Source organism: Populus euphratica, unplaced genomic scaffold, assembly GCF_000495115.2.
Source record: "Populus euphratica unplaced genomic scaffold, PopEup_1.0 scaffold46.1, whole genome shotgun sequence".
Taxonomy (NCBI): domain Eukaryota; kingdom Viridiplantae; phylum Streptophyta; class Magnoliopsida; order Malpighiales; family Salicaceae; genus Populus; species Populus euphratica.
In genome coordinates, this window is record NW_011499852.1 from 1125437 (window position 1) to 1196452 (window position 71016).

The 71016-nt window shown below is 33.3% G+C and overlaps 6 protein-coding genes across 22 annotated transcripts in view; 5 read left to right on the forward strand and 1 right to left on the reverse strand.

The window, feature by feature from the left end:
- LOS2 (Enolase) overlaps positions 1-588 on the forward strand; it is a 4510-nt gene extending 3922 nt beyond the window's left edge. Inside the window, exons 14-16 of the mRNA XM_011020570.1 lie at positions 1-12; positions 109-165; positions 262-588. The exon at positions 1-12 is cut by the window's left edge and continues 129 nt beyond it. Coding sequence (XP_011018872.1) covers positions 1-12; positions 109-165; positions 262-342 — 150 coding nt within the window. The 3' untranslated portion in view covers positions 343-588. The remainder of the gene's footprint in view (positions 13-108; positions 166-261) is intronic.
- A 6175-nt stretch (positions 589-6763) lies between these two features.
- LOC105121786 (splicing factor U2af small subunit B-like) lies at positions 6764-9533 on the forward strand. Of its 8 annotated transcripts, none has more exons than XR_841601.1 (6): positions 6764-7167; positions 7281-7362; positions 7671-7797; positions 7889-8327; positions 8464-8497; positions 8713-9533. XR_841601.1 is itself a non-coding variant. In XM_011020571.1 (5 exons), exons 1-4 carry the CDS (start codon positions 6838-6840, stop codon positions 8283-8285), a joined length of 936 nt encoding a protein of 311 aa, XP_011018873.1. In that variant the 5' UTR covers positions 6764-6837; the 3' UTR covers positions 8286-8327; positions 8464-9533. The 8 variants fall into 8 exon arrangements, 4 of the variants coding, with proteins under 4 accessions (XP_011018873.1, XP_011018875.1, XP_011018876.1 ...); XR_841603.1 differs by having other exon boundaries at positions 9218-9533; XR_841602.1 differs by having other exon boundaries at positions 8464-8474.
- Positions 9534-23840: 14307 nt separating this feature from the next.
- HD2C (histone deacetylase 2C) lies at positions 23841-26784 on the reverse strand. The gene is made up of 10 exons (XM_011020576.1): positions 26631-26784; positions 26403-26473; positions 26111-26322; positions 25974-25987; positions 25824-25871; positions 25568-25743; positions 24809-24916; positions 24608-24698; positions 24193-24316; positions 23841-24128 (listed from the first exon to the last, which is right to left on the reverse strand). Exons 1-10 carry the CDS (start codon positions 26641-26643, stop codon positions 24068-24070), a joined length of 918 nt encoding a protein of 305 aa, XP_011018878.1. The 5' UTR covers positions 26644-26784; the 3' UTR covers positions 23841-24067.
- Positions 26785-32164: 5380 nt separating this feature from the next.
- FK (Ergosterol biosynthesis ERG4/ERG24 family) lies at positions 32165-40545 on the forward strand. Its single transcript, XM_011020577.1, has 13 exons — positions 32165-32315; positions 32400-32517; positions 32605-32675; positions 32807-32863; positions 33728-33819; positions 34534-34581; positions 34954-35074; positions 35174-35220; positions 37087-37168; positions 39209-39285; positions 39388-39507; positions 39855-39929; positions 40021-40545. Exons 1-13 carry the CDS (start codon positions 32274-32276, stop codon positions 40172-40174), a joined length of 1104 nt encoding a protein of 367 aa, XP_011018879.1. The 5' UTR covers positions 32165-32273; the 3' UTR covers positions 40175-40545.
- Positions 40546-45653: 5108 nt separating this feature from the next.
- DML1 (demeter-like 1) lies at positions 45654-56801 on the forward strand. Of its 7 annotated transcripts, none has more exons than XM_011020578.1 (20): positions 45654-45777; positions 46225-46749; positions 47150-48829; positions 48933-49343; positions 50008-50098; positions 50193-51573; positions 51672-51751; positions 51962-52046; positions 52145-52236; positions 52313-52381; positions 52490-52526; positions 52621-52703; positions 53113-53589; positions 53872-53908; positions 54007-54064; positions 55037-55176; positions 55295-55360; positions 55451-55565; positions 55643-55681; positions 56466-56801. In XM_011020578.1, exons 2-20 carry the CDS (start codon positions 46374-46376, stop codon positions 56585-56587), a joined length of 5439 nt encoding a protein of 1812 aa, XP_011018880.1. In that variant the 5' UTR covers positions 45654-45777; positions 46225-46373; the 3' UTR covers positions 56588-56801. The 7 variants fall into 7 exon arrangements, 5 of the variants coding, with proteins under 5 accessions (XP_011018880.1, XP_011018881.1, XP_011018884.1 ...); XM_011020579.1 differs by having other exon boundaries at positions 47150-48820; XR_841605.1 differs by lacking the exons at positions 55643-55681; positions 56466-56801 and having other exon boundaries at positions 54791-55176; positions 55451-55499.
- Positions 56802-65182: 8381 nt separating this feature from the next.
- The window catches only part of CTR1 (Protein kinase superfamily protein), a 14808-nt gene continuing 8974 nt past the window's right edge, over positions 65183-71016 (forward strand). For 3 of the 4 annotated variants that reach the window (XM_011020585.1, XM_011020584.1, XM_011020586.1), the window contains exons 1-5: positions 65184-65986; positions 66700-67001; positions 67090-67234; positions 67460-67563; positions 68096-68304. In XM_011020585.1, coding sequence (XP_011018887.1) covers positions 65381-65986; positions 66700-67001; positions 67090-67234; positions 67460-67563; positions 68096-68304 — 1366 coding nt within the window. In that variant the 5' untranslated portion in view covers positions 65184-65380. Of the gene's footprint in view, positions 65987-66699; positions 67002-67089; positions 67235-67459; positions 67564-68095; positions 68305-71016 lie in introns of all 4 variants that reach the window. The other variant, XM_011020583.1, reaches the window with a different exon arrangement.

Here is a 71016-nt window from a genome sequence, read left to right on the forward strand (position 1 = left end):
GGTTTGGCCACGGTAATTGAAATCGATTTCAGATCTGTGTTGGCAATTTAAATTTATTTGAATTTGATTTTGGGCCTCACGTAATTCCCTTGTGTTTTAAATATTCAGGGCCAAATAAAGACTGGAGCACCTTGCAGGTCTGAGCGGCTTGCTAAATATAACCAGGTGAATATCTATGTCTACCAGTAAAATTTGTTCTGCACTTCTGAATAAATATCTAGTTGATAGCTTGTCTAAGTCTCTTCACATTTGTGCATGCAGATCTTGCGAATTGAGGAAGAGCTTGGCGCAGAAGCGGTCTATGCTGGAGCGAACTTCAGGAGACCTGTCGAACCCTATTAGAACCAGAGAAGTACTGATGATTCTGCTGCTGGATCTGAGCTGTGTTACTCCGTATGCAGTGAATAAGTTAATGGAGAACGGGTTACACCCTGAGACTTTTTAAAATAATTTTCTGAAGAGTTTTGTTCTGAGATTGGAACAGTGTTTTATCGAGAAGATTTTTCAAGTGGAATTACTCTTTACCATAACTAGCTTTGTTCGATTGGTTTCTGAGCGGGAAATGGCATGTTGATTGCTCTTTTATTATTTCCGAATTGATTTGATTCGCTCTGCATGTTCGACCTGACTTGCATTTTGCCGGTTGTGCAAAGCATGTAATTTAGATGAAAATCCCACCCCCTATCGCCTAAGAACTCGAACCATGCCTAGAGTCGAATCGAGTCGTGTCCTTTAAGTTCCTTGGCAGATTAGTTTATTTTCCAATTTCATGATTTATCTTCCAGCAAAAAACTAAATTAATAATTAGCCAGTTGTGCCAAACACTTGAAGTCTTATGATAGTGAATGCTAGCTGCCAGACCCGGGACTGATAGATTTTATTTAAAAAAACCGAGTGTTTAATTCTTCCAAGGGTATTTAATTTATTTTAAAGTTTATCTAAAAGAATTATTATTTTTTTATTAATATAATAATGGACCCTATAAAAAAACTATTTTACTTAAATTATTTTGTTTAAGAAGGGTAAAATGATTATTTTATTTGTTTTAATTCACAATAACATTTTCTCGATAAACAGTAAAATCTTGATATTTTTTAATAATAATAACTAGGGCAACCAGAATATTAATGAAAATGCAGAAGGGAAAACATGGAAGAATTAGATGTAGGATGGCAGATCCCGTTTGTTCAGCATGAGTAAAAAGATGGTTGCACCCATAACGCCTGCTTAAGAATTCAAAGGTCCCGAAAAATGAAGCTAAAAGGAGTTTTTTGCAAGAAATGAAAGGGAAATAGGTGTACTAGTACTTATTAAGGGCAAACAAAGGAGAATGGCATCATAATTACGAAAGCAAAGGCGCGTAGAGTAACAAGTGGGAATGAAGCCAAAAGAAATAAGATGAATTGGACCACCCTTAATTGCCTTTTGTTTCCAATGTGTAGTTCCTTGTAATGTGTGATGAAGCCGTGAGTAGCGTTCAATTTTTCCGCATCAAAAAGTCAAGAAATGGCTGCAAAATTGTTGAGTACATTCATAGCAAGCTAAGTTTCTAATGAATGATATGTTTATTAAAAAATCAAAATATAATTGCATGTCTTTACATAGTGGGAGCAAATGATAGGAGAAAGCTGGCGATATGTCTTGTTTAATGCAGAAGTACTGTGCAAGATTGATTTCAGATGTTGCTTGAGAAGGGGAAGAGTTGCAGGTGCTGAGCATAGTGCAATAGTCAATTGTAATGGTAAAAATAGGGAGTTTGTTGTGGACATAGAATAGATCATTACAGATGGAGCTTTCAAGTGGTATTTCTTCTAATCCATGTATAGAGCCAAAAGCAGCAAAGGTCTCATTGTGGCTCGAGCACAATAGCCTGTTCTATGCCACTTGTACGTCTTGTTTTGTTTTTGTTTTTTTTTTCCCCGAGGGAACTAGGTAGATGGTTTGGAAAGTTTGCTATAAAGACTGAGCTGGTACTGGAGGAGAAGTTAGGGATCGTTCTGAGCATGTTTTTAAACTAAACAGGCCATAACCGAACAAAGGGAAACGAAGTAAGAGAAGCTGGAGATAAGGAACAATGCAGTGAAGTGGCATGGATAAGAGCTTGTTTACTGAGCCACGATGAAGTAAGGTTATGTAGTCAAGTCTTTCTTGGCTGTTAATCTACTTGGTCCTTGAGCTCAGGTAGTTTAACAGTGATTTCTCCACATGTCCTTGCTTTAGGAGTCGGAGAAAGTGTTGGACCCCAACGAAAATGCAAAGAATGCGCACAGGAAAACTAATACAGAGACTTATTTTGAAGAAAAAAACAGCAGAATGCAAGGGCAAGAGGAAGAAGAACTGCTCAGCCACGTTCCAATGCAGCATACAACTTGGGTCAACAGGTTAGGTGAATCTATTTGAAATCATAAAAGACATGGCGACGTTAATTCATTAAGCCTAACCTGAGCTTGCAGGCTTGAGCTATGGCATGAACAAAGCTGCAAAGGTAATTGTTCTCGAAAAATAGTCAGGAAGGTCACAAATAGTTCTTTTTTTGTTCTCTGAGAAAACAAAATAAGAGAATGACAGGGAAATAGAGGGGGGGGGGGAAACTCTAGAAGGAACAGATGCAAAGGCGCACTTGATGAGCTGAGGTGCCCAGGGGAACACCTGAACATCCTGAGAAACTGAACAATCAAATCTTGAGCAGTCGCTCTTAACGAATAGACAGGTGTAATGGGTAATAGCTGTCTATTGGCTTGAATGCCTCTCCTGGTAAGAGTCATTTTTCTGATATATTGGAAGTGTCGCAAATTTGGCTGAAAAACAGTCATTACATAACAAAATAAACAATGTAGCACATATCAATTCGTCGATTTTGCTAACATCCCCATCAATTGGGTGATTTAGAAGTATCAATTTGTCAATTAATCAATTTATCAATCATAAATTAATGGTAAAGATGAGAGAGATCCTTAATGAAAATATCAGGAATTTGGTGTTCAATGAAAATGAAAATGCATGGAAGAAATGAGAGCATGCCAAGAAACATACATTAACTTGTAACAAAACAATGAGTATCTACACAATCAATCTAATTTCTTGAAGGGAAGATCAAGTCATAACTAGATGTCCTTTGTGAGATACATCTAGAATAAAGCTTGTATAAACTAATTAAACTGATAAACAACAAATAAGATATCATGTTAAATAATTATCAAATAATTCAAGTTGCCTGTCATTTGTTAATACATCGCAGAATCAGATAAGTTATAATCATCCTTCTTATACAACTTTAAATCTACCTCTATATAAGTAAGAACTGAATTATTGTTTTGAAGCCTGACTAAAAAAATAAGTTATTGGGTACACTTATATTAATGTAAGAGCATGTTATTTGTACAATGTTGAACCTAACTCTAGGAAAATATTGTTAGAGACTAAGATATTTCACATGATAAGAAGATCTGAGTCGTTGTTAGGACTAGTTAATTAGCTGGAGATCAAGTCTAATAATCATAATATTATCGACATACATAAAAAGCATAACGAACTCAAGGGCATGCCTGAGAAGAAATAAAAAATTGACTCTGAGTAAATATGAAATCTAGTAAAATGGCATAAAACTTCTTAAACCATGCTCAGGGTGCCTACTTTAAACCATAGAGAGATCTTCTCAAGCGAGAAATATTAACAAAAGAGGAAGGAAACAAATCAAGAGGAGGAGACATAAATGTTTCTTTCTTTAGGTCACCATGTAAAAATGCATTCTTTACATCCATGAGATGAAGAGAGCATCCTTTTAAAATAACAAAGACAATAACAGTGTAGCCAATATTCATTTTAGCTATAGAAACAAATATTTTCTCATAATCAAACTCATACTTCTATCAATTCCCAAGTGCCACCAAACAAGCTTTATGTCGTTCAATAAAGCCATCAAAAAGTAGCTTAATGGTACATATCAATTTACATCTAATGAGTTCAACTTCATTAGGATAAGGGGTTATATCCCAAGTATGAGTGTCTTGAAGAGCCTTAAGTTCATATTGCATAGCCTGACACCAACACTTTGAGTAGAAGCCTAGGAATAAGACTTAGGACAAAAGTATCATCAAGACTAACTTGAAAAAAGGAAGAAGAACAACCATAACAATTTAGGAGTTGGGAAACATTAGTAGATCGATGAAACGTATAGATGACAAGATCAAGTGGCAGTTTAGAGGAAAGAAGAGCTAGTGGATGACATCGTTAATACACAATACTTGGATTAAAACAAGAAAGAGTACTAGACACGTCATTAAACGAAGGAAACAAAATAGAGAAAGACACATAGTTAGGATGAGATGGAAATAAATATTTATATTGAAGAAAAATCACATTGCGAGAAATACAAAGCTTATTAGCATCCATTTTAACACATAAACCCTTTCATGAGAGTTGCTATAAATAAAAAAAGCACATTGAACAAATTGAGTAGTAAGCTTGTGATGTTCAACAAGAGGTATGAGAATAAAATAAACTCAACCAAAAACATGAAGAGAATTATAATCACGAAAAATACTAAACAAATAAGAATATGAATAATCAAGATGCAAAGTAGGGGAAGACAAATTATTAATCAAATATACAACCATATAGAAGGTTTCTAGCTATAATTTAGAAGGAACAGAAGACTCAGACATCAATGTACGAATAATATTTAAAAGATAACAATTCTTACGTTTAGATATACCAATCTATTGAGGGGAGTATAGACATGAATGCTAAAAGAGAATACCTTTCTATTGGAGAAAAGACTGAAAAGCAATAGACATGTATTCTCCTTTAGAATCGGAGCATAAGACCTTATTACAAGTAAAAAATTGGTTTTCTATATAAGTAACAAAAGTTTAGAAGGTTAAGAATACATCAATTTTAGAACAAAGAAAATAGAATCATGTGAATTGACTGTAATCATCAATAAATATCACAAAATAAATAAAGAAAAACACGACTCAAACCCTAAATATTAGAATAAACAATTTTAAAACATGTAAAAACACAATTAACCTCTAAAAAAAAAATGTAAGGATTTGTGTTTTCCAAGTTTTTAAGGAGTACAATCAAATGACAACAAAGAAAACTCATTTGTACTATTCAAATAGTCATGTTTCATAAGATGTTCCAGAATTAAAAAGTTGGAATAACCCAATTTCTTATGCCAAAACCAATTATTATTATTAGCAATGAGAGAAAAACCATTAGAAATTGAACGAGGAAAGAAAAAGGACCGAAGAGGAAAAAACATCCCACTTGAGGCCTTCTCGATATTTCTTGTCTTGATACTTGATCCTGCACATAACAAATAGAATGACTAAAATGAAAAAAGAACAATTTTCTTCTACTAATTGTCCCACAAAAATGAGATTGACAAATAAATCAGGAGACACAAACACAATAGTAAACGAAGACCTTAAATTATCAATCATTATAACATGACAAGTACTGTTATTTACTATTTGAATATGTTGTTTACCATTATACTTATAAACATTAAGTAAAGTAGTCGAGCTTCTAGTCATGTGATTGGAAGCAGTAGAGTCAATTAATCAAGGAGAAATAAGAAGATGTTTTTTACCTTAGAAATCAAGAATAGAAAGGGCATAAATAATCATATGTTGCTCGGGAGTAATATTTGAAGAAAAACTTAAAACAACAAGTTATGAAGAAGTTGTATGTAGAAAAATAGATTGAACAACAATATAAAGAGCAAAAATGGATCAATTCTGAGGGCAGACAAGACAATCCTTAATAATATGACCTTGCTTCTTGTAATAACTATAAAATTTCTTATTGCAATATTTTTCAAAGTGCTCAATTTCCATGCAACTATAACATTGTAGTGGAGATTTAAATCATCTTCTATCGGAAGTGACATATGCTTTATTAATCATTTTAGAACCATCAACATTATGAGTAAGGCTAAGTTGTGAGGTGAGATATTATTCTTCGAGTAAGAGTTCATTTAAACAAATTTTTAAAAATGGGATAAATTAGCAATTGATTAACCCACCTCATGCATTTTGAAACTCATATCATGAAACTCATATCAAAGTTTCATCAAGAATTAATCCTTCTAACTCTTGTAATGAATTACTTGAAGTACCTATTAAAGTTTATCTGGGAACATAAAAATTCACCAACCTAGAATAATTATTCTAGTATGGAATAAATTTACTCAATAAAAAAATTTCTTTGGTGACATTTTCTTAGCAATAGTAAATTCATGAAAATTATTGATCATATAAGGTTTAATAGAGCTAAGAAATTAGGAATCAATTTTGGCATCCCTGCATTTCTAAAGGGAAGCAATTTTTATATTTTTACATTTTCATGAATTAAGTTTCTTAGAATTTGTAGGAGCCATAAAAAACACTTATTCAAATAACCTCTCAACTCTTTTCTTTTCGTGAACATCCAAAACTGGAATTTTTGTCTAACATGGTTCTTGTCACTAAAGCGTTTAAATAATTTTTTTAACGTGGTCAACTCATAACATACAAAATAATGGTAGAGGGGTACAGTGAGTTTGACGAGCTTTTTCAAGCTTTAACTCATGCCAACATCCGAAGAAAAATGCAGGCCGTGGGGTTCGAACCCGCGCGTGCTTATGTATACAACATCTTTGATCACCCCACTTGAGCTCTCGGGCAAACCTGCCAACGTGGTCTCTATTTTTTATATATACCTATTTTCTAAATACACTATATAATTGATCTTTGATAATCGAAACACACAATTTTTGGTATTTAGCACACTATTAAAGGGAAAAAAAAAAAAAACCCTAGACTGGAATCGTAAAGAAATAGAGAGAGAATGGCGGAGCACTTAGCATCCATATTCGGGACAGAGAAAGACAGGGTGAACTGTCCATTTTACTTCAAGATCGGAGCCTGCAGACATGGTGATCGATGCTCAAGACTCCACACAAAGCCGACAATCAGCCCAACCCTGTTGCTCTCCAACATGTACCAGAGACCTGACATGCTCACTCCTGGAGTGGATCCTCAGGCTCAATCGCAGTCCCTCGATCCCCGGAAGATTCAAGACCACTTTGAGGATTTTTATGAGGATTTGTTTGAAGAACTCAGCAAGTATGGTGATATTGAGAGCTTAAATATCTGTGATAATCTTGCAGACCACATGGTACTTTCTTCTTCTTCTTTTTTCTCTTTTTTTTCTGAATTAAACAAAGTAAAATCGTAGAATTAATTTAATGGGTTAGCTGTTTATTTTTTTTGGACTTGCTGTGCAAGCAGGTGGGTAATGTGTATGTCCAGTTTAGAGAAGAAGAGCACGCTGCTAATGCCCTTCGCAATCTCAACGGAAGGTTTTATGCAGGTTATTAATATTCATAATCCCTCCCTTTTTTTGTGAGTTTTTGTTTATTGTTATTCTTGTATTAAACGTATAACTATCATTTTAATTTTAACGGTTGTAAACAATTCCTTGTTAATCATTCAACTTTCAATTATCTTTTATGCATTTGATTTTCCTATTTTAAATGTTTTCCCAGGTTTGTTTTGGTTCTGCTTCTGCTCTAAGTATTAGTCGGAAATAGCTTACCTATATGATATTTCGGTTGTGTTTTAAGAAGAGTTTGATATGGAGGCACATTTTGATATTTTCATGAACCCTCAACATGCCAGGGCGACCCATCATTGTTGACTTTTCTCCTGTCACGGATTTCCGCGAAGCTACATGTAGGCAATATGAGGAAAATGTTTGCAATAGAGGTGGCTACTGCAACTTCATGCATCTTAAGAAGATTAGCAGGTGGCTTTCTCAGCGTAATTGTTTATCCAGCAGATATCCCAGTAACTCAGGGACTTGGTGGTCTAACCAATTTTTTCATTGTTGGTTGTAGGGAATTGAGGAGGCAGTTATTTGGGAGGAACAGGCGAAGACGTAGCCGCAGTAGAAGCCATAGTCCTGATAGGCACCGTGGTTATGAGGAGCGTCCACATGGTGGCCGTGGTTTGAATAGGAGAGAGGATGACAGGGAGCATCACAATGAAAGGGGCAGGAGGCCTAGAAGCCGAAGTCCTGCACGCAGGGGAGGACGAAGTAGCCCTGGGGGGAGGAGAAACAGGAGTCCTGTCAGAGAGAGTAGTGCTGAAAGAAGGGCTAAGATTGAAAAGTGGAACAGGGAAAAGGAACAGACAGAATCTGGTGGTAGAGGTGATAGCAGAAACCCTGAAAATGACAGGGATAACAGTGACTTCGCTGAGAATGGTGGCCATTATGATGATGCCCAGCACTAGTAGGAGCTTGATGGATACTAGGGACCTACCTGGAAACGTCTGGTTTGTCCCTTGCTTCCCACTGCTTCATGTTTGTTTAATACAAAACTCATTATCTTGGTCAAAGAAATGCTGCAACTTTATTTTTATGAGACAGCCCATTCAGAAAATATACCTCACTACCATTTCCACTGTGCAGGTGGAGTACAGGTTCAGTGTCTTGTGTTATGAAAGTAAATTCAATTTCTTGCCCCTATCACCATCTTAAATTGAAAGGAAAGGAAACGGAATGAACTAAAAAAAGAAACAACAAAGGCATAGAATATATTTAGATCCTTCTAAGATCTCTCCTTTTATACTGGAGTTGATTGTATATGCATGTTGGTGCTTGTTATTTCCACTGTTCAAAATTTATTTTATCAAGTAAGATACCTGATTTTTGATGTAGATTTTAAGCTGAAGTACCCGCTTTGTGAGTGTTGTATCATAGTGGAACTGTTTCTGGAGTAAATTCAAAACCTCAAAGGTTGATAGGTACATTGATAGTTCAATCTCTTTTATACAAGAGGTTTATTTTTAAAAATAATTAAAATTGTTTTTCCTGCTTTAGCAAAACCTTCCAAACAAAATAACCTGTTTTAATTGACTGCTCTCTAAAACCACAGAGTATTGTTTGCTCAGAGATGTTTTGAAGGTCTATACAACTAATCCTTGTTAAAAAAAAATCTGAGGCGGCATTATCTGATCAAATTAACTCATTTTGCCTTATAGTCAGGATGGGTGATCAAATCTTACAGCAATTTGGAATTGTCTTTTGCCCTTATATGATTATTTCATTTTCTTCTAAAAACCCTCAACTTACCTAGTTTACTAGTTTTGCAGGTTCAGGCTTTCCTGCTTCCCAGGATCGGCCTCAATCTCTTTTGGCAGCTTACAATGATATTTGTATACAGGTTGGGCTGTTGTTTACCTGCAGAGCGTTTTAGTGGAGTTCCATTTTAATGTTGTTGAAGCATCAAGAAAGCTCTTGGATCTTTGTACGATGAGGAAAACTTTGACACTTCCATACAAGGTGAAATGGCTGTGAATCATTTGTCATATGTAGATTCTTCAAATGGAATACAGATTGAGTTCTTTGGGATATTGGTAATCGTGCTTTTGTTTTTATCATGCACTACTGTCAAGTTCGTGGATGATTGTTTTGCCACTTCGTGTAGTGATTGTGTTGTGAGCTTATGATCAAAATATTTATTTTATGCTTGTTGTTCAGTGTTTACTCTTTCACCTGTCTGGAACCCTTTACCTCATCAATTATCATTTAAAAGTCAGATGTTTAGAGGGTAGCTTCTGGCCGTCATGATCTAGTCTTAGAAGTGAATTTGGGAGCAAGGGAATCCTGAATAAACGTGGGTTTTAAATCGAGTCCTTCAATGAGGTCTGATTAGTACCCTTTACAATATTTGGAGGCAATACATGTGGTTTTCACATGTTTTATAAAAGAAATCTATTTGTATTAATCCTCTCACTCACCAGTGGCGTTTGGTTTGCATGAAATATTGTTCTAATTTTCCCCTGTACTTGTCTAAAACATTTTAGGAAAATTGTAAGATATTTTATGGTTAACCTATACCGTTTAGTGTATTTTGTTGAAAAATATTTTTAGTTCATAATATATTTTACCACAATCACACGACCCTACCTGCCACAACATTTGTCATCGCCAGCATTTGTATCTTTTGCCACCGTCTGTGTATTTTGTGCAAAATAAATGCCCTAGTCTCGTATGCATATCCTTCTACAAATAGAAAACAAAGCCCCATTAATCTAGTTTTACAGATAAGGTCATACATGCAGTCGAGTTTGCACATCCTTCTACCCGGAGAACAAAGTCGGGCGAAGGAATCATCCTCTTCCTGGTCCACATCTCCCCAAGTGTCATGATAATCATTGATGCTATCTTTGCCTCTCATCTTTATCTCCTTCAACCTTTTCAAATCATATCCTCCACTGCTTCTTTTGGGGTTTCACCTGATACTCGTACTCAAAAATTATATATATAAAAAAAAACTTTCCTTTTCTCTTTGCTAAGCTTCTGAACATGAGATTTCCTCAGAGGTTTGAATGGTGGGAGCTGGTCCTATCCATCCTCATCTTCTCCGTCTGAATCAAAGGGATCAACTTGGTCAATGTCTGAATCACTGTATTTGAAATCCCATCATTCAAAAACCTATAGCAAATATCATTTACTTGAAAGATCTAATGCTGCATCAAATTCCCAATTCATTCCGATCTACAAAATCCTAATCAAATCTTTTGCAACTGTGATACAAATGAATCTTTTCACCACCAGTCTAAAACAGAAACCAAACCGTTCACTCACCATCCAACATGAGCGGCACCAGCAGGAGCAGCGGCAGAGAAGGCATCGCCACCGAGGAAAGACAAGAAACCAGCATTAGCAGGCTCTTGGTCATCAAGAAACAAATCATCAGGAACCCTAAACGCACCATGAGCATAAAGAAGAGCAAACCCAACCATTAAAGCGGAGATGAAGAGCATCCTGTGCTTGTCAAGAAAATAACAACAATCGTCTAAACAAGAAGAATCCCTAACATTTCAGAGTCCGAGGATGTACGACCAACAATAACCAACGGCTGATCTGATGGTCTAAAGGGATAGAGGGGGCCGGGTCGGAGATTGGGATAGGAGGAGGGGGATAAATGATGTCGTTTTGTCTCTCATTGTTATGTATGGGGTTCAGTGGTTATTTTATTATATTTGAATTATTATTTTTATTTAAGTTGTAAACTGTAAATTTTTTAAAATTTATTAGATAAATATAATTTTAACTAAACTATAAAATAAAAATATTTTATTTATTTAAGGTTAGAACCGTGCTACATTGATGTCAATAAAATCTATTGATCGTCGGCGCAACATCACTAAAATGTTTTAGGGTTTTAAAGGTTTAGAGTTTTTGGGTTTTAGATTTTAAGGGTCAGGTATAGAAATTTAGAATTTAGAGTTTTAGGTTCTATTGTTTAGGGTTTTGAGGATTGTGAGAGTTTAGGGTTTAGAGTTTTAGAGTTTTTTTAGAATTTAGGGTTTTTGTATTTTAAGGTTTTTAGGGTTTAGTTTTTTGGGTTTAGAGTTTCATGGTTTTGAGGGTTTAGGGTTTATGATTTTGGTTTTTAGAGTTTAGGATTTTAAAGGTTTGGGGTTTTTGGGTTTTAGGTTTTAAGATTTAGGTTTGGGGGTTTAGGGTTAGGTTTTAGATTTTAAGGTTTTACGGTTTTGAGAGTTTGGGGTTTATGGTTTTAGGATTTTTAGGGTTTAGAATTTTTAGGGTTTACTATTTAAGGTTTTAGGGTTTAGGGTTTTTAAGGTTTAGAGTTTTTGTGTTTAGGGTTTCATGGTTTTGAGGGTCTAGGGTTTATGGTTTCGGCTTTTAGGGTTTAGAGTTTAGGATTTTGTGGTTTAAAAGGTTTAGGGTTTTATGTTTTAAAGTATAGGTTTGGGGATTTAGGGTGTCACCCGTATGCAACGTCGCGGCGAACTTCCACTATCCATGAAAAATAAAAATGTGGTGTATCTTTGGCAAATATGAAAAGACAAGGAATTCTTGTGTCTCTTATCAGTTCAATACAAGCCCTCCTCAATAAGGAGGTTCTTATCTTAAAATGCAGTTAAACGTAATTGTTCTATTATCCAAAAAATAAATTAAAAATCTAAAATACGCATTACGTGTAATGTCATACCCCGGATACTAAGCGACAAACAAAATAAATTTTTCCTTGTTTTTGAAATTTTAGCCAATGTTCTCTTGACATTAACAAACCGGTTATTAAAGTCAAAATGCATGCTAAAATATTGTTTTTGTTGTATGAAAAATACAATATGATTTTTTTAGCTTTGAGACATTTGACCATATGCACAAAAATATTTTTTTGTTTTTTTTTCAATTTTTTATATTTTTTTAAAAGTTTTGATGAAAACCGGGTATTTTAATACCGGACTTGTATTTTTATGATGTATTTATTTGGAATGGGTCAGCACGGTCCAACATAAAAAAAACTTGATGGGCCAGCACCGGCCCAACATACAACAAAATAGTCCAGTACCGGCCAGACATGAAAATGGGTCGACACTAGCCCAACATGAAACGGGCCTGTTTCGGCTCGACATAAAATGAAATGGACTGGCACTAGCCCAAAACAAAATAAAACGAGTTGGCTTCAGCCCAAAACAAAATGGAACGGCCTGGCTTCGGCCCAAAACAAAATGGAACGGGCCTGCTCAGGCCCAAAACAAAATGGAACGGAACTAGCCCAACATGCAAAATGGGCCAAGGCTGGCCCATTACAATGATAATTGGTTGTAGAATGTGAATTGCTCACGTTCTGCATGCCAATAAAAGAAAAAGAGAAACTGGAGCAGAGAAGGAAGAAAACTTACCCGGCGAGAGGAAACGTGGTTATTGTTGTCGTCAGCAGCTCGCGGTGGTGGAGACGGTGGCAGGCGATGCTCCTTCTTCTTCTTCCTCACTGTACAGAGGCGAGATCCTTTGTTTTTTTTTTGTTTTCTTTTCTTTTCTTCTGTTCTTTTCCCTCTTCTCTATTCTATTCTCTCTTCTGTTTTGACTCTTTCTCATACATCTATCCCTCCTTTCTTTCCTTTCATTCTCGGTCCCCTCCTCCTCTCTCAATTTCTTTTTTTTTTTCAGTCCCCTTCCCCTGTTTTCAAAGGCAAAAACAGGTTAGGGAAATGTGGCTGGGCCGGCCACTGTGCTGCCCCCCCTCCACCGCCTCTTCAACACGTGGAAAGGGTGGCAAGTCGGCATCTTTTTAACGTTATTAAGGGGAGGGAAGTCAATGAGAAACATAGGAGAAAAACAAAATTTTCTTCCCCTATTCTCTGTGTGTTTAGGGGAAGAAGATGATGGTGTCGTTCAAAACGGCACCATTTTGAGTTTTTTTTTAACAGTGAATGAAACGGCGCTGTTTCATTTAAATGCAAAGACGACAAAACCGTATCTATTTTCATATTGGTCATCAATTTATAATTTTTTCAATCAAGTCCTAAATTGCAATTTTGATTTAAAAATTAATGTAATTGCATCCGTGCTAAAATCCAACAGCGGCCCTAAAGTTGGTCACCTTTTTCACTTTAATCCTTGGTTGACCCTCAATTGAGTAATAAACTTCTAATTTCTTCAATTGGGCCCTTGACCGGTTTAATTTCAACCCCTTTACTTACGCATCTTTTTCATTTTGATCCCTGGTTTCGGATTTCTTTAATTAAGTCTCTAATTAGCCATCAAACTTCAATATTTATGCAATTAAGCCCCTGATTTGACCAAATTAACTTCCAAAAAGTATAATTTGACCCTATAACTTTAATTGCTTCTAATTAAAGCCTGAATTAACTCCAAAATCATTTTTTCTTGCAATCAAATTCTTCATAAATTCAATTAAACCTTCAATAAAATTTAATGGAGTCCATAAACATCTGATTTTGGGCTTTTCTTACTAAAATTGAATTTTCTTTGTCAATGGGGTCAGTCAATAAAATACTGTCAAATTTTTATTTTTATATTTTTAAACTCCTCAACCAAATTTTACCCATTTTTAGGATGCGCTGACATCATTTTTTCACTATTCATATTTTTGATAATATTTTTTGATTTTTTTGTATTTTATTATTTTTCATACGGGGGGGGCCTAAACCCTAAACACTAAAAACTCTAAATTTTTTTTTTTGGATTCAAGGAAACCCCACACCCTGAAAAGCGCACTTTGTGGGCTAAGATGAGCGAGTAAAACTCTAGATGTCCCAAACTCCTACAAGAGGTGCACGCCCTGACTTAAACTCGAGACCTGCTGTATAGATCTCAAGCCCTTTACCATCATGTTATGCCCCTTCGGGATGCTAAACCATAAACCCTTTAAAACCCTGAACCCTAAATACTAAAAACTCTAAAACTTTCAAACATCAAACCCTAAACCCTAAAATCCTAAAACCCTAAACACTAAAAAAGCTAAAACCCTCAAATCCTAAACCTTTTAAAACCCTAAAACCTAAAACTTAAAACGCTGAACCCTTAAAACCCTAAAACTCTAAACTATAAACTCTAAACCCTCAAAATCATCAATAACCCTAAAACCTAAAACCTAAAATTCCAAAACCCTAAACACAAAAAAACTCTAAAACTCTCTAACGCTAAATCCTAAACCTTTTAAAACCCTAAACACAAATCCCCCCTAAAACCCTAAACACTAAAAACTGTAAAACCCCCAAACGATAATCCCTAAACCCTTTAAAACCCTAAACACAAAACCCCCTAGAACCCTAAACCGTAAAACATAAAATCTCTAAAACCTTAAACACTTTTAAACCCTAAACCCTAAAACCCTAAACACTAAAAAAATCTGAAATCGTCAAACCCTAAACCCTTTAAAACTTTAAACCCTAAAATCTAAAACCTGTGGTGGTATGGAATTCATTATTTCAAGTTGGAATTCTAGCTTTGTTTCTTATGCCAATTCACTTTTAAAATAAAAGATAAGAAAAAGGAATGGGAAAAGGATGGTGTAGAACAGAAAGATTACTTAAACAAGGTTACATGCAAAGCTCACAATCAATGATGTTGTTTGAGTTAGTCTTTTACCTTTGATTTCTTCAAATTATCAAACAAAATCTCCTATTTTCCCATCATTAGCCATAAATCTATAAAATGGCTTGTGGCAGTTCCTGGAAATTATAATCAGGGAACCACTTCTACGAGCAAAGATCAGTAAAGGACTTAGACTTTTAGTTAATTCATGACAAAAATGCTCAAGGATTGGCCTGTTTCCAAATCCTCCATTCTAATTCAATTCCATTTTTTAGCAGGACATGTGATTTGGTATTTGAACCTTTATTTCTTGGAAATGATCGCTGACATGCACAATTCCAAGGAACTAAAACTCAAAGTTTGGATGTTCTACAGATATCATACCATCATATTTCATGAGAAATTTGACCATTTCTTTACAAACAAGGTGCTAGCTTCGATTATTTATTTATGACTTTGAAATTACAATAAAGCATTTCTGTAATATCTGAATCTAGGACAGCTAGCACAACTTTCTACAAAGAATCTGCTTATTATATCAAAAGGTAGCTTTAATTGGTTAGGGAGCAATATGCTCGATTGGTCTAAAAAAAGAGTATGAATAAAGGGCCATAAGATAACAAGACAAGTTCCTTTATGATTATCTGGAATGCAATCTTCTTACCTTTCTTTTATCATTCTTTAATAAAGTTGATTTATTTAAACTAGGTTTTACAGAATGGACAGGAGGCCATGCAGATACAGATGTCTATTTCAGTATTAATCAAATCTTTGATACAGAACAACAAAAAATTATTGTAGTTCCACACCTATTGACACTGTTAGCATAAAAGATTATTGATAGTAAAAAGAAATATATACAAAGAGAGATGAATAATAAAAATATAAAAAATACAGTCTTTTTATTTAAATTCATAAATATATAGCAAATTCATAAAGTAAATTAATATTACAAAGTTCATTTGTTAACATAGGATGGATGCCTGCTTATGATTTTTCTTATGAGGCTTTTTTGTGGTGTGTTTAGAGGTGGAGTCTGCAGCTTAGGGGTTGGTGTCACAATAAGGGTGTGGAGGAGCAACAGCACATGAGGTGGCAACAGTGGCAGCCGGGGAGGTGGCAGCATCCATTATGAGACTCACCTCATTCACTAAAACTTCTCTTGAAATAATAAAATTGGTACGTTTTGCACCACTAAACAATACAAATAAATCCATTAATAGAGACAATTGCAACGATATAAACAAAGAAAACCAGCAACAACAACTTACTTTTCTTTTGAAAAAGACCATGATGAGATGCCCGTAGGGCATTTCTCACGTAGAAATGTTGTTTGTCCTCTAATTAAACATTTTCTATTTGTTATCTTAATCTCTGCTTCGTGTAAACAAATAGTACTTTTTTTCACGTTTAAAACACCAAAAAAACTACCAGAAGATTCTTCCGTTTCAAAGTAACAAAATCTAAAAGCAAATAAATTAAAATTAAAATTAAAAAAAACAACACACTATCCTTACCACCCTCTCTATAACAATTATGCATAGATGATCATAAAAATAAAATTACCTTGTTCGTCTTCCTTGATTTCCTATGATTGCTAGTGATCGTGTTCTTTTATTGTTATTGTGTCTAGTGATCTGTTTGTTAGTCATGGGGTGTAATATGAAGTTTATTTAGAGAACAATTAAAAGATGCCAGTTATTATAAAATGAAAGCTGAGAAAGAAAGAGCTAATAAGATAGAAGTTGACAGAGAGAGAATTGATAAGATAGAAGTTGCAGAGAGGTGATGGATGAAAGGTAAAGATGTTATTAATACAGGTAGAGTTGATAAGACTCGCATACACGTGTGCGTGCTCTATCGAATTCCAAACATATCATATTTATCTTTAACTAGATAAATATAAATGGGGTTGAGTAAATAAATGCTATTTTCATGTGGTTTTGCTCCTTCTTGATCTGTACGCTTAACTGGTGTAAATGGACGTCCTATACTACGAGCTCCTGTGTTTTGCATGTTCTAGGCTTTTCTCCCAGGTTTTCTTTTAGCACAGATACGCCTACATCAACTGCGATATTTCTATGGAGAGAGTACTGATAAGATCATACGGCCAATGTTGAGACAATTATGTGTATATAGGGGAAAGATCTTTTTACTTGGAGAGCGAGCTAGAACCTATACGGCCAAATAGGTTTCAGCTAGCTAGTAGAGATGAGCACAACATTAATGAGTGGTTTGATTTCAACCACATCAACTGTGAACTGTATCCATACGGAGTAATTAATGACACAAGGGACTGTAGTTTGTGTTCTATATTGATCCAATATAACAATGAATTTTCGCATGAAATCGAAGCAAACACCATGTTGAATTTTAATGTATTATTGTTAAAATAATTTTTTTAAAAAATATAATTTTTTTAAAAACATATGCTATAAAATGGCTCTCTCCCTTAACAAGTGGAACAGGACGTGGGTCAACCATGTGATATGTCATTGACCCACGTATTTGTTGTGAATAAAATGCCGACACATGCTAATTTTACTAAATATTGTCAGACAACCTTTGTTTTTCTTTTAATCCTTTTAGCAAACACTTATCATATTTAAGATATGTCAATATATATATATATATATATATATATATATATATATATAGTCCTAATATATTTAACATGGGAGCTTTTGCTAAGGATAATTATGTCTAAGCATAAGAGTATCAAATCTTTTATACCATTGCCTCAATGATTGCTCTAAGCCATAAAATAAGCAGTTGGAGAATATATACTTTCAGTGATGTTTATTCTAGAAGAATAAAAAATCTAAGAAAATAGTATTGAAAGCCACTAAGAAGATGCTTTCTTTTAACATCCATTGCATCCATTTTTGGGTTCATCTACAAATTTTGATAATAAATACCACTTTTTGTTAGCTACAATAATTCTCAAAACATAGAAATTAAGGTAATTTTTATGAATGAGATTATTATTTAGATAAAGATATAACTTTTTTTATAATCAAACTAGCTAAGGAAAGATTACAAAATGTTACAGAATCAATGCTATTTTATGTGTTAGAACATATTAACTTTTATGTATCCCATGAGTTTATATGAGTCCTTATATGGTAGGTTGCTTTTTTCAACTTAATTTTTTTTAAGTATAAAAGATTTTACTACTTAAGTCAAATCCAATAAAATAGTTTAATGTAATTATATGATTAAAAAAAAGCAATAGTAGTAAATGTACTGAATCTAAAGTGAAGCTATGATAACAATGACTTGCAGAAAAAGAACAATTGAAAAAAAAAAACAATTACAAAGGTGAATTCCAAGACAACCCAATGTTAAAGGAAAAAAATAAAAAAAAATGAAAAATAAAATAAAAAATTCCCGAACCAATTTGAGTTAGTATGGAAAATTTGTGAACCAGTTCATGAGGTTGGGTCATCCTTATAAAAAGTAAATAAAAAAATAAGTTAAATTATAAAAATTATGGTCAATTGAAATCAATTCGTTAGGAAGTAAATAACAAAATTCATACAACCTATATTAACCCATATTGAGATATTTTCTCGAACTCCAATTAACCTGAAATTTTAACCCAATGTAGGATGACATGTCAAAAGTCTCCACATCAAATTTTAGCTTAATCCAACGGTCGGATTGAGAGTTATGATTGTTACTATAAAATTGGATAGTTGCACATGTTATATCAAAGTCCGAATTTAACTTTGCTTGGATTATATCATAAAGAATATCCAATTGACCCTAAAATTAATATGGAGGGTGATTAGGACCCTAGTAATCAAAGTATCGAGCTAATTTTTAGTTGATTTGATCCAATTTTTTCATGTTTAGTTTTTTATGGTAGAAACAAAAAACTATCTTATGAGCGACTTGTTTTTCTTTGTTTTTGTTTTATATAGTATGATGAAAAGTTAAGGAGAAAAAGAGATTGGACAAGAAGGAAACTTCTTTTCTTTGTTTTTTAATTTTAATTTTGCTAAATCAACAAGAAACAAAAATTTTGAAAGGATATAACCTTATTAATGGAGCCAAGCTCTAATATCAAATTATGCAAACCTCATGATGGCATGGTCACACAACCCACATGTTTGCAAACACTAAATTCCCAGAAATCCCAATAAATTAGGTTTGTCACGAAGTCAGTTGTTCTTCGATAAGTTGGTTTTTAGTTTTTTAGAGAATAAAGGAAGGGAGACTATCCCACCAACACACACACACACAGACAAAGTGCGACAAATAAGAAGTTTCTTGATCTGAAAATTGTGTAACCCTTACATGTCTAGTTACTTGTTACAGCTTCAGTAACCACGTTTCCCCACCTTCTCTTTATCATATATGTTTCCTATCATGAAATTCATTCTTTCCATCATCTTCATCATGACTTCATTTGGAACTTAATTTCACCTTCGGGTGGGGGTGGTGTACTGTTTTGATCTAACATGATGGTACTGCAAAATTGGTTAGTGGTATAAAAATATCCTTGCATCTCTTGTGTTTGGGATTTGGTGTTTGGACAAGCAAATAATTCCTCTGACTTGGGTATAGGGTTTATGGTTTCGAATTTAGAGTTTAAGGTTTTAGGGTTTAGGGGTTTTGGGTTTTGGGTTTAAGGTTTTAGGTTTTAGGGATTTTAGGTTTTTAGATATTTAGGGTTTTGGGTTTTGGGTTTTATGGTTTTAGGGTTTAGGGTGTTTGGTATTGCGATAGCTGTTGTGGTTGTGGTTTAAAGAAAATTATTTTATAAAAAGTACTTTTAGTTGAGGTTGGTTTGTAAAAATAGGTGTTTGGTTAAACTGTGGTTGAAATTGAGATTGAAAAAAAAGTAGTTTAATGTATTTGGTTAATATTGCTTTTGAAATTGAGATCATAAAATAATTTTAAAAAATATATATTAATATTGATGATTTTTAATTTAAATATTATGGATTTAATTATTCCTATTATATCATCAAATAAATCATACTTTATATAAAAACATTTATTGTTACATTAAACTATCTATAATTCCATTACGTATAAAATTCATCCAACAAGAACTACAAAATTAGATAAAATATTATTAAGAATAAAATTGAGATTCGAATAAATTTAATCCATCTTAAACTAAATTAGATTTTAAAAAAAAAAATTAACATGAACAGTAACAGTGGAATCATGCTCCACTGTTCACTGAACAGTAAAGCATGGTTCAGCATTTTATCCCGTAGAAAGCACCTACTAGCTGCTTCTCTTTTTCTTATGTTTCAAACGCAGCAAATCATGAGGCACATGAACAGTAACAAGCGTTTGTTTAATTAACTAAACATTTTATAAAATGAAACTACATGAAACGTGGACATTACCAAACGGGTTCTGGACTGTTGGGAAGAAGATTTTCAGATTGATTGAAAAGGAGAGTGTAAGACAATTGCATGAGTTGCCAGCTGTTGGTAAAAAATAGAATTGTTCAAAACTTGTTCAAATAAAATATAAATAATATACAAACAGAACTTATATATACAGAGAAAAGGAACAGGTTATATTAATTGCCTTACAATTTTTACAAAATATACTGAAACAGTTAGAATTTTTATTATAGTAAGTTGTATTAATTTAAGTGGTTAGAAATTTTATTCTACAATCTCAATTTTCACTTCCCAGGCCACCACTATATAAGCCACTTAAAAATCTTATAATCTTTCGACATGAGATTACATATCACTGTATGAACTATTTGAAAATCTTATAATTTTTTAATGTGGAATTATGGTTTTGAATTTTAAATTTTTTTATCAATTAAAAAATTCATTAGATCAATTTATTATTCATCTATAATTAATTTTAGATCTATTAATTTTTTATGTTAAATTGCTTAACTTGGAGAACATTTTCTAACAAAGCCTTAACCTCAAATATGAGTGGATCCTATATTTATTTTGATCTTGAATATATTCATTAACAATGTCAAAGTCAATTTTCAACAATCCCCGACTTTTTCAACAATCCCCTTCATAAATAGAAATTGTTTGACCAATGCATAAAGACGTGATGATTCTTAAAGAGGAAATGAATTTGTAAATTATTATATTAGAATATATAGCTTTTAACTTTGAATATTTTTTTTATGTAGTGTTATTAGATTTTATTGGTTAATTTATAAACACTGTATCTTAAATTATTCGGGTTTTTTAAATAAATTATAATAATAATGCTCACATGGCTCTTATTCTAAATATTTTTTTAGTTCTCACGATTATGTTTATTTAGACTCCGAATATCTTTTGATTTCATGAGTACTAAAATGAATTCAACTTTTTAAAATTTTTAAAGAAAAAATTATATTTCTCTCATATAGATAATCTCTTTTTAAGAATATTTTACGATACTTTACTTGATAAACTAAGATATGAAAATCATTAAAAACACAACTCATCTTTGTTATGTTATAGCTAGCACCTTCATTCATCATAAAAATAAATAGGAAATTTATTATTCCTGAGTGCTAATGAAAATATCATATAAATTAGTTTTTTCTTGAAATATTTTTCATCTTGGGATATCTAGTAAACTAGATAAGGTAATTATCACATTCTTTTTATTTTTAGAAGCTTTGAGTGTTTTCTCCTCAATAAAATATACATAAACTCTTTTATTAAGCTTTTAATAATATTTTTCTTTGATCTCACATAATACATGAAAATAACTGCATTTAAAAGAAAATATTCAATGATATTATATATATAATGTATATCATTATACATTTTACTCTATGCCTTTTTAATTCTATACTAGGATAATATTGGACACAAATTATTGCCACTAGCTTTCGCTAACATGAAACATCCTCTTATAATGGGTCATTGCCTCCACCCTTATAGTCCTCTCTATTATCATTTGTGAAAAATACTAGTTTTTTTTTTTTTTTTTTTTTGTGGATGGAGTGTCCGCCACCCTTTAATCTCCCACAATAAGGGGCAGCCCTGAGCTCAAGTCTATTTCTCATGGGTTATGCCACTCAACTTCTATGCTATGTTTAAATATTGACTACTCTCCTTAATTACAATCAAGTAAACTCCCGTTTCTTTTTGAAAATAGCACGTCTTTGCTCATGGCTTGGCTAGACAACCTAACATCTTTACAAAAATGGAAAATGAAGAATTAATTTTCCACAACTCCAACTTCTACCAGATAACAAGGATTTTTTCCACCGGCTTATGCAAGTCTCAGTATAGGAGTCACTCAATTTCCTCTCTAACTTTGCCAAGAGCTATAAACTTGAATTTTATTGTGGATCTTAGAATGCACATTTGCTTAGAGTATTTTCAAAACACAATTGCTCTACTAAGCATAAAAATATATCCGCTAATGGGTTTTAAATACCCTATTTATAGATTTATAATCATTTATTTGGGAATTTTATTTTATAATTTACTTTAATTTTCTTTATATGAGGTTATATTAATCTTATAACTTAGGTCGCGGGTTAACACGAGGTAATTTAGATCATTTTTTTATCCTTTTATATTTGAATTTGTTTTCAATTTCATCCTTCAACATTAAATTGATTGAAAATTGAGCTTCATTATTTATTTCAATTTGATTTATATGAAGTTATCGCAATTTTATGACCCAAACCATGTATTTAAAAGATTAACTCAGGCCGATCCAATATGTTGTCATCTCAATATTTTAAAAAAAAATATTTAAACTTTTTGTATCAAATTACATTTTCACCTCTCAAATTACATTTTCACCTCTCCACCTCTCGTCCAAATTCTTTTAGACCCGCCAAGTCAACCAAGTAACATTAGATCGCCCCTATATAATTTATTTATTTTCCTACTAGAAAATACATTAAAAATACTTGAACATTTTTCTTATATTAAAAAAAAATGATCCAACTCTAACATAACATGAGCCAAAGGTCTAGCATACCAAACATAAGCCTTTTTACTATATACTATAGTAGTTGTTCTCTAACACAAACCTTTAGCCTTTATTTAGAACATTTAGCAAAATGTGAGGCTGTAATGTGTTAGTAATGCAATTGTTGCTTTTGTAAAAATATCTTTCAATTAAAAATGCTTTAAAAATATTATTTTTTTATAATATTTTGAAGATATAGAGAGCTAGACACGAAAACTAACAAGATAAAAAAAATAATTGTCAGCACCAAACCAAACATCCATCGAAAACACATATTGGCCACAGATGACAGGGATGTTGAAAAAAATCAGAGGTTACCTTGTAAGTTATTTGCTTAATCACCAGGCGACATTACACGTTCCATCTAAAGATGACAACCAATATTCACACACTGCACATTACAACTACTTTTTTAATATTTATTAACATAAAAGACCAACCTACCCCTTGGCCCATTTAATAATAAAAAAAAAAAAAAAAAACACAAGTTGAAAATACGACTCCTCTCGGACCAAAAGCAAAGGGTTTTTTTGACTGAAAAACCTAAGATTAACCCAAAATTGCCCCCACATGCAAGGTATTTAAGAGCATTTGTGTACTTTTACTGCTCTAAAAAAGTACTAAAACCCGAACTTCTACCCAATCAGCCAACCAAATGACGTTGGTTATAGTAATACTTGCACTGTTTTGACTCCCTTTCCCTTTTAGCTTATTTTGTTATTGTTATATCAGGTATGAAATATAACTGGCAACGAGAGAAGATGCTGAGAACTTTGAAGAACAAATGTTCTGATGCAAAGGTTGGCTAGAGAAGAGCGGCCCCCACCCAAAATTCCAATTTCAAGTTTACCGCCCGAGGAGCTGCAAAATTTTGCAGCACTCGTTTAGTAAGCTTTTCATTGATTTCAAACCACTCAAACAAGTCAGAACTGCTCAACTAAACTACCATGAGCAGGCTCGACGGTGCGGGACGGATTTCGCTAGCATTGAATGCACCATAATCACGTACTTCACTTCCTGTGTCCTTGACAGATTCTATAAATAAATCATCTAATTTCACTTTCGGCTTCCGCAACTAATATATTGACATTGATTCTTAACCAGATCGTTCAAGATACCGTCCACCAAACATGGAGAATAAAACCGCTGAACCAAACATAATCACGACTACCACCTTTCACATTTCTACTAAACCTAACTCAGTCCCATAAGCAACACCCGAAAACATCAAGCTGAACGCGCAAATTAAAAAACCATCCTATGCAGCACTGTGCTTAGCCTTTGAATGCGATTGTAACGCGTTTTCCGAGCCAAACGACCTGCAAAAATTTCAATGTAAGACTCTGAAGAAGATTAATCTCCGAAGCAGACCATGTAATATACCTGTTGCAAGAGCTGCAAGAAAAGGATTTTTGAGCCTGCTCCTTCCTCTGACTGTTAGCAGATGTTTTTGCAGCTTGTTTGGAAGGGTGAGGGGTTGCTATATGGACACCTGTTTTCTTCAAATCTGCACAATCAGTCACATAGTCATCTATAATTTGAAAATAATAGCACCGTGGCAAGATTGGTTAAAACAAGATAGCATCCAACAAAAAGAACAGATGAAACGAACTGATGTATAAACACATGAAATAAGATCCCAAACCAATCCCCCATCTAAGGCATCAATATTTACATCTGAGACGACAATTCCATGCTATCCAAAGGTAATCAATGCGAAAATACTGAAAAATGAATAAAAAAACACACTACCATTATCCCTTGAGTAAGAAGGAAAGGCAATGAGACAGAAAATCACCGGTTTTTTGAGGAGTTACAAATTTAGCCTTCTTATCAGTAACAGGGTTTTTTGAAGCAGATTCTGCGGATCTCTTCTTGCCCACTTCAGTCTGAAATAGTAAAAATCACAGACAACCCCAATCAGTATAACCTCAGGAAAAACACAGGAATATTGTTTTAAGTCAACCATATTGACATGCAAGGATACAAGCACTCCCACCTTCTTTGGAGTCTTCACATCCCCATCATCACTGTCATCATCGTCTTCATCACTTTCATCATCCTCATCCTCACTACTCTCATCCTCATCATTGGCCATCATCATTGCCTGAAAGAATTACCACGAAAATTAGCAAAATCAAAAGATGTCATAACTACAATCTATAACAAGCAACTAAATGCAGTGAATGGCTAGCCATGAATTCAACTCAACAAAGAAAAACAAAAACTCCAAAAGGAAAAACAAACCATTCTAACTAAGCAACTCTAATAAACAAACGTTGCTCTGGAAAATTAATCTTGAAAAGACATGCTTGATTACCAATACAGCAACCAAACATGACCATGAATCAGTTAAGATTAGCTAAAGCAAATACATTTCCATATAGGTAACTAAATGATAGTCATTGCACCAACCAAAATTAGTTCTCTAATGGAACTGGTTAGATAACTGATAATTGATTGATTTCACAATCAGAAAAGCACCATATTTTGTATCCATGGGACAAGCCCTCACACAAAGATTGAGCAATAAATGCAATTGGATGGATCACTCCCAGTGAACATAAATGGGTATCAGAGATCCTTATGCAGCTGGCACATAGTTTTCACTCTTCTGTAGGTCATTTGCAATTTTCTCTGCAATTAAGCAAAGCCTACTTTAACTAGTGTGTTCATGTCAGTGTTTCAGCTGCTGTAGCCTTAAGAGGTCAGAGATGTGCAAGCAGAAAGCCAAACTCCTACAGACAAAAATCACTACCTGATCATCGCTTGACTCGCCATCATCAGATGAATCATCCTCTTCATCACTGCTATCACCATTCTCTGATTTGGGTTTCCCATCTTTGTTCGGTTCCACAATCTTCACCTTCTGCTTAGAATCAGGTTTTGCGGCATTTTCGTTTTCAGGCTTTGGTTGCTTTGCCTCTTTTTTCTCTACACATTAAAAAAGATCATCACATCAAGTCAGGTGGAAATGAGGACAAGACAACGCACAAAGCAAACATTAACACTACCGTTATCAACAGGGACTGGGAGATCCTCTTCACCATCAGAATTAAACTCTGAAAGGTAAAAAAAAAAAAAAGGTGCTGATTCAAGGATTATTGAAAAAACCCAAATTCAGAATTGAAAAAAAAATTTGGAAATGCATCAAAATGACTCACCGTCGCTATCACTCGTAACGAAATGACAAGAAGGCAGTCAAGGAGACAACAAGAAGAGAAAACAGAGAACCAGTAACATGAGAATTATAAAAACTGAAAAAATGCATTATGAAACATTAATCTGTGTAAAAGGATATTCGGGTTGAGCAACTTTGTATCCGCTGAAGAAAACACTCCCATTTTTCAAGTTATGAGAGAGCTCGAAGTCTTTCTCGAAGACAAGATCAAAAGGTATTTGAGGGATTTTCTCATGAGACAGTGTTCCAAGAACAAGCTTCTGATCATCAAAATTCACAAATAGGCAGACAGATTCATTCCCTTTTTCCTTCTTGGCCTCGCCAAGGCAAGCCTGTCAAGAAAAAAAAACAAGAAGAACAACTAAATATGTAAAAATGTCAAACAAAGTTCACCGGAAATCCCGTTCAGAACCTGCGACAGATGGAGGATGAAGCCATCACCACTTTCAACCCTAAGGGGTTCGCCACCTTTGACCTCAACACCTGAGCATAACAAACGGCAAAATGGCGAAAACATCAATTAAAAGTCAAGATTTCTGTTACTTTCAAGACGCAAAATTCAAGAACCAAAATCACACAAGTAGAAAATGGATCCATCGATCGAAATGCAAGCAAGTTTGAGATAAAAAAATTGTTTTACCCCAGAACTCCATCGTTTGGCAATGAGAGAGAGATTGCTCAGACACAGTTAGGGTTTTTCCTTTTACCTTTCTCTTCTGAAAGTGCCTAGAAAGAAAAGGTGGATGGTATATTATTATTTCTTTTTGTTGAGAGATAGAGTTTCCAAGAGCGTTTGGGACAGTGTTTTAACGCGAGTTTTTAAATCAATAAATTTTTTATATTTTAAATACAAAATTTTATATTTGAAAATTATTTTAATACTTTAATTTTAAAAATAATTTTTTAAAAAATATTATTTTAATATATTTATAAATAAAAAATACTTTAAAAATTAATTATTCTAGAACACCCTTGAAAAATTATATTGCATGGTTGGGCCCCATACTATAATTATAGCATAGGACACAACTCGCGAAGCATGAATTTCAGCTTTTCTTTACATATTTATTTGTTCTAATAAGATTTCAAGTAAATTAAAATTATTAATTAATTTAAAAAAATAAAAAGAATTAGAGCTTTATTATACATCACATCTCATATGATTAAAAAAAATTTATAAATTTGGAATTCAATATATATAATTTCTTAGAATAAGTTGTTGATTCAAAATCAAAATCAAAATAAAAAAATATTGTTTTTATATTAATTTTAACATTTTCACAATTAAAATTAATAACCTAATAACCTTTAAAGCCTTTTTTCTATTTGACTTTATTGTTTAAGTTATAATAATATTGTATTTGTTGATCTTCCATTTGTGAAAGATCTTTTTATATGACTCTTAACTCTAATATTTTTAAGAATTAAATCAACTTTAATTATAACAAGTTGATTTTTAATCTTGACTAATTCTTTCATTAATCAAACCATATTCACTTTTTGAGACTATACTCTTAATAAGAGGTATTTAAAGTTTTGATTAGCCTATTAGGCAGTCAAATATTCAACTTTTTAAATTAGTTTCTAGAATTATATCATAACTTATTTCTAGATTATTATTCAATTTATATTTTTTTTCTTTTAAAAATTATTACAAAAATAAGAACAGTGAGAAAATAATGCCAAACACAATAAAAAAATGATCAAAAATTGGTTAAGGAGGTTCTAAAATACAAAGATTAAAATTTGACAGTATTTTGTTGACTGATGAGAGCTCTGTTGATAAAAAAAATTCAATTTGAGTAAGACAAGTCTAAAGTTAGACATTTATAGACTCAATTAAATTTTATTAAAGGTTTAATTAAATTTATGGAAGGTTTGATTGCAAGAAAAATTGATTTTAGAGTTAATTTAGGCTTTAATTGAAAGAAATTAAAGTTTTGGGGTCAAATTATAATTTTTTAGAGTTAATTTGATTAAATCAAGGGCTTAATTGCATAAATATTAAAGTTTAATGGCCAATTAGGGACTTAATTGAAGAAACTCAAAATCAAGGACCAAGCTGGAAAAAGGCATTTAAATAAAGGGGCTGAAATTAAAATTGAATAAGGAGCTAAATTGAAAAAATTAAAAGTTTATTGCTCAATTAAGGGTCAAGTTGTATAAATTCAAAACCAATGATCAAATTGAAAAAGGCGGTCAACTTCAGGGCCTCTGTTTGATTTTTAACAGAAATGCAATTGAATTGATTTTTTAATCAAAATTGCAATTTTGAACTTGATTGTACAAATCACAAATTGAAGACCAATGTAAACTCTGACACATTTTTGCAGTTTTTGTCCAAAACGATGTCATTTTAAATGGCACTATAACCTTTATTCTTCCCTTGGACGCGCAAGACAGGGGGAGAAGAAGATTTTTTCTTCCTCTGTTACCATCATCTCACTCTTCAATAAGACGCCAACTTCCCTTTAAAAATACACCGACTTACCCATACATTTTCACGTGTTGGACGGGCAATAGAGCGGCAGCGGCATAGTGGGTGCCCCGTCCACTTGCTCCTCTATTTTTTACCTATAAAAACAAGGGAGCACGAAGTGAAGAGGGGGAACACACAGAACAGAAAAGGAAAGAGAAGGAAAATAACAAAAAAGAGAAGAAAGGGAGAAGACATAAGAATAAAGAAGAAAAGAAAGAAAATAGGGGAGAAGAGAAAGAAAAAAACGTCACCCCTGTCACCCTCAACTCTTTAGTAGCACCGCCAACCACTGAGAAAACCGCTTACAGCGTCATTGCTCCAAGTAACTACACCTCCCTCTTCATTGTTTATTCCATCATCTACATTTGCATGCAGAATATGAATAAATCACGTTCTGCAGCAAATGCAATAATGGGTGATTATTGTGCTCATGCATTGTAACCAGCTCATTTAAGCCTGGGCTAGGACATCAGCCCAGTCCAGAAAGGCTGAGACCGGTCTAGCCTTGTTTAGTTTTAAAAAAAAAAATTAAATTTTTTGTTCAGAATTTTATAATTTTCCCGTGTAGTTTTTTATGTAATTTTGATTAATATCGAGCAGTATTTTTATGTCGTAAAAATAAAAATTTGGTATTAAAATATCAATTTTTATAAAAAAAAATCCAAAAATATAGAAATTTTTTTTATGCATACAGTCAAGTGTTTCAAAGCTAAAAAATCATATTGTGTTTTTTTCCATACATCAAAAAATGTTTTAGCATGCATTTTGGATCAAGAGAATATTGGCCAAAATTCCAAAAACAACAAAAATTTTATTTTTTTTGTCTCTTAATACTCGAGGTATGACATTACACGTAATACATATTCTGGATATTTAATTTTTTTTGGACAATAAAATGGTTAGGTTCTACCCTATTAAAATAAGAATCTTCTTATTAAGAAGAGCTTTTCTTAAACCTTAGACAAACTGACAATTAGAAAACACAATACGACTTTAAATTTTATCAAACATAAAAATAATGCAGCCTACCCTTAAGTAGGGTGTAGTTGGGGTGTCAATACCTTCCTTTTACGCAGTCAATCTCCTTACCTAATCTCTGAGACCAGTTAGGGTTCATAGTGATTAAAATATTAGGTGGCGACTTTCAGTTCATATGTTACTGATAAGAGACAAGAATTCATTGTCCTTTTATGTTTTGCCAGAATAGATTATACATATGTCTATGAGATATAACTTTCTAAGGTGGATGATTGTCGCTACGCCGCACATGTGCGATAAACTATATAGATTTTCGAGTTGTTTTATAACTTTTTTACATTTATATTACAAATATATTAGTGTAGGTGAAAGGTTCAATGATCTTTTAAAGTTACATTAATGCATCTCATACATTCTAGTTCATTATATTATAAGATTCTTGGGATATGGTAACTTATAAATGATATTGAAGATGATCAATTACAACCTAGCAAGAATGGCTAAAATCTCTTTGATATAGGACAACAACATTTTTTTTAACGGATCCTCTTCACTCTCCACTTTGCTTCACTTAGGGATGAAACTTCTATTCACTCTCCACTTTGCTTCACTTAGGGATGAAACTTTTATTGTGTATGGTGCTTATAATTAGACAAATAACTTGTCTAGAGTTTCATGATTAAAATAAAAAAAAAAAGTTTTCATTAGGATGAATATTAAAAAAAAAACTAAATGAATGATAAAAGCTTATATTTTAGCTTGAACATGGAATGGTAATACATAATTAACATAGGGAAACAACTTCTTCATCATTCTTAAGAATAAAAGGTAAAATTTCCAATCCTTTTGTCATTTACCGTTATAAAAAAAGACGAGTTTTCATCTTTTTTAAATCCTTGAAAAACAACAAATGTTGATGTTATTCTTTGTTGATTGATAGAAAATGAATCAATAATTGATATAAGTCCTTTTCTTGGGACATTATCCATATGATTGTCTTACATGAATGTTTAATACCATAATTATAGTAAGACTTGGTCAACTGTATCTTTATAAAATAAAAGGATTGCTGTAATACTCTGAATAATTATTTTAGTTTCTTCACCTGTTACATCCTTTTTGGATCACTTATTTCACTTGTTTCTGATTATCAAATATCATATTGTTTATGTGAATATTTTTTTATAAAATAGTGAATTAGAAATGGTATGCATTAAATAAATCTTGATTATATAGCTATGAAGTGGGGGTTATATGGCTTGTAAGAATTATAGTTGTGTTTTGGTAATAGATCTATCATTAGTTCAAAGTGACGATCCTTGCAAGTTAAGATTTGGCATTAAATTCTTTTCTCTTTTAGTGTTTGTCTTTTGATGCCGAAGAAATAATACCAATTAAGGTTCTATCTTTATTGATGCAAGAGATGTTATAGCCATCTCACTCCTATTTGTGAGGCTCAAAAAAAATTTTACATATCTTTTGAAAAAAAAGTCATAAAATGAGGATTTTTGTAGGATTTCCCTTATAAATAAAGTTTAGGTTAATAAATGAATTTACATTGATAAATCCTAAAAAAATAACAAGTGTGCACGCCTGAATCCACTATAAAACTTTAAAGATGTTTCTTTCTATTAGATAATTGTCATCTCTTTCCTAGCATTTTTTTAATGCCTTATATATATGGCTTGACATAAAAAGGTTTTAAAGCAACTACCCCACCCACAACTAATGCTACTATTATTTTTTTTAAGTATATTTTGGCTGGCCTTCAAACATAGAATATAGTTATTTACATATCCAATACAGTAACAAGGTCACATATTCCTTATAAAAGGATAAGTTTGTTTTTTTCTTTCCCTCTTTTCATTAGTGAATTGTATTTAAGTGCACCCAATAACATGTTAAATTTACGTGGAAGAACAAATCTTTTCACCTACCAAGTATATATCTTATATTAAGGTTAATTCATGCAAAATTTATAATTTGTATTCCATATATGAAATGAAGACATTATTGGATTTCAAGCAAAACAAGGAGAAGGTGGCACTGATTTCTTATTAGGCTTGATGTTTATTTTAGATAACTGAATAATATTAAAGATTTCTTTACATTTTTATTGTTCACCAAAGCATAAATATATAATTTTGAGTTATGCATAAATATATAATTTTGATTTATAGAGAGATTATTAATTTATATATAAAGTGGACTTGTGTGTTTTTTAAAATTTATTATTTTTATAAATTTAATGAATTATTAATTTACCAAATCAATTTTGAGAAATATTATTTAATTAAAGTTATTAATTTCTCAAAGTTATAATATAGTATACTTGAACTTAAAAAAAAAAAGGAAAAAAAAAAGGAAGAAAGATATGATTTTTTTTCTCTTCAGCACTATTTTTTTTTTTTGCGTGTTTGTGAGCAAAAGATGAAGTTTAACTAACTTTACAATTTTATTATTTAAAATGTAATTTTCTGTAACTTTTTTTTCTTAAAGAAGGGATCGGATTTATAGAATAAAAAATACTTAAATAAAAAAAATAATATAAAAAAACACTTTTGTAAAGCAGATTCAACAAAAACAAATACACCCAAATCTTCAATGCAACTTGACTCAAACAGGGATCAGAGCATAGGCAATAGGCCATAACACAGCAAATTGAGAGACAACGTCACCAACCAGCCTCCAGCAGGCATGTGTTCCAATCTTTTTTTGTTTTTTTTTTGAGCGGCCCCACTCCCACTCCCACTAGCAGTGGGAGTCTGGGAGTAAGCAAGAGCAAAGTAGAAAAAAACTGCCCTAGACAGAGAGACCCATTTCCAAATGGATCTGGATTATCTTCTCGTAATTCCCTCTTGGAAATCTGTAAGTAAACTGGTTCTTTTCTTTATTATTATGACATGGAATCTTGTCCCGACTTTAACAAAATGGATTTGATTTGATGTATAGGTTGGTATACTTGTAACATTCTTTACTTACCTCGCTGTTGCTGGATCTGTACTCCCTGCCAAACTGGTTCCCGGCGTCACTTTACAAGACGGCTCTCGTCTCCATTATCGTTGCAATGGTCGTTTCCTGTCGACATTTTGTTTCATTTGCTATGTATTCCTTCTTCGTCGAAATGGGCTCATTGTTTGTGTCTTTTCTTCTACAGGGCTGTTCTCAATGCTGTTGCTGGTTCTGCTTCTTGGTGTTGGTGCTAAGATGGAACTTTTATCGCTTACTGTGCGTTTTTTTAGCTCTATTTTCCCTTTCTTTTCCAAACTTTGCCATTTGTTTTTAAATGTACACTCACATTTTCTTGCTCTATCTTGACTCCACTTATTGGTTAGTTAATGTTCAAATAATGTGTGCAGGTGATATCAGAGAGAGGACTCGAGCTCCTATCGGCAACATTCATTTTCAGTTTTCTTGTAAGTTATATTTTAATTAAATTTCTAGTTTTCAAGCTTTCAGGGTATAAACGAATATCCATTTTAATATTCTTGAGTGCAAGTCTAGCTTTCCTTCCTTTTTTCATATGAAAGGTTTCGCAGGTCAACATACATCATGAATTAGACATGTTTAAGCATTGCTGAACTTGTCTCCTGCTTTTCAACTTTGTTCTCAATTCTCAAATTGTCGAGCTTCATGCGGCACTGCCTCGACCATGCATAGATAATGACCATGATCTATTTCTCAAATGCAAATAGCGGTCAATGTTTGATACCAAAATGATGTGATGTGATGTGGGCAATTCTCTACACCTATCGATTCTAAAGAAGCTCTTTCAGAAAAAAAGGAAGAAAAAAAAGGAGATTTAGATTCAGAAAAGCAGGTGGTTAGGAGGGTAGTGCTATCCTTTGGCTTATTGAGTTCAACCCCATGAGACTAGATCTTATGTTATCATTAAAGGCAAACATACATTAATTATTCAATCATTATGCTGACACAGAAAATCTTTATCCATATGAAATGCTTTGGCTATGCACTGTCGTTGTTGTCTATTACTAATTGCAATGCTCCTTGGCCTTTTTATCTTCAAGCCTCCAGATTTTCCTTAACATATTTTCCACCAGACTAAAAAAATGCACTCTCTGTTGTCCAATCAAACTAAAAGAAGTACACGTGCCAATTCAATCTCAATGTGTTCTAGTGATTAGTTTTTGGATGCTTCAGCATGAACCATACCTTGCTATTGACAGGATTATAGTTGCTGCCCATTACCTTTTCTTTATTTTCAAAGTAACAATTTTTGTTGCTTTCTAATTGTTCCTCTAACTCTTTTTTCATTTTAGGTGGCATTAGCACTCTATGCTGCTGGTTGCAAGTCACGAAATCAGAGTTCTTCCCTTAAGCCTTGTGTTACAGGAAACCTAATACATGACTGGTACTCCAGAAGAATAACTCGATCCAATAGATTCCAATTTGAGTAGCAGGATTTGATCAAATTTATTATATGAATGACTTCAGGGTCCATTTTTTCCCCGTTTTGGTTCCTACCTGTAGTTAAAAGAAGATCTTCATTTTTTGTTAGTTTGCCGCACATAATTGTGAATATGAATGAGGAAGAGTAAACTTTGAACAGGCAGGCTTAGTCCTAATATTACTATCTTACACGGCAACAGAATCCAAGCTACATATGTAATCCATGATTAGATAATCTCACTGCTGCCTGGTTCTGTCATCCAATGCAACACAAAATATGGCTGCTAAAGGGGGTTTTGATTTTTATAATAACATCAAATTCAATTCTGGCTTTTATATGTCAACCTTTGGTCAACAAATTGAGATTAATGGGACTACTCAATTTACCACCATTGTTTCTACCTAACCTATTTGTTTATAATGAGCACAAGGAATCGATTCTCGAGCATAAAGTTTCTTGTTCCCTCAACAACCTTTGTATCATTGAATTTTGTCTTCATTGTGGCAGCTCCTGCTGTGCCTACTTAATTAACTTTCGATGATTTCTTCAATAAATTTTCAGCATATTGTCTGTGAAAATAAAAGGTTCATGTCCTGTGTGTCTGTTAGCTTCCCTGATGGAATACTTTTTTTGATCTATTATGTTAATGATATTACCCTTTTTGTTATTCAATAGGTGGTTTGGAGTACAGCTCAATCCTTCTTTTTTGGGCATTGACCTCAAGTATGTAATCCTGTCTTAAATTGTATAGGCCTTTTCTTCTGTGTAACCTGATAAGAATCTTAATCAATGCTCATGTAATTCAGCAATCATATGATGATAGTCTCTAGGATTTTAATCTTGATATCAAACTTTATGTTGCTATATCAGTTACTGTACTTGGTGCTTTTCTTTGTTTTACTGTCCCATTTAATGCAGTAGTAGCATGGATGTTCTTTGTTCCTATTTGGTCTGTAGGTTTTGTTTGCAGCTGTTGACAACAAAGATAAGATGGTTTAACATATGTGCAAATCATTATTTGCATCTTGAAATTTTGATGTTAGTAGTAAAGAGATGACATAATTATGGACTAACAATGGTGGTTCTCTTCTGTAGATTCTTCTTTGTTAGATCTGGAATGATGGGATGGTTATTTATCAATCTATCAGTTCTAGCAAAAACTATTCAGGGCGCCACCTTGAGCCATTCGATGATCCTCTACCAAATATTCTGTCTGGTAATTTAGCAATTCTTGGGAGTATATGATTTTATTCTCATCTCTCTTCCACATCAAATTGGATGCTGAATGTCATATCTGTCTACATCCTGCTTTCAGATATACATCCTGGACTACTTCTTTTATGAGGAGTACATGACCTCCACGTAAGTACATGACCTGTGCCTCTGCTGCAGAAATTGTTTCAAATACTCTTCTTTTCTCTTTGTACTTGTAAACCCGCAGAAAACTGGTAAGTAGGAATGACAAAGCTTGATTGTGGTTTCCAGTTCAAGTTTTGTGCTCAGATTGGAAGACTTCAGTTCAAGCTTGTTTTTCAACATGAGAGAGAAAAAAAGGGCAAGGGAAGGAGAGAAAACAGGACTTTTAGTGCAAGGGGGCCATAACATTATCATGCAATCTTAACCACTTGTTCTGCTATACAAACTCAACTTATATGAAATCTGAAAGGCATATGTAAAAGTAGTACAATAGGGAGCTCTAGTTGATGTATCAAAACAAAGAAGCAGAGAAAATGATGTGGAAATCTAGTTGATTGACTCGAGCACTGAGCAGTGCAAAGATTTCCTCGAGCTCATCCGATGTTTGTATATATTACATAAGCTCTCCAACCAGGCCTAAGCCAAAGTCCCTTGTGGGAAATTTCTAATACATTGCCAACTTTAGTCCCCTTTAAATTTTAAAATGAATCCTAGTTGTGAATATTGGTATGTGAAAATAGCTATCATATAGACCCTAACATAAAAATTTTCATTGATAAGAAAGTTCCGACCAATTAATGCCACTTCTGTTTTTATGAATATCAGTTCGTGAGTATTATATGCAGATACCGTTAGGTAATTCGGGATGACTTTTAGGCAAAGGTTAGTTATATTCCAAGAAGCCATCCTTATGTCCCAACTGATATTTGAGTTCTATCTCATGCTTCTTAAATTATCTGTTGGATTAAAACTTCAAAGTTTCCAAAGTGAAAGCTAAAACTCAGGGAAAGTTTGTGAAGAACTGCTAGATTTATGTCTTTCAAGAATATGTGGTTGGTAGAACAGACTTTCTAAAAAGCTGCACCTCACTAATATCACCTGGTAGCATAACCTGAAGGTTATGAATTCTTTATTTCTAGGAAGATACAGTCTTCAAGTGTCACACGTGTTTGGCCTCTAATAGTATTTGTGTTGGCAAATAGTCTTCTCAACTATAATACTGAATTTGGAGGGATGATGAAGTTGATCTGATTGTCCTCTTCTTTAAACCATGCAATTTGTGATGCTTTGATTTTTTTTCAGTACAAAATCTATTGCTTTATCATCTTCATTGAATTCATCAACTTGTATTACAATGCCTACTAGTTGTTCCTGCTCCTCTGCATGTGGTGTTGCTAAATCTGAAATTTACTTGTTGCTTTGCTTCATGCTACTCTTCACAAGATTCTTGACTTAATTCCTTTCAAATGCTAGCACAGGGTTCGTTGTTTTGACTATGATTTCTTTTCACTGTTTCCAATACTTTTTGCACCTTGTGATTTGCTCTAAAATTCTCTTCTTGTCTAAAATTCTTTGTAATATTCAATGGAACTTGATTGCATGCATACTGTGACAATCAGACTTTGGGTCAGCAGCCACACTCGATGCACTTGTTTCCTAACAAACACCACAGATTTGTTCTTTCAAGTCATTAGAGATTCATGATCTCATCATATGGAAACATAGCATATGCAAGTCTCGTTGGGTCATCACCATCTGAATGGTAATCCTACAAATGGGAGCTTAAGAAATTTTTACCTGGAAATTTACATCACTAATTCCTGACACTTGACAGAAATGAGGATTTTAGGTATTATTCATGTGAATTATACAATGAAATCAAGCAAACATGTGTCCATAAACTTGCCCTATCTTATTGAAGCACTAAAAGTTACAGAACCCAAAAGTTTAGTTGTTATTAAATTCAATTTTAGGTTATAAATTTAAGGTTCTTTAATTGGCGTTCACATACTAACCTATTTTGTTTTACAGATGGGACATAATTGCTGAGAGATTGGGCTTCATGTTGGTGTTTGGAGACCTGGTCTGGATTCCTTTTACTTTCAGCATCCAGGCAAGTGACTGTGAGCTTGAAATTTATGTCAAAGAACTTTGTTTGTTTCTTGTTGCACTGCAATCACTGTTTTTTGGACAATTGCTTAAGCTAATAATGAAATGTGATATTTCCATTTTCATGGACGACGAACAAACCTGTCGTAGTCAGAGTCTCTGTAGTGTCATTCAGTAGATGGTTATTGCATATTGACCAGTTTCTGGCAAAAGATACTGCAAAAGATACTGTTATGTTTTTTGCAAAATAAATTGAATGTTTTATAAAGGGGAAGTCATATGACCAACTCACACTCGGCTGTGGGATTGAAAATTGAAAGGTGCATCCTACACTTTTAGTATACATGCTTCAAAATTTATTAGATGTGAAGAATTCTACAAGTGCATTATGGGTTTTATTTAACTAGGTTGTTTGTTTTGCTTAAAGTTCTACGTTAATATTTGTATTAAATTCCCTTTTTAGTATGATTTCTTATTGTAGAGAGCTTTCTAGTTCAATGTGGATTCTGTGTAATATGATACATGGCTGGGTTTTGCTTCTATAAAGAAAGGCCTGTAGAATCTTGTATGAGGTTGGTTTTGGCCCACGAGTAAAAGACTTTTGTTATGGGAAGATTTTTAAAAAGCTTTTGAGGTGTTGCATTTTAAAGCACCTTTCAGAAGTTTTGCAAGCAATAGAGGTATCCTTTTTGTAGTAGAAGCAGTTGCTTGGTCTCTTTTTACAAGTAGTTTGGCCCTTTTTGGCATGATGGTATACATTTTAGTTGTTTTGTAGGAGCTCTAAGATGTGGGATTTTTTGGAGATAGTTATACAATGAGAAATATTACACTGAGTGTAATCGAATTTGGATAGTGGGTGCGAGTGCTTGATCAGTGACTATAATCCTGTTTTTGATAGTGAGAGTTAATTTGAGTAGTAAGTGTAGTGGAACCACACTAAATTCATATATGATTGTTTTATTGCTTAAATTCATATATGATTGTTGTATTGCTTTGTAGTAACTTGCAAGACATAGTTTATATGGAACATGAAATTAAAGATAACGGACATTTTAGCCTTAAGAAGACATGATTGCTAATGATCATTGTACTGAGAAGTTTTCAAAAGAGTAAATTTTATTTGTATTTTTTTGATGGCTTGTATGTTGATGATCATGAAATTTGAAGATGCAAGAAATTCAACTTGAAGATGATGTGATGCATGATGGAATTTGATCCAAGATGGGGTTTGTATTGAATTCCTATTCTAAACAATATTTCAGTTTTCCTATTTATCACAAGATTATTTTGTTGTAGATGGATTTCTTATTTATGTAAGATTTCTTATACAACAACAAATAGTTTGGTGTTGCCTCTAAAAATAGAGATAGTAGTAAAAGATTGTTGGCTTTAACCCAGAGTAGAAGACTCTTGTTATGAAAAGGATTAAATTTGGCCCAAGAGAAGATGAAATCTCATATTTTGAGAAGTTTTCTGTTGGTGACTTCAAAGCATCTTTGAGAAGTTTTGCAGGTCATGAAGGCATCCTTTTTGTCTTAGAAGCAATAGAGGTGCTTGGTCTCCTTGCAATAGTTGATTGATAAATTTTGTGCATAGAGGTATATTGTTTGGTAGTTCTGAGGAGCCCCAAATTTTTGGATTTTCTATGTGAGGGGGGTTGGCTGGGTGTATTGGATTTGAGAGCGGGTGTGTGAGGTCTTTGTTTGTGCATGTGAGATCAGTGGCTGTGATCTCTTTTTCATAGTGAAAATTAATTTTGTGGGGTAACTGAACGACATTAAATTCATGTGTGCTTATTTTATTGTTTTCATAGTGAGGCACAAACAACACTTTTAGGCTTATGGCCCATCTTTTTTGTTTTGCCTTTCCACTGGATGCATGTTTGACACCTGCAAGATAAGTGTTACTTTTTATTATCGTGAGGCATTGTCTTCAATAACTAAATTGCACTTATTAAGCCTGTTACTACCACTTACAAGGTATGGCAAAGCCTATATGAGTCTTCAAGGACACCATTCAATTTGTGTATTGTCAATGTTTATAGGGTTGGTGGCTTTTGGGTAACAAAGTGGAGTTGACAACTGCTGCTGTTATAGCAAATTGCTTTGTTTTCCTGATTGGGTAAATTTCTGGCAATGGGTAGTTCACTCTTTTTGTGACTTTTTTTTTACTTCTTTCAAATCATTAACTAAAGTTACAGTTGTTTGGCATAAAACTGGGCAGATATCTGGTATTTAGAGGAGCCAACAAGCAAAAGCATGTCTTCAAGAAGAATCCCAAAGCATTTATATGGGGGAAGCCACCAAAGGTTGTTGGGGGGAAGCTGCTTGCTTCTGGTTATTGGTGAGATTTCAATTTGATCGTACTTATTGATATCTTCTTCATTATCTCAAATTGCCAACATAACTGTTCCCTTTTTCCTTTTCTTTTTCTCTTTTTTAATACTTCGGGGGAGAGGAGATTTGAACTTATAATGTTCTCTTCAGAGGAGAGGTAGTTGTAGTTACCAATTAGGCTATGCCTCAACTCCTGTACTGATGAATCATTATTACAATTTGCATTGTTGCTGTTGTTGAGGGATGTGGGTGTGGGGTGGGCATGAAGCATCACATTTTCCATGGGTTCCGGCAACAACATCCATGATGGTTCATCTCATGCATCTACTTGACGTTATGTTTTTTGTGTTCAAGGGGGGTCGCAAGGCATTGTAATTACCTGGGTGACCTATTGTTGGCACTATCCTTTAGTCTGCCTTGTGGAATAAGGTAATTTTCCAATTTCTTTATATGAATTTCTATAGAATTAGATGATTCAAAAGCAAACAGCCTCTAACAAAAAATGCTCACATTGTTGCAGTTCTCCAGTCCCATACTTTTACCCTATATATCTTCTTATCCTTCTAATATGGAGAGAAAGGAGAGACGAGGCTCGATGTGCAGAGAAGTACAAAGAAGTATGGGTGGAATACCGCAGACTTGTTCCATGGAGAATACTGCCATACGTTTACTGAGACAAGGCTTCTGCAGTAGTGCTGGAGAACTCTAGTGTACGAGCAACCCTGTCGTAGGTGTTTGCATGTCATGTGTTCTTTGTAGGATTTATAACAGGCAATTTGGCGATCATTTTGCCTTTTCAGCTTGAAACGATCAACACAATTTTGTGTTTGTTCTGAAGATGGAGAGAAATTTTTCCATGATTTGATTCAGTCCCCCGGTTTTGATGGTGGAAACTAAGAATTCAAGAAAAATGAATCTTGGCCTACAGCCAAGCGAGTTTATATCCTCCATGATTTGTTGTCAGATAAAAGCAAGAAAAGAGTGTAGGGTATTGCTGAAATTCTGCAATAATGTAGTATACTGATGTCCTCTTTACATTTTCACCGAATTTTAACTGCATCATATAGAAATAAACAGTTTGATGCCTGCATGCCCTCTTCTTTCTCTAAATCATGAGTCCATATAATTATTCAATGAAACAGGAAAACCCTAGATAGAAAGTTATAAATATAATTCATGTATTTTACTATTGTTTTGTTCTCTAAAAACAGATAAAAATTAATTGCCATAAATTAACTGTAGATATTTTACATGTATAAAACTCTTTTCAATTCTAAAAAAAAAAGAATTTAATTTAGTTTTTTAAAATTAAATATGAATGTTAATGAATAATAAAACTTGAAATAGAAAATATATATTTTCTGCAGCCAACTATTGCTACTGCACATGACTTGGATTTTCAAAATTCCTTTGAAGTAATTATAAAATGAAAAACAAATATTGAATGAAGTTCTCCATTTTTTTTTTCAAGGTATTTCTCACTATTACTGGATAAAAAAACAAAAGAATCATCAATATCTTATGAATTATTTGTTCAGGCTATCATTATCCCCCCTTCTTTTTATTCGGTATATTTTATCATATAATTAAATAAAACAAGTATATTAAAAGCAGTCAAGTCTATAATTTAAATCATGGATTTTTTTCTTTAAAATATGTTAAAAACAAATCAAAGAAGAGGGAAACGAATAGAAGAATGAAGAATAAAAAAGGGCCTAACCTAGGAGGTAAGAAGGGAGGCCCAGCTGAGAAGAAGAAAAGAACGAAGGAAAAAGGCTTAAATTGGGGAGGTGAAAAACAAGGCCCAAACTAGCCCAAAAGAAAGCCCAATCAAAGAGAAGGAAAAGCCCACCAAAGAGAAAAAAGGGAGGAAAAAAATGCCTATACCGAGGAAGTAATGAAAGAAGGCGCAACCCAATCCATAAAGAGCAGAGCCAAGCTCAATAACGCCAAAAACAATGTTTAAAAATGTTCAAGCCACCGTAATTGTCCACTTGATTCCTTGGTTTACAGGTTATTTAGTGTGGCTTGTTTCAATGTCTTATTTTATAAATTAACAATGTTGACATCTACCTGAATAATTCATCTTCCAGGTTAGTTTTATGGTTGTTAATAATAAAACAATTATATTATTACTATAAGTAAGATTTATAATAAAATTACAACCCTATTTTTTGTGGTTTGAATTCATAAGAATCGAGTGTGTATAGAAATATTTAAAAATCACTAGCTACGTAACACAACATGCATAATGATAAAAACAACATTCTCTTTTATTTTTTTTTTAATAATTTTTATATTAGATATAGTTATTTTCAGTTCGATTCAGTTTTTATATAAAAAAAAAACAACCAAATTAAGATTAAAAAAAAAAACTAAAACCAAACCAAAACCAATTCAAACCGATCTATTTCAGTTTTGTTTGGTTTGATTCGTAGGACAAAAACTAGTTAAAACAGGATTGGTTTAATTTTTCGGTTTAACTTTGTTTTTTCAATTTGGGTTTGATTTGTTTTTTTTGTTTTAGACTTATAAAATAGAATCAAATTGGTTAGTTTTTTCAAAATTTTAATTAGTTTTTTTCACGGTTTAATTTTTTTAATTATTTTTTTCAATTTTTCTCAGTTTAATCAGTTTTTTGATTTTTTTTTGCTCATCCCTACTCTACATTACATTTTTTTAGGTATTTTATTAATCTAAATATTAGACAGTTTTTTATTTTATAAAATAAACTTATTTCACATAGATGAATAAATCAAATCATCATCAAGCCCAACTTCAAAAAATTATTTTTAAAGCCTATCAAATAGTCATGGAACAACTCATAATCATTTGAAGTTTTTTTTGGTTTATGAATGGCATTGTATTTGGGTTTGGGAGAAATTAGAACAAAACCTATTTCATATCTCTTTTTGCATAATCCTAAATTTCTTCTATAGATAACAACTATATGAAAACAACAAGACACAAAAGAGCAATCGATCTCCCCATCACAAGTACATCAACTCCTCCAGACCTTCACTAAATAGCCCTGCAGATAATAATGCTGATTAAGGCTGTTCTAGCCACGCAAAAATATCTCATAGCTTCTCATTAAGAGTGTCATCTTCAAAAGTCCAAAAGGTAATTGCTGCCTTTTAAAATACCCATCACCATTGCTGCCTTTTAAAATCCTGCTGCTCGGACAATCAGGAGCAAAAAATACCATGATATGTGAGGAGATTACATGCATTTTAGAGGGTAAATATAAGCTCCACCATGCGGTGGAGGCTTTTTTAATGCAAACAGGAGATAGACACCTGTCTCTTTACTTAGGGCTTTCATCTCTATAAAGATGAAATTGGATAAGGATGACATGCTGCTCATCGATACGAGAAAACATGTATTAAACACCTGTCTCTTTACTTAGGGTTTTCATCTCCAAAAATTCGTTGCATGATTGCCTATCATGACAGGGAACTTTGAAAACCATGATTGAATTTGTATTATCGCAAGACAATACAAAAGCCATTAATTTCTTACAAATAATCAATTGGCTGGTTGCGTGGTTATCAAAAAATAAAAAAAAGTCAATATCAATAAATTAAAAAAATAATTTTTAAAAAAACTACATAGTTAAACTTGATAAAAAAAATACTAAAAATATAATTGCGGTTACTTTTAAAAATATTTTTTATTAATAATATATTAAAATAATATTTTTTATTTTTAAAACATTATTTTTTACACCACTATTATTAAAATATATAAAATATTTTAAAATATTATTTTAAAATAAAAAATATTTTTAAAATTTAAAAACAAACAGACGCTTAGTTTCGCGGGATATTCACTAACGGTGTGATTTTAAAAGTATTTACGAACACAAATCCAAAGTACAAAGTCCACAAGTATGTAATGAGCATTAACCACCCTTAAAATCACCACTAACGGTGTCACTGATTGTCCTGTCGAGACTAGTGACTTGACAGAAGAAGGCAAACACTGTGGCCATCTGGGTATCATCGCCAGCCCTAACGGCATGCCGACGGAATCTAAACAGAAAAATTAACAGTCATTGTTTTTCGCGGTCTCACGCTCTGCAAGTCAAGTTATTGTAACCACGCAAGTGCTTTTTCGGTTTCAGTTTGCTCACGTGTTTCGGTCCTTTCCTTGACGTTTTACACGCCGGGTCCTACGCCATTTTTATACAAAAGTTCACTCTTGCCCTTAATAATTTCATCCATTTTCCATTTCTATCCTTGTAATTTATAATTTCACCAGTTTGCCTCTATAGTTTTCAAAAAGTTTAAATTTAGCGTTTTTTCTACAAGAAACTCGCAGAAGTTTTAATTTTTTATTATTTTCTTTTCTAATTTTTCCTCTCAAATCCCATGAATATTAAATCATATAATACAAAAAACTTTAAAAACCAAAATAAAAATATGAATATGGAAGATGAATATAATACAAAAAACTTTAAAAACCAAATTAAAAATATGGATGATAATTCCACTCTATGAGTATATTATACTATATGTAAAAGAATTGGGGTTGTTCCCCCAAGTGCTTTACTCCGTGTTTTATGAGTATATTATACTATATGTAAAAGAACTGGGGTTGTTCCCCCAAGTGCTTTACTCCCACGTGTTTCGTGTTTACACACCTTATCTTTGTTTTATATTTTCAAGACTTCTTTATTGCAATTGAGTCCTTCAATGGAATTAGGCTTGAGACGTGAAAAAAAATATTAAATTAAAAGATAGAGGATTAAAATGTAAAAATAAAAAAACGATATGCCTAATTCTACAATCTTGATAATTTTTATTTTAGTTTAAAATTTTATTTTCTAGGTTTTGTGTGAGCACGAGTATAAAAAGGAATAAAATGATAAAAAAAACAGGAAAAAAATGAAAATGAAAATGAACTATGCAAACTTCTTTATTGCAATTGAGTCCTTCAATAGAATTAGGCTTGATACTATGGAAAAAAAATATTAAATTAAAAGATAGAGAATTGAAATGTAAAAACAGAAAAATAATATGCCTAATCCTACAACCTTGATAATTTTTATTTTAATTTAAAATTTCATTTTCTAGATTTTGTGTGAGCACGAGTATAAAGAGGAATAAAATGATAAAAAAAAATAGGAAAAAAATGAAAATAAAAATGAACTATACGAGAAAACCTAATACATATAAATAAAAATTTATTAACATAAAGGAAAAAACGAGTGCATGAAGTTATATCGCAATTCAAAAAGGCAAACAAAAAACAACAAATAAAAGATTAACCTAATACATATAAATAAAAATTTATTGACATAAAAAAAAAAACGAGTTCATGAAGCTATATCGCAATTCAAAAAGACAAATAGAAAATAACAAATAAAAGACTATATTACTACATTAAATATTTTTAATCTCAATTTTTATTTGTTTACATATGTATGTATTTTTATTTTTCAAGTATTGATCTATACAGAATTTACAAAATATATTTTATAAGCAGAAATTTCATAAATAAAATAAGAATACTAGGGAAAGCATATCATTAACCTATTATTATTAGTTTAATATATAAACAATTGACGTGGTCTCTTAATTAAAAAAACATGTAAAAAGATATAAATTTGAAATAAAAATAGTTCTTTTACACATGAAATCTATAAGCAATTGATAAAAAATATATATCTCATAACAGGCAAAAATGAGCGCGCACACACGAGGTAGCCACAACATCGGGACTCGGAAAAAGGATAAGGCGGTTAACCTATCCGTGACATTAGAGCTTTTGGAGAAATCATGAGGGCATTATTGAGAAACTTGAAGTGTAGGGGTAGAGGAGTGAGAACTCACGAATCTATAAGGGCAAAAGGTTGAAGTTCAGTCATCTTTTAATTGGTCGCTTTGGTCCCCTCCACCCTGTGCGTGTGCATGTTTCGTATACCCGACCAACACACACGTATATTTTTTCTGCTACTTCTTAAACCTTGCAAGCTGCCAACGATATATATCCATTTATAGCAAAAGAAAATAAATTTAACAACAAAAGCACAAAAGACAGAGGTGATTATAATAATAATAATTAAAAATTAAATTAAGGCTGGAATGTTTACCGGGAAAAGAAGTTATCAGTTAAAAGAGCCCTACCTGTGTACGTGTCTATAAAAAGCTCTGGTTTTGATGCTAGGTTTCTTTTTCACCTATTCTTTCTGTCTGTCGCCTGCTTACTAACTTATTATTTTCTTGGCATACAAGTGACCAGAACAGATCTCCGGCATTGACTCAGTCCACAGGTATCTTTGACTACTAATGGGATTCCTTTTTTTTAGAAATATATTTTTCTTTTCCTGATATATTAGTCTATAGCAACAGGAGAGTAAAGTGGCATTATCTGTGGAGAAATGGTTTTTGTTGTATTTTTTATTTATTTTTCTGATCTTGAATGCTATTGATTTCTTTAAATTCTTTCCGGGAATATCCATTCGGGTATATATAAGATAAGATACATTTTTTAGACTGAAAGTGTCCCACTTTATTGTTCACAATTTTTGGTGAAGCAGCAGAGCCGCTCCCAGCCCCAGGTCTGTTAGAGATCTGCTGTTTCTAAGAAGTGAATTGGAATGTTTTAAGGAATTGGGAAACTGGGTAGCATTGCTACTCGTGTTTTAAGTTTAATCTGTTGAAATTTGTTGCTGTTTGTCTTATGTTGTTTGTCTTCATTTTTTCCCCTGTCTAACCAGCTCCAAAAAATGGGGGCAAAAGGAGAACGATATTATCCACAATTCACCTTGAAGGGAGTTCCGACCGAAGCCTGCTGAGCAAATTGAAGACAATCTTGCCCCAAAAGGAAATGAGCACTGGAAGGGATTGAAGTTTCTGAAAATCAGCAATGGATGTCGGCAAGCAGAACCAAAAGGAGTCATGGATTCCACAGAGTCATGTTAGACATATCCAACCTCGTGTGATCTACACAGACAGGCAGGGAAACGAGCTAGCCCAAGCAGGTAGTTCAGAAATAAAGGGGTTATCTGGATTGGGTGAGTGTTGTCCTCCCTCCAGTTTCAAATGGAAGGCGGCTGCTAGAGGTGCAGAAAAGGGCAGCGCCTGTAATGACTATGTCGAAACATCCAGAGAGTGCTCCACTGGTAATACAGCTACATGGAACCTTATGTCTTTGGACGACCCTCTGTTGGCTCTTGCAGATGCAGCTTCCAGGGAACATTTAAATCCATGGATTATTGGCAACTACACCCAGGAACCCAAGTGTAAGCATAACCGAGTTGACTTTAGAAAAAACTCATTATGTATACTTGGCTTTTATTTCACCAAGGCAGTTCCCTCATGTGCATTCATTTAGCTGCCAAGTACCTGCAGGGTGTAGCAATAGAGATAGAGAAAATGATTATAACAACAAATGGAATTCATTCAGACATCAATGATATTATCAATCAATAGTAAAACGCACAATGGACAGAGACTCTGCGTGTCATTTTGTCCAGAAAAAGGAGAGAGAAAAAAGTCCTTTTGGATGTAGGAACCAGTTTCCAGTATCATTCCCAAGAGAAGCTTTAGTAATTTTAGTTTCTTCATCGATCTGGAAATAATTTGTCTCCATGAAATTTCTATTTTTTTACTGAAACTGCTGATGGTAATAATTTCTTCCAGGGGGGGAGGCAAACGCATTCCCTGCCGAGACCACCTCCCAGTTTGCTCCTGTAACACCAGACAAAGGCATGAAAGTGGAGTCCAAAAGGATCATAGAAATGCAGAATTTATGCACACATTCAGGAAATCAAGAATTTAGTGATGATGGAATTGCTTCCAGGGGAGCTGATGCCAGTGGCCTCCAAACTGATGAAGAACTCTTACAGCGAGCAACAAATTCATTGTTTGCTGTAGGGTCCCCTTTGTTAAAGGAGAATCACAACCCTGACAGGAGAGACGGCGATGTTATTGACCTGAACAGAACACCACAGCAGAAACTAAGGAGGAAAAAGCACAGGCCCAAGGTCATCAACGAAGGCAAACCCAAAGGGCTACAAAAATCAACGACCCCCAAGTCTGCTGGTTCTACTGAAAAGCCAACTGGTAAGAGAAAGTATGTTCGAAAGAAGGCGCTCAGTAAAGCACCAGCAAGTTCCCCAGCAGAAGCAAATGGACAGTCTGCTGATCCAAAGATAATTGAACCGGCCAAGAAGTCTTGCAGAAGGGCCTTAAATTTTGATATAGAAAGGCAGCCTAGAGACAAAAGCTCTAAATGCAGTCCACCTTTTGACTTGGATTCTAAACCAGAGGCACAAACAAACGCAGCAATAAATCAATCAAAATCAACAGTGTTTCTTGGTCGTGGAATTGAAGTGATGGTGGAAACCACACAAGCAGGCATTGCCTATGACCTTACCCGTTCTATAAGTCAAATGCTTAAAAATTACGTATCATTGCCGGACAAAGAAGCACCACGCACATTGTTTCCTGCCCAGACTAGTCAACAACAGGGCAAACAGGATGGAAATTTACAAGAGAAAGGGGTAGATCAAGGGAATGCTCATAATGTACAGGAAGACACAGCACAAATCATTCCAATAAGTCCTAATGGCTCCAATTGCAGCAACAGCACAACTTCGACTTTGGAAGGACAGGCTAGCAGATCAAAGAGGAAGCATTCTGAACAACCAGACACCTGCAGCACAAATCTAACTGGGATTCACTATAATTCTTTGAATGCTTACCAAACCATGCCTTCGCTTCTATTTCGAAAGAAAAAGAGGTCAGAAAAGGGACAAACTCCAGCCACATCAAGCACTTCATCCTCAGTGACAGCTGCAAAGGACATTGCGATAGTAGAAACAGCATGCCCACAGAAGGATCCTGAAAGAGATCCTTTCACACCCAATATTAACTGTTGGATTTCTGCTGGTCCTCGTAATGGACTCCCAGGCAAGCATGTAGAAGAAAGAATAGATCTTCTCAATGACCTGCAAACTTTTGGCTATAGCATAAACCAGACAACAAGATCAACCAAAAAAAGGTCCAGATATCCTGCTAAAATTCGGGATATGGCTTCAGTGACCAGAATTCCAGGGTGTGCATTGCACCCAACTAACCGAAACAGACTTGTTACTGTGGATTGTAATGGGCAGCAAGTAGGAAACTCACACAGACCTCACGTGAGTGTAGAAGCCCTGCTGGCAGAGATGAATGGGACATGGACAACCAAAAAGAGGACCAAGAAGAGAGCTTCTCTGGTTAATTCAGGTTCCTACAGTATAAATGCAGTGCCATATCATGGAAAAATCGTTGTATATAATCAGCACAAATTCTCAGCCAAGGCATTAGGTACTTTATGTAAAAACTTCTAATTTAGACCAAGCTCGTATAAGAATTTTTGAAATCTGAACCTAGCATATCCGCAAAGTGCCTTTTTAACTTTTACAGCTATTTAATGCAGGTGCTCATCCAGAAGAAATGTGGAAACAAATGTTTTCTGTTGATTCAATAGTCGAACAATTAAAGCATCTCGACATCAAGAGGGAAAGCAATGACATTGCATTTGAAGAGCAGAATGCACTTGTCCATTATAATAGTGGAGATGATATGCGGAATGCACTGGTCCTTTACAAAAGAGATGGCACCGTTGTACCCTATGATGGTTCTTTTGGATCCATCAGGAAGCGACGCCCACGCCCAAAGGTTGACCTAGATCAAGAAACTAATAGAGTTTGGAAGCTTCTAATGGGAAACATTAATAGTGAAGGCATTGACGGAACAGATGATGAGAAGGCAAAATGGTGGGAAGAAGAAAGGGCAGTGTTCTGTGGACGGGCAAACTCATTTATAGCACGGATGCATCTTGTACAAGGTACAGATACAATTTTCGTAAATTTTCTCATCAGGCTTCTCAGTGGAAAGTAGCCAATCACTGATTCAGTAACTTAATAAAATAGAAAGTACCTAGTTCCTGCTGTCAACTAATGCTTAACAATAGTACAAGACCAAGCATAGAGCTGTTAGGATTTCTTGTACTATAAAAGCCTCACTGCCAAGGTTGATAATTCTATCCTCAAATGAGATTTTTCTACCATCAAATTGAAACCAGTCCATCTAGCATAAACTGAGTCGTCTAGAAAATCAGAAGAATATTGAAGGTCAAAATTTAATGAGGATGAGAAAAGAGCCAAGGTCATAAGCGTGGAGCATTTTATATATCTTGATAAATGAAATATAAGATGTGCAATGAGCAATTTCACGACCAGCATGATCTAGTGACACTAGTCCGCAGCAAAAAATAAGATAAGACAATCCACTATCAAGACGGAGATATTATTGAAATTAAGAAAGTGTAGAAACAGGTAGCAGATAAAACATCTGCATATTTGAAATTCCAAACAAATTAACCTTGAAACCTCATAAGCAATTCAGTTGAGAAATTCCAGTTACATTTTTTATCCTGAACTTTTCCTCCAAATTTTGGACTCAAATTACTCTTGAACTCATGCTTTATCAGTACAATATCAATTACACAGGGGACAGACGCTTCTCTCCGTGGAAGGGATCGGTTGTGGACTCGGTGATTGGAGTATTTCTTACCCAGAATGTCTCAGATCATCTCTCTAGGTAAAGTTGAGTTTCCCATATAATTTTGATACAGTGCATAATCAGAGAAAAGGCAAAAGGAAACCTCTTATACCATTTATTCATTGTCCTGCAGTTCCGCATTTATGTCACTTGCCGCACGGTTTCCCCTCAAGTCAAAGAACAAGCCATGCTATGATGAGAGGACTAGCTTAGTGATTGAAAAACCAATAGAATTCATACCAGATTCAGAAGAGGGCATAAGATGGAATGAGGTGTCAAATCAATCAATCTGTGGCCAGAGTTCGTTGACTGTCCGTGACATTGAGCCTGATGAAGAGCAAGAGGTAGTCAAAAGCAGTGAAAACTCTGAAAGTAGTACCAGCATCGTCACCTCTGAAACTGAACCACATGCATTCAGTCAATTGATGGTGAGCAGATCAACCGTTGAGAGCTCCATGACCAGAAGGGTAAGTTACATGGTAGAAGAAGGGACACAAATAACTGATGGAATCTCAAGTCAAAATTCAGTGATTTCTGGTCAAAACTCTGTGAATTCTCCAATTGGCCAAGCTTATGAGAAAAAAGAATCATGCTCGGAGAACATCTCAGAAGGAGAATATCTCACTGGTGGATCAAAGCTGTACAATTATAACGATTGCAGATCTTTCATGGAGCTTCTGCGAAAGGTTGGATCTCCCTTGATGCAAGATGCTTACAGCCAAGGCAATGGCAAGATGGACTGTTTGAAAGATCATAAAAGCCCCATCGGAGTGTCCATGGTCACATCCAGTAATTGTTATTGGCACCTTACATCTAACTCTGGAGCTGTGAAGGTTGACTGCTTTGATATGATCCCTAAAGAAACACAATATGGTGATAAAGCCTTAAACAAAAAAGAAGACAGTGCAAAAGATCGCAATGCCCTTGCAGTGGAAACGGCCAGTCAAATTACTGATCAAAATAAGCTGACCTTGATCAATCAAGAAGAATCAAGATCTCCCATGTCAAATAATCAGTCATGCATTGACATTCAAAAAGACAAGCATACGAGTGTCGAGTCCACAGCCATGCCTGTTGAAGACCCCAAAGTCACTGACAATTCATTGATTCAGATGCAAAATAACTACCTGCAGAAAAATCAATACTTACAAAACCTTTCAGGAGAAACCACGCATATAACTGGAAGTACCAGTGCATTTGATAGGCAGCAAAATAATCCACAAAAAACAGCAGCGTCTGAAATGATTGAGCTAGGTTTTTCACAAAGTAAGGAGCTCAATGAGATGAAAGCCGCCACCAGAAAAGCAAAAAGCAGAAGAGTTGGAAATGAAATAAGAGATGACGTTAACTGGGATGCCTTGAGAAAAGAGGCAGAAGCTAATGGAAAGAGAGAGGGAACAGAAAACACAAAGGACTCACTGGACTGGGAAGCTGTAAGATGTGCAGATGTTAATGAGATTGCCAACACAATCAAAGAGCGTGGGATGAACAACATACTTGCAGAACGGATAAAGGTATACATGTCACAATCAATAACAAAGATTTCTAAAGCATGGTTACCTACCAAAGCTAGAGCCTATCTTAGTTGATACTGACTGAAAAATCCATGCAGAACTTGCTTAATCGACTGGTGAAAGAACATGGTAGCATTGATCTGGAATGGTTGAGAGATATTCCACCTGACAAAGCAAAGTAAGCCGAAAGGATTAACCATATAGCCTGCATCAGTTGAACGCATTAAAATACTACTAGTGCAGTTATCATATAAACATGGCATTACTCCGTTGCTAAGCATATGATATAGTGATTGTCTTTTTTTTTTATTAGAAATATTAAATGCAGTTGCTTGGTTTATAAAACAAGACAAAAAAATATATACTTAATTGCAGCTTACTACTGCAGAGAGTATCTGCTAAGCATTAGAGGATTGGGGCTGAAGAGTGTGGAGTGTATACGGCTTCTGACACTTCATCATCTAGCATTCCCAGTAAGCTTTAATCAGTTGGACATACTTAATAAACAAAACAACATACGGATCTCAACTTTTGGCTATTAGAGATCTCAGCCCTATATATTGCATAACAGGTTGACACAAATGTTGGACGCATAGCTGTACGACTGGGATGGGTCCCCCTTCAGCCACTTCCTGAATCACTTCAGCTGCATCTTCTAGAGCTGTTAGTATTATTAACTGAAAGTCTACTGATGCTAACTAAATGCTCATGACACAAGTACTAATGTGCTGATGTGCAGGTACCCTGTGCTGGAATCAATTCAAAAATACCTCTGGCCTCGATTGTGCAAACTTGATCAAAGAACACTGTAGAGAAATATTTCATTTGACATTAACTCAACTCGTGAATATACTTAATGTACAAATAGAATTAATTATGAATACATTTAACTAATCCATTGTTAATGCATAAACAGGTATGAGCTTCATTATCAGATGATCACATTTGGAAAGGTGTGTTTCATATACTGTAAACTTGAAGTGATATGCTCTTCTTTGTGGTTAATTAAAAGCTCAAGCTAAGGAAGCACTATTTGAGATCATGCAGGTATTCTGTACAAAAAGCAAACCAAATTGCAATGCATGTCCAATGAGAGGAGAATGCAGACATTTTGCAAGTGCATTTGCAAGGTTTGCATATAATTTGTTCCATTTCTTACAATGGCACTGCCTTGTGGTTAGCATGGTAGCAAACAAATGCAGGAATTAGTTCCATAAACCTAACACCATCTAGAACCCTCTTTAGTTTTCATAAAAACTGGAGGTTGATTTTTTTTTAATTGGATCAACTAACGGAGCTTCAAATGGTTATGGATTGTTCAGTTCTTAAGTAAAAATGATAATTTTAAGAAAAAAAAACCATCTATAACTTCATAGTTTGATTATACCATGGACAACCATTTCCATGAAGAAAATATTGCAGTTAAATTAGCATCTACAAATCCCAATTAAGAAACATACCCTGAACAACATTTTCCTTAACATGCATGAAAAGCTAGATTTGTTATTTGTTAACTTATCATAAACTTATTGGATGTAGTGCAAGGCTTGCCCTTCCGGGACCAGAAGAAAAAAGTATAGTGAGTGCAACCGAGAATATATCTGGCCAAAACCCTGCTGTGGATGCTGCTCAATTGCCCCTGCCCCTGACCCTGCCCCAAACAGCTAAACAATCCGAAGGAAGTCAACAGCCAGAAGCAAGCAGGCTCGCAGAAAGCAAATCCAGAATCACTGACTACGAACCTATCATTGAAGAACCATCATCACCAGAACCAGTGTCTACACAAGTAACAGAAAATGATATGGAGGATACATTCTGCGAGGATCCTGATGAAATCCCCATCATCAAACTTAACATTGAAGAATTCACTCAGAATTTACAGAACTATATGCAAGAGAATATGGAACTTCAAGAAGCTGATATGTCTAAGGCCTTAGTTGCTTTAACTGCAGAAGCTGCCTCCATTCCCGTTCCCAAGCTTAAGAATGTTAGTCGGTTACGAACCGAGCACCAGGTGTAAGTATCAACCTCCTCACTAAAACTGTTCTCTTATTGAAACAATAGTAGGCAAAATTTAGCTTATGAAGTAAATGTCACCAGCCCCATACAAAACTTGTAACTTCTTCTAAGGGAATCAAAATTGGAACATGATAAAATCTCACCATTCAGCATTGAAGCCAAATGCTTTTCAACACATTTCATGTTGGCCATGATAAAAATAGGCAAAAATCTTTTGCCAGAACTAAAAGGTAAAATCTTCTCGTACATTCTAATTTTCTCTCTTTCACCATCATGCAGATACGAACTTCCAGATTCTCACCCTCTTCTGCAAAGGGTTAGTTAATTCTGCTTCTACTTCATCAGCAATGTTACATGAAATGTGCCCACATAGCCAAACTTCTTTCCTAATCATGTGTTTTGCTTTTGAATCAGTTGGATAGGCGAGAACCTGATGATCCATGTTCATACCTTCTTGCCATATGGACACCAGGTAGGTGAATAACAAAGAGAAACAGCTATGACACAATTCTTTCTGCATAGTGGCAAATTAGCTGAGTTGCTGATGAACTATTCAGGTACTCTATGCCCAATATTAGCTGGGGTAAAATCAGAAATCAAGCAAGCCATGTCAAAACCCTGTGAGATGCTTTTAGGAAAAGGATCTGAGTCCAAGCTTTGCAGGGCTAAAAGCTCAGAAGCATGGGTTGCTTCTTAATACCAAGTTATGATTAAAATACTCACATATAGGCTTGGATCCTCGAATCCTTGGATGTGGGATTCATTAGTTAAGAACGAAAACAATGGTCAACAGAAAGAACAGAAAATCTACAAACAAGAAATCCATTCAGTCAATAATGTTGTCCCTCAAAAATCATAGTCAAGTCCAGCATCAAAAAGGAATGACTTATTTAAATCAGTCTAATGACCATCTCACTTTTAAGAGAAATGTGGAATTTGTAAATTCCTGCTTCAAAAAAGAACTAAAAGATGAGGGATTCCGGAGCTGCACCCAGTGTGTCCCAATCTGTGTCTTAGACTTTCCATCTGACGCAAGCAGGCCTGTTTGGATGACTATTAATCATTCTTCCTCCCCTCTTCTTTTACAAATTTTCATAAAGACCAAAGTTAACAGGTTAGGGTGCATGCGCTTTGCTGCTGGCCATGTGGCAGGCTCAAGCTTGACTCGCTTGTCACTGAATAGACTACTAGTATTCAGGGCTTGTGTCAAGATCAAGAAAAGCTCTTTCAATTGTGGGAGTAGAATAACCTGAACAGTCCAACAACTCAACTCAGCTCAATTGAACACCCTATGCATTTCCCATTATAGCATGAGCAATCACAAATCACAGGTTTGCAAAATATATGTGATGTTCATTAACAAGTTAATACAGGCAAAGTTCAGATATGTGTAGGCTATAGTTCTGTAGGTATCTGATCAATTGTGCAAAATCACCCACATTAGGCGAAACAGCAAACTCCATTCAACCACTGGAAAGAAGTTGCAGCTTACATGAATGTGGTGAATTGTGTGATGAGAAAACATGTTTCTCATGCAACAACATACGGGAAGAAAATTCTCAAATTGTTCGAGGGACTCTCTTGGTGAGAATAAGCATGCCACTATTGCTAATATAATTGTATTCTTGAAAAAACTTCTTAGTGAAGGTTGGAATCCGTATAAATTAAATATTAACCAATTGTTCTAACATGTCAAAAACAGATACCATGTCGAACAGCGATGAGGGGAAGCTTTCCCCTCAATGGCACATATTTTCAAGTTAACGAGGTAATAAGCTAGGAGGACACCTTCAGGTGATATAAAGCAGCTTTTGAGTTTTGCAGTTTAGATGATGCTAATGACATGTTCTCTATGTAGGTATTTGCTGACCATGATTCTAGTCTGAATCCAATTGATGTTCCTAGAGCATGGATATGGAACCTGCCCAGACGAACTGTGTACTTTGGAACCTCCATACCAACAATATTCAAAGGTATATATATAGTAATGCTGTTATGACAAATGATATGAAATCAATAAATGGCACTCACACTAAGTTTGGTCTATCAGGTTTGACAACAGAAGGTATTCAGCATTGTTTCTGGAGAGGTAAGTGATAGTGTAGATTCTTCCTTTCTCTATAGCTACCTACTGGCTGCTTTAGTTTCAAAACTAGCCATTAGTTCTGCAATTGTTGCCTTAGTTACCCTTGCGTTATTTCATCCCAATGCTTCTTCTCTTTAAACATTAGATTAATGCACAAAATCCTGATATGATATAGAATGCTAACATTCTGAATTCCTCAAGGCAGCCTTGTGCTGAACGCTAACCAGCAATAGGTTTTGAGAATATCTCCTCCAAAAACCGATAATTTCTCATGTTGCTTTTTTAGTTAGTAAATGAAACGGTTAGATTAAGACTTTGTGATATTTTGATTTCCGCCGTGCTTGAGATCTGACAATTTAAAAATGCTTGAGGTGGCCCATGGACTTCATCTGTAGATGCAATATCAAGTTTTAGGGATTCTCAGTCATGTTGAACTCTGTAATTCAAAAAAGGCTATTAGTTCCCAGAGATGATCATGTAAGATGAATGCACACGGAAAATCAAGAGACAATTGTACTAACAATAGAATGAAGAATTTGCATGCAGCTCTGATGAACAGCATCTAACAATGGTACCCTTAACCCTTACATGCAGACATGCAGACATGCAAATAAGCCTTATCTGTCTTTCTGCAGGAAGTACACGTTATGATAGATTTCCCTTAAGACCAGACAATATACAAATGTTCCAAATATTCATTTTTGATTTATTGCAATTCCCCTTTTCTGGGGAACTCGGTTTAAGATTTGCTCATTCTCTATTGGTTATATATATATGAGAATTGCAGGATATGTCTGCGTTAGGGGATTTGACCAGAAGACACGAGCACCCCGACCACTGATGGCCAGATTGCATTTTCCAGCTAGCAAATTAACCCAGACAAAAAAGGGTGATATTAGTGGTCGGTAGATAACACTGTTAATTATCTGCACCACAAGCAGAGTGTGACAGGTGACCATGTTTGAGCAACAATAACCAGCGGCAACCAATTCACTCGATTCATGAAACGAGGTGAAAATTTTCAGCTTATGTTGTATGATACCATAACGTAATGTGCATTTGTTATTGAAATGGCAATTTCTTAGTGATATGCTTGCATTCAAGCATTCTTCACTGGGTATCACCGACGTGTGTAAAATAATGTTAACGTAACGTGGTAGCTATGCTAGCCTTTACAAGGACAAGCTTGTGAGGAAGCCGGCAAAGTTGATATAACCAGAACTAGAACGGCAGATTTAGAAATACTACAAGTCCTGAAACATCTTCAAAGCATTTCCACAGGGATAAATAGCAAGATTTGGGCATGGCTTACTGATCATGTTTTGCACAGAGCTGTCCAGACATCCATCGCAAAAGGCATGTTCCAATTTGGGATGGATTATAGCTGAGCCTTGCACATTACTGATCATGTTTTGCACAGAGCCGTCCAGACATCCATCGCATTCCGATTTGGGATAGATTATAGCTAAGAATGCCTTGCACGTTAAACTGATATTTTGTTAACAAAAATCTATCATTTGCGTAACAAAAATTTATATATAAAACAAAAAAATCTACAACACCCACCAGAGATAAGAAATGTGAAGATGATGGAGAAAAACAAGATCAGATCCCAGGTATTGCTTCAAGGATCGCACTAGTTGTCACGATTAGGATTCGAGAAACAAGAGAGCAGAGGATGATAGTGCAACCTTGGCCGCCTTACCGCCCTGGCCTTTTCAACTTCTGCTTCCCTCCTGAACCTATCTTTCCTTTTTAAAAATGTTTGTTTGCATTGAGAATAAGATGAAGAGTTTTTTTTTAAATAATTTTAATATATATATTAAAATAAAATTTTTTATTTTTCATATTAGTATATTAAAATCATCAAAAGCATTGAAAACAATTAATTTGACATTACAATGTTGAGTATTTTTTAAATAATCTTTTATTTAAAAATATATTAAAATATTTTTTTATTTTTAATGTTGGTATATTAAAATCATCGAAAACATTAAAAACACAATTTAAGATTAGGATGATATTTTTTTATATAGATTTTTTATTTAAAATAATTTTTTTAACAATACATTAAAATTATTAAATGCATTAAAAATGATTCATTTAATGTTTCAAATATATTTTTTTAAACACCTAGAAGCAAGACCGAAAATTGTGTCGTACACCTTCCTTTTACATGAATTACTAACCATTTGGGAACGTGATTGACGCCACGTTCCTTAAATTTTAATTTTTTTAATAAATTTTTTTATAATTTTAAATAGTTTTGATATGATAATTTTAAAAATATTTTTTAAAAAACTAAAAATATTATTTTGATATGCATTCTTAACTGATGAAGTGCGTTATCATTTGCATTTTGTCCTGATCATATATTTTTTATTAGTAAACTTGCATAATAATTTTACTTAAATTCATTGAAAATTCTTTTTTAAAATCTTAATTAAGTAAAAAACTATAACTTATAATTTATCTTAAATTAATTTTTCAAAATATAAACATAAAAGCTAACAAACTATAACTTATAATTTATCTTAAATTACTTTTTCAAAATATAAACATAAAAGCTATCATGTTATATAATATATTTATTATATAAATAGCTTGCGCTAAACCATGATTCCAGTTAAAAAAATTTAATATAAAAAAGGATGTTTGAGCGATAATAGTGTTTTTAAATAAACAAAAAAAAAATTAGGTCATTGAATCAAATGTGTTTAATAAGTTTATTAATTTAATAATATGATTATATATAAAAAAAGCCGGTGACAATAAAAAAACAAAAATAAATAAACAATGACTCATCAAAAAAATAAACTTTTATCAATATTATGAAAATATATCCTATAAATATTATTAAAATGCCTCAACAATGCTATTTGATAACATAGCAAAAATTAAATGAAAACAGGTTAATCTCATGAAGAGAATTAAAAAAAAAAAGCTAGATTACTGGTAAAAAATATAGAAATCAAATTGAATAAAAAAATAAATAAAATAAAATATCAATAGATAAAATTAAAGAACAAAATTAACTTTAAAAGGTATTAAAACCAAACATAATTAGCAATAAAATAAACTCAAAATCAATGCAAGTACAAACTAATAGGACACATTTGATTTTTTTGAATGGCTAACATGAAATCCAAAGCGAGGAAAGAGAAAAGGAGAAGAAACAAAAAAAAATTCAGTGGAGTCCACTCGTAGTTCCTCCATGCGCACATGTCTGATCACCAGAAAAAGGATGACATGATACTTTAAGTTTTCTGGGAAATACGGTCTAACCTGTGTTTTCAAATAAATTTAATTTTTTTTGCTTAAAATTAAATTTTTTCTAGTATTTTTTTGCTTAAAATTAAATTTTTTCTAGTGTTTTTTTATCGTTTTAATACGTTGATATTAAAAATTATTTTAAAAATAAAAATATATTATATTGATATATTTTTAAGTAAAAAGCATTTTAAACCACAAATGCTGCTACAATCTAAATACACTCTTTCAATATTGTTATTAAAGACAATGTTTTATTATTAAAACACATTGTACATGACGCCTAAAAAATGCGAACACCTCCCACTTGTTATTGTTATATTTTAATTATAGTTTTAGCTGTTAAAAAACTAAATTATCCCTTCTCTAAATTGATTATAAAAAAATAACATTAGCAAAAATATAAAAACGCCCCTTAATTTATGTTTAGTTTTTTATTTTATTTTTAAAAAAAATTAAACATTACATTGTGCAATCAAAGTGTTAAAAACCCAAAATTTCCTGAATCTTAGTTTTTTTTTTATCTTTTCTTCGGGGGTATCTAAGCTATTGCATTTTACATAAAATCGGGGGTATCTAAGCTATTGCATTTTACGTAAAAACATGAAAGATAAATATATCACTGATTAATATAATAATAACAAATAAACTACATAAAAAACCTCATTTTACCCATAACTAGTTTATTGTTTTTTATTATAACGGGTAAAATGATTATTTAATTGTTATAATTATCTCACAATTCACGTAGCACATTTATAGTTTTGTTTTAATATCTATTTTTTTTAAATTACATTTTATATGTTTAGAAGATATTTGGAAACGTGAATCAATTTATATTTAAAAAAATATAAATTTTTTTGTTAAAAAATATTTTTTAAATTATTTTAATATATTGATCTTAAAAATAATTTTTTAAACATAAAAAATATTATTTAAATATATTTCAACATAAAAAAAACATCTTAAAAAAATAATTGATAAAATAATTGATGAAGTATTTCGGTAGCCTGGTCCAGAGCCCATTTATTAATATGTACATGGCTATGAACTTTGATTAGTAATATCAGTTATGGTTGCATTAGTTGTGGTTGTTGTAAAGTGCATGTATTATTTACTATTGAAATAATTTGATGCTATTATGATATTTAAAATTCAATATTTTCATTTTTCGAAGTTTCATTTTTTATGGCTTTCAAGGCATCTCCGACGGAGAGCGAAATGGAAAACCATAAGCAATAGCTACTAAAATGGCTGGTCTTCAATTGTTTTTTTGGGTCTCCGACGGGATAGCCAAATTGGACGCTAAAATCCCTTTTTGTGTATGTTTTCTTTCGATGAAAAATATACAATTGAAGGAAATTTTTATCTGTTTTTCCTCTTTAAACTTTCACTCTCTCTTTTTATTTTATGTAGAATACAAAATAACTTGTTACAATACTAGAGTACCACACGAGGGAAAAAATAAATAAATTACACTATTTAATATGTTATATTGATAATTTACTTGTTTTAAATATTATTATTAAACCTGACTTAGCTTAGCAGGTTAGGTTGATCTGGGACCGGTCGACTTGGTGACTGAACTAATCCGGGTTATTAAACCTGACTTAGCTTAGCAGGTTGATCTGGGACCCGATCGACTTGGTGACTGAACTAATCCGAGTTTAATAAAAAACCAGTCGGAAAAATAGCTTAGCCAAACCTCGGCAACCTGATGGGTCGACCCATGACCCAAGCAACCTTGGTGAACATAGATGAGACCTAGTTTTTTTTTTTAATATGAGATTTGAAACCTATTAGTATATATACAATATATTCACAAAAAAAAATATGTATTTTTAATGTAGGATAAAAAAGCTTCTAGTTTAAATACTTCAACTTAAAAGAATAACAAAATATCTTTTTAATATGAGATTTCAAGTCCTTTCATATATATACTCGATGTTCCTATAAAAAAATTATATTTTTTTAATATAGGATTTAAAACCCGTTAGTTTATATATTCTATGTTTCCAATAAAAAAATCATATTTTTTCAATGTGAGATAAAAAAATAGTTTAAATACTTTAACTTATAAAATGATAACATAATATCTTTTTAATATGAGATTTGAAATCTATTAGTATATATATTCTTTATTCACAATAAAAAAGTTATGTTTTTTTAACATGAATTTTTTTTTTTGATTTAGATATTTTAACTTAAAAGCTCAACACAATATCTTTTTAACGTGGAATAAAAAAATTTAAAATATTATTCTAAACTTTATTATTTTCAGTATGTATAATCTATATTTACATGAATTTTTTCATATGAAATATTTAAAATTCATTTTTAAAAAAAAATTAGATTGATACAAATTAACATAGATTAACCTGTAAAACTCTAGACCCGATTTTTTAACTGGTTAACTCCCAATCTAAATTTAATAACTATGATTTTCAATAGTTATAGATGACCTTGAAGCTCTATTAAACACCTTTTTTTTTTGTTCTTTAGGAAAAGTCCTAGGTCAACAAAAAAAAAAAGCGAACATTTTATATGGTTCGTTTGTTTTAAATTATTTATATATTTTTTTAAAAAATTGATTTTTGACCTTGCAATTTAAAAACATGATCAACGAAATCTACTTTTTGATTAACTGTGTGTTTTGTATATATGTTTTTTAAAATATTTTAAATTGAAAATATATTATTTTTCTATTTTTAATATTAATATATTAACTATAAAAAATAAAAATAAAAATAAATTGATATATTTTAAAAAATAATTTAAAATTTTCTTTGAAAAATAGATTCAACTACAGTGCCAAATATTTTTTTTTTGAAAAAAACTAAGGTTCTGAAGAAAAAGTTTTTAAAATTAAAAAAATTCACTTTCCCTGACAACTCGACAACTAAAATTATGCACCATTCATTATTTTTACATAGACACACATTAATATAACATCTCATTGCAAGAGGAAAGTCTACATAGCACAAGAAGGAAGACGAACTACATGTTGACAGTTACGAAAATCACTGTAGTAAAGATGTCCAAGTGAAAAAATTAAAAATATATATATTAAACACGAAAATATAAAAGGATCTTATATATTGATGATAAACATTTATAGAATTTGAAAAAGAAAGTCAAAACAACAAAAGATTTGGCGCTCTTCCTTGAATCTTCCTATTTATTCTTAATGTATTGAATTTACACTCAATATTTTTTTCATTGTACAAAACCCGTGAATTATTCTGAATTTAATGTCAGGATTTTAAATAATTTATTTTCCAACAAGGATACAAACTAATAGCAGTTTCGTAGTTGCCTGGAGTATTTATTAAATTGTCGACACTTGCAATTTTAAATGTTCTTGATTGATTTATTTTTGTGGTTTTTCGTTGGTTTATAAAATTCATTTAATTTTTATTTGCAAGTTGGAAGTGTCACCGATATTTTATTTTATTTTTTATAGATGTTTCTATGTGCGTGTGGTTTGTGATTTTTTTAGGAGGGTATAGTTGTTATTTTGTATTATATATCCCAGAAAAAAATAATTATTTTAGAGGGGTGACTGTCCTCTGGTTCCATCATTGCATGCTGCAGTGCACGCGATAGAGTATAATTTTATAATAAAAAATCACCAAAAAAATCAGTTTTTCAAAAGAGTTGCCAGTCGCACTGCGAGATTGGATTCTGCAGGCAGTAGTAGTTTGGACCGGGCATGTGGAGTTGTGGTGGTCATGAAAGTTGAGTTGTGGTAATGGAAGTTGAAAAAAAAAATTGTGTTTTTTAGTATCATGTAAATTTTTAATTGAATATATATATATAATTTTTAATTCTAATTAATAAATAAATATCTGACCTTGCAATGCAAGGAATTTTTATTTTTTATTATTTAATTATCTAGCCATTAAAATAGATATTTGCACCAAATAAAATAATTTAAATCTTGGAGAAGAAGTATTTTTCAATCTAAATTCTTTTTTCCCATTCATATTTTTTTTGGGTGAAACATATGTTTTTTTCATTGACAACATGGCTTAATGAATAAAAAAAAGATAATTAAAATAAATATTAAAAAAAGCTCTCATGGTTTGAAACATGAAGGGAAAAATGAATCTCTTTAATCAAAACTGTCTTTTTTTACTCACCTCTTCTTTTATAAAAAAAAATATCCTTTTTTATAAAAATAATTTTTTTAAAATAAAAACTTATCATAAATAATAAAATTTTAATAGATAAAAAATAATGAATCAATAATTTTTATGTAAATTGAATATAATTTTTTTAAATAATAATAAAACAATAAAAAGGAATATGTATTTTTACATGCAGTGAATATTCATGGGCATGTTTCTTAAAAACAATTGCACATTGAATTTATATATAATTATTCAGAAAATAATTACTAATATTATAATAAAAAGCTATAATGTTATTCAATGACATGATCAAATAATTATTTAAATGATACTCCAATAAATTTATTTAAAGAGAATCTCGTTATTGAATGTAAAGAAACAGTAAAAAAATAAAAATAAAGAGCTATTTTTTTTATTTTTAAAAAGAGGGCTCGGCGTGCCCAAGCATGGGAGATTGGTTCAAGCATGCTCGGGCCTGCCTAAATGTGGCCTCCGAGCTTTCTTTTATTATCCACCCTATTTTTTTAATGGAATGCACAAAATACTGTCCATCTACAATATTTTTCAATCACTGGAGGGTGCTCCACAAGTGAAAATTAGGGTCTAGTTTTTTTTTTTTTTTAATCTTTAGTAACCAAATTTCAACATTTTTTAAAACTAAAAGCAGCACAAAAAGAAGAAGCATCACGTGGGCCTCAGAAACCATATTTTTAACTGCAATATACATTCTAATAAAACTAGAAATATAGAATTATATCAAATAAAAAAAATATCACACCCCGATTTATTTTTTTCAACATTATTAAAAAAACATAAAACAATTCACATAAAAAATCAATTGAAAGAACATAAAACAAATAAAAAGAAAAAATAAATTATTCCCACGCCATGTGATAATTTTAAAACCACGTGATAATAATAAAAAACTAAAATAAAATAACCTAGGCGGCCATAATCAATTATAAAATGAACAATAAATCCCCCAAAAAACCCAATTATTCCCATCTAACATTTGTTTTTGAAAAAAAAAACAATAATTTTAAAAACTAAAATTGAACACCATAATCAATTTCTAAAACGAACAATAAATCCCGTAAAAAAAAATTATTCCCACCTACCATTTTGTTTTAGAAAAAGAAGACAATAATTTTACTGTTTTAATCCATAATAAATCTGTCCATTTCTTTGTGATTTTCCCACACCGCGGGCCTTAGGCCGTGCTAATTAACGTTGCAGCAGTGACTAGCGTGACGCGTGCAATCAGGTTATCTACCCTCTCAAGGAGGACACCAAAAAGGAAAACCAGCAAAATCCCAATCAACATTCCGCCAACGTGTGATGTGAACTATCCTTCCCTTTTCTAATTTCCAACAGCCTCCCGTCAAAAAGTAAAAACCTCAACCAAAAAAAAAAAAAAAAAAAACAAGACCATCCCTCGTACTAGTCCTCTAACTGTATAAAGTCTCTCAATTGAATCCCCTAGCTCCCAGTTTGATCAAATGGACTTGACATCCATGTATTTCTTCTTTCTAAGATCCAGTCTGAGAGTACGGCTTAGGCTTATATAGAGATTGGTTAAAATTAATTATTTTTTATATAAAATTATTTTTTTATATTTTTAAATCGTTTTATTGTGTTAATATAAAAAAATATATTATTTTAATACAATAAAAAAACAATTTAAAAAACAAGTGTTGTAACACAATCAAATACCTTTGAAAACATTAAACATTGCATATGAAGCTAGTCACGTATTTCTCGATGATGTGTTTTTTTTAAAATTTTAAACATAGAAAAGAATACATATGTCTTAATTTGCCCTTCTAAAATTGAAAGTAATTGCATGGTAATTTCACATGCAAAACCCGAGAGAGCACATGACTAGCATGTGCATAATTTAACGATATCTCCTGTTATTTCAAAAGAAGGACCCAATGTGGGATGTAATTGAGAAAATCGTTAATGGGGTGGACTGATATGAGATTTCCCCTAAATTAAACGATACTAATAAAAACAATTAACTTCTCACCCATGAAGGGAAAAAAAAATAATTAAAAAACCCAAAGCATATTACGATCACACCACCAAATAAATCGCACCGCTTTCCTTTCTCTCTCCGACAACGGAATTCTAGAGAGAGAAAAATTGCAAAAAAAAAAAAAGGAAAAGAAAAACAATTCAGGTTCAATTCACCTGTACCAGACCTTGAAGTCAGTCTCTCTCTCTCTCTCTATCTATCTAAAGATGGCGGTTTTACTCTTTTTTTAACCTCTAAAGAAAAGAAGAAAAAAATTTCTCCATGGAAATGCCCGGTCGAAGATCCAACTACACCCTCCTTAGCCAGCAGGCAGAAGAGCAACAGCAAGCAGCGGCAGCATACTACGAGTCGTCTCTCTCAGGTGACTCGAAAAACAACAAACTAACAATAAAGCAAGAGAGAAGCTTCGTGGATTGGGAGTCGGATCATAGAGCAATAGCAAATCAACAGCAAGGAAACAGTAATCGAATTGGTCTGTATCCATCCTCTGCAGCGATCGGGTTACAAAGGCAATCGAGCGGGAGTAGTTTCGGAGAGAGTTCGCTATCGGGAGAGTATTACCCGCCGACGACACTGTCAACGGGCGGAGGAAATGAGATTGATCAGGCGTATGGGTACGAGGATGGGAATTTTGTGAGGCCGGCGGCCAGACCTCCCGTGGATGTATCTGCTAATAATGGATCGTCAGGGAAGAGTTGGGCGCAGCAAACTGAGGAAAGTTATCAGTTACAGCTGGCTCTGGCTTTGAGATTGTCGTCCGAGGCCACCTGTGCTGACGATCCCCATTTTTTGGATCCAGTTCCGGATGAATCAGCCTTGCGCTCCTCTACCTCTAACTCGCCAGAGGCCTTGTCTCATCGATTTTGGGTATGCTTGCTACTTTATTGCCTGATGAGAGTAATGTATGAGTGAGATATAGAAACGTTGAACTCTTAGATAGCTAGGGAGATGAGGGAAAATTAATTTAGTCGATAAATAATGTTTGAAATCTATTCTAAATGATCATGCAATGAAAATGAACCAATAACATGGAAGACGAGATGTGTTGTTTGAGATAATTTGGGGAAGGATTAAGTTTATCATTTTTTGGTTTGCTCATGACAAAAAGCTTAAAGTTCAGTGGTTGTACATCGTTAAGCTAAATCAAAATTCCTTTCTCGTAATTAGCCCTGCTGCAAATAACTTTCTTCATCATCCCTGTTGCTCTTGGTGGATGATTGCATGGCATTGCTCTCATTTAGTTTTACTGATACTTCTCAATCTGTACCTTTAGATTGAACTTGTGACATGGAAGCGAACTTCACATTAAGCTTGCAGGAGCTGAGTAGACAACCGTTGTCTAACTGTCTTCCAAGTAGTTTCTTCTAGCTTTTGCTTTTGGTGGATCAAAACTCTGGCATCGTTGTCTCTATCCTAGCCTAATAATATCATGCATGCTAGTTCATTTTAGTTTAGTAAAGGGAAAGATCAAATATTCATAGTTCCACTTTTTATTTGGTTCCTCCTATTACAAAATAATAAACCTTGATTATTGGCATTCACTGTGAAAAGATGCTCGTTAATAGTATAATGCATATCAGGTGAATGGTTGCTTATCATACTTCAACAAAATTCCCGATGGATTTTACCTAATTCACGGAATGGATCCATATGTGTGGACTGTGTGCACTGATTTGCAAGATAATGGTCGTATTCCATCAATTGAATCACTGAAGTCTGTGGATCCCAATGCTGATTCTTCAATGGAAGTGGTTTTGATTGATCGACGTAGCGATCCGAACTTAAAGGAACTCCAAAATAGGGTCCATGGCATCTCTTGTAGCTCTATAACAACAAAAGAGGTAGTTGATCAGCTGGCAAGACTTGTTTGCAACCGGATGGGGTGAGTTCTAGTCTTTAATTGTGCGAAAATCTAGGAGGTAGCTTTTTAAATAATACTTTGTTCATCACATTTTTATTGCTATCATAAGGGGGCCAGCCTGCAGAGGAGAAGATGAGTTCATTTCCATCTGGAAGGAATGCAGTGATAATCTAAAAGATTGCTTAGAATCTATTGTGGTTCCAATAGGCAGCCTATCCATTGGTCTTTGTAGACATAGATCTTTACTATTCAAGGTAAGATCTTTCATATTTTCATGCACTGATTTCTGTTTTTGGTTTCAACAGTTAACAAGGTTATTATTTGCAACTTTTATGTGAGTTGCTGTGTTTTAATATTCATCTCAAGTATAATGCATGTTTCTTAACAGTCTGGCTAAAGATTCCTGATTGTGAACTATTTTTTGTAATTTTTTCTTGGTAGCAGAAAGGGACTGACGGAAACTTGTATGATTTGTGCAGGTGTTAGCTGACACCATTGATTTACCATGTCGAATTGCAAAGGGCTGCAAATATTGTAAAAGGGATGATGGTTCCTCCTGTCTTGTTCAGTTCGGGTTTGACAGGTTTTTATTTTTTCCTTTTTGCCAGATTTTGGTGTCTTTTTCTTATGATGTATTCCAATTCAACAATTTATCCAACTTAGTGAGTTGGTTTAAATGGAAAGCTAAATTAATCCTGGTTAATTATGAGTTATTGACATTCTCTCATCATTTTAGATTTTTCCTTTGCATTCTTGTGAACACAACCTCCTTGTTTTTGGGATCGGTTCAACTGCTCATTCCTTGTTACATGTTAAGAACACCGGAGAAATTCATTTTAAGATTAACAAAGTAGAAACACTGCATACAAATTCATTGTAATCAATATCTTGTGTAAAGGTAAACAAAATTTTTTATATCAATAAATACTAAATTGCCGGTTGATTGCTCTGGGTTTTTTGGGTTCTCCTTCTTCCTTCGGGTGCATCAATTGGATCATTCTTTTAATGATGCAATCATGATCTTTTTGGGCGTGGGACTTGGGCAACTGCATGTTTCATACTTACAGCTGCAAGTTGCAAGCAACATTTGACAAATTATGTTTAATTCATTTCAGGGAGTATCTAGTTGACTTAATTGGGAGGCCTGGTTTTTTATGCGAGCCTGATTCCTTTCTTAATGGTCCTTCTTCCATCTCAATTTCTTCACCATTGCGCTTTCCTCGAATCAAATCAACTGAAAGTACTGTTGATTTCAGGCAATTGGCCAAACAATATTTCATGGACTGCCAATCACTTAATCTTGTATTTGATGATGCGTCAACAGGTAAATATTTTAAAAAGAAGCTGTATAAACTACACAAGTCCATCTTTTTTCGACTTGTCCCTGGATTTCTTTATTTGGCTTCAACATGCAATTTTTATTATCTGCTTGCATTGACGAGGGTATCATATGTGTTTGCCAATTTCTCATGTCATATGCCCTTCATTGCAAGCTTTAATTAATTGCCCAAAGCGATCGTTTTATAAGAATTCACTACTTAGATTCTTATATATTGTTATTGCTAATTTCTTTGTTTTGCTGCTAAAGCTTGGTATTGGTTGATAGATTTGCTTTAGAGCATTGTGTCTATGCATGAGGCAATTCAAATGCATAAAAACCCGTATAAAGGTTCCCCCCCTAACCAATGCAGAAATTATTAATTGTACCTAGTTTACAAGTGAGACTGTGAACCAACCATGTGAGGACACAATCATTTTTGTCTTTCCTTTGAATAAAAAAAATCTTTCTTTTATCTTAAAGCCGTAGTTATTGTTTGTTTATTTTAAAGTTGATGATGTTGTCAAATAAGATGATATATCCTTCCACAATTGATTGGTCCTTAGTTGTGAACATGTTCATCTCATAATTTCTCTGGTAGAATACTTGTACTTATCAAACCAAAAATTGTTCAATTATTCGTTCATTAAAGTACTTAAATGTATTGGATGGATTACCTTTTGATGACCTACATTACTATAGACATTCCTAAATTAATTTTATATATCCCATCATGCATAGACTCCCTGACATACGTTTCATATGCTTATTGCTTTACAATCCAAGAGTTTTAGTTTTTTAGCTTTGTGGAAATTGTTGCAATGACATTTACTGTAGACATTCCTAAATTAATTTTATATATCCCATCATGCATAGACTCCCTGGCACACGTTTCATATGCTCATTGCTTTACAATTCAAGAGTTTTAGTTTTTTAGCTTTATGGAAATTGTTGCAACTACATTTATGAAGCAGATAGACAAGACTGGTTTTGAAAAGAAGTTCATGAAGAAACTCAGAAGCTTTTTATATGAAGCTTCAAATTGTTTTAATTATTTTCCTAGTTAATTTTGGGTTTTAATTATTTGTTTACTACGTAGCTTATGACTTATAATTTAATTAGTATTTTATTATTGAAGAATCCTAATGCCAAATGTATTGAATTAATTTGGTAAGTTTTAATTATGAATTTTTTTCTATAAAGAATTTTAGGATTAATATAAATAGGTATATCTAGTTTATTTCGAGATTCAAACTATTTAAACTTTTGATAAAATATTAAAGATTTTCTATATTTCTCTATAGTGTTAGCTCTATAACCTTTGAGCTTCAGAACTCTAGTTTCTATCCTGATATTTGCCTCGTCAATTGGTATCATAGTAGGTTGGCCTCTTTGATGGATGAAGATGATAACAACCCACTAGGCAATGCATGAGTGGAGGCCCTCTGGGGCGTGTGATCATTTGGAGCAAACCATAGTAGATCTAACTTGGGTAATGGGTAACACAACCAAGAATCGTGAGGAAGAGAGGAACTTGTCTGGAGACTTACTTTAAGGCAGGCCTAACCCTGGTCCTATTCTTGAAATTCCACCTAGACAACCAATTGTCCATGTGGATGGTGTTGGTGGAGACGAATTTGATGAGATAGACCATGATAACAAACACATGATTTTCGCATCAAGATAGAAATTACAACATTCTATAGAGATTTGGATATAGAAGAATTCCATGATTAGATCGCTGAATGTGATGGGGTTAAAGAGTACTTTAGTTTCTTGGAAGAGAAGATGGTGGAATTGGTTGCATATAACCTAAAGGGTGGAGTTTCTTCCTAGTGGAAACGTCAAACAGATACATGGTTAAGAGAAGGGAGACAACCTATTATGTCATGGATGTACATGAAGCGATTATTGCATGAGAGATTCCTTTCTCCTGACTATAAACAATATTTGTTTTAGCGATATTAGGATTATTGACAAGATAATAAATTTGTTGTTGGGTATACCATTGAATTTCAAAGTTTGGCAGAACATAACAAACTCCAAGAGATAGAGCATCAGCAGGTTGCAAGGTTTATCAAAGATTTAAAGTAACAATCCAAGACAAGATCAGAGTATGGATGTTTACGCTCTCAAATGTAAGTATTATGACGTTAAAGGGGTTGAGATGCTAATGAAAGAGAAGGTTGGTAGTAGTGAAAGATTTGATAGGTCCAATCCTTCTAGGAGAACATATAATGAGATAAGTGGATTCGGTCCTCCTGATAAGGGGAAGGTAGCAAGCCAACTCTAAAGAGATAGTGAACAAGTTGAAACAATCAAATTGAATAAACCCTATGCCATGCCAATGATAGCCAAGTGCTTTAAATATGGAGAACCAGGACACTGTTCTAGTGATTGTAGGAGAGAAATCGGTCGATCTAATTAAAAGGCAGTATAAGCTAGAACCCTCTAATGATAAGGGTGAGCTGTGTGAACTTGATGGGTATGACAAAGAAGATTTTTATAAGAATGATGATGAGAGACAAACCTATGTGGTTAGAAAGATGCCGCTAACACTAAAGGTTGTTGCAGCGAAACAAATTATTTCATAACCGTTGCACTATAAATAAAAACCTGTTTGACTTAATTATCTATAATGAAAGCTGTGAAAATATTATTGATAAATATATTGTTAATAAATTGAAATTACCACAAGAACCTCATCTTGAACTTTAC

Excerpts from the sequence above, each read along its gene's own strand:
- LOC105121786 (XM_011020571.1), top strand. The coding sequence starts at position 6,838 with ATGGCGGAGCACTTAGCATCCATATTCGGGACAGAGAAAGACAGGGTG. Across the intron at positions 7,168-7,280 it reads ATAATCTTGCAGACCACATG|GTGGGTAATGTGTATGTCCA; the intron begins GTACTTTCTTCT and ends CTGTGCAAGCAG. Across the intron at positions 7,363-7,670 it reads CAACGGAAGGTTTTATGCAG|GGCGACCCATCATTGTTGAC; the intron begins GTTATTAATATT and ends TCAACATGCCAG.
- HD2C (XM_011020576.1), bottom strand. Across the intron at positions 24,699-24,808 it reads ATGTGAAGACTCCAAAGAAG|ACTGAAGTGGGCAAGAAGAG; the intron begins GTGGGAGTGCTT and ends TTACTATTTCAG. Across the intron at positions 24,317-24,607 it reads TGTAACTCCTCAAAAAACCG|ATTTGAAGAAAACAGGTGTC; the intron begins GTGATTTTCTGT and ends CTGATTGTGCAG.
- FK (XM_011020577.1), top strand. The coding sequence starts at position 32,274 with ATGGATCTGGATTATCTTCTCGTAATTCCCTCTTGGAAATCT. Across the intron at positions 32,864-33,727 it reads CATTCATTTTCAGTTTTCTT|GTGGCATTAGCACTCTATGC; the intron begins GTAAGTTATATT and ends TTTTCATTTTAG. Across the intron at positions 33,820-34,533 it reads GGAAACCTAATACATGACTG|GTGGTTTGGAGTACAGCTCA; the intron begins GTACTCCAGAAG and ends GTTATTCAATAG.
- DML1 (XM_011020578.1), top strand. The coding sequence starts at position 46,374 with ATGGATGTCGGCAAGCAGAACCAAAAGGAGTCATGGATTCCACAGAGT. Across the intron at positions 52,527-52,620 it reads AGATGATCACATTTGGAAAG|GTATTCTGTACAAAAAGCAA; the intron begins GTGTGTTTCATA and ends GAGATCATGCAG. Across the intron at positions 53,590-53,871 it reads TTACGAACCGAGCACCAGGT|ATACGAACTTCCAGATTCTC; the intron begins GTAAGTATCAAC and ends ACCATCATGCAG.